Source organism: Melanotaenia boesemani, chromosome 6 (assembly GCF_017639745.1).
Source record: "Melanotaenia boesemani isolate fMelBoe1 chromosome 6, fMelBoe1.pri, whole genome shotgun sequence".
Classification (NCBI taxonomy): domain Eukaryota; kingdom Metazoa; phylum Chordata; class Actinopteri; order Atheriniformes; family Melanotaeniidae; genus Melanotaenia; species Melanotaenia boesemani.
In genome coordinates this window covers 13,421,732-13,485,372 of record NC_055687.1, presented here as the reverse complement: position 1 = coordinate 13,485,372, position 63,641 = coordinate 13,421,732, and the positions used below count along the sequence as shown (strand labels likewise).

Genomic DNA, 63,641 nt, shown 5'->3' with positions numbered 1-63,641 from the left:
ATATATATGTTTATTTGTAACTGATGCTTACTCATCTCGACTTTATGACCTTGTGTTGGCAGCTGATGACAGACAGATGAAAAGAAGAATGTCAGTGTGATGGAGATGAACTGGCAGTGGCTGTCTAGTTGAGGTGGTACAAGACAAAGAGACCTATAGGTTATTTAAGGAGGATGCCAATCTTCATCTTTTTGCTAAACCAGGACTTCTTCCAGTAGCTGTTACAATTGCACTCACACTCTGAAGTGAGGAAAATTGGTGTCCATTCCAACTGTGTTGAATAAAAAAGCAAAATGGTATTTTAGCACTGCTAGCTACATTACAGCTTTTTCCATCCACTCATGCTGCCACAAACAAGGTCCTTTTGTCCTCTTTCCTCTACAATTGCAGTGAGGTTGAAGGACATTGATTTCAAATTTGTCTTTCTTTCACTGCCTTACATTTATTTAATGTTTAAAGCAACACTGAATAACATTGTCCTTGAAACTCTGTACTTCTGACTCATTTTGATTGTACACTGACATGTTTTATGTACATTCCTGGAGCCACAACTTCACAACGTGCACCATTGTTGATTCAGTAAAGCAAGGGAAAAGAAAGAGGGAAAGTGACAACGAGATAAGACAGAGGTCAACATCAGACTGACTTACTGGCTGAAGATAGTTCAGAGAAGAGATTAGCCTTTAGTTCAATAGTATTCATTCTTATGGTGTCACATTCTGTTTACCTTTAAGCCCCAAAAGGACTTTAGTTAAAAACAGAAACCTTAAATGGAAAAAATGAAAAAAATCATTTCTAACTGTTATTTATCATGGCTGCTTACAAACATACAACCAAAGCAAAAACAGACTTGTAATTGTAACATTTGAAAAGTCCCACGGGGTAAGTCATCATGCTCAGGGCTAACATTTAATGAGTGAAATCTGCAGGGAAATCATTGTAAGTGTACCAAGCTATCACACAAACAGTCCAGCTACAAGCGAATGTAACAGCGCAGCATTAATTATTATGGACATTCACAGAACTCCAAAGTTCTTGTGGAAGAATATTTTTCTTACCCTTGTTTTAAGATTAAATCAGATTTTGGTAAATGAATAATTAGAATTAAGTTGTTAAACAGCCTGTATCTGGGCATACACATGAAGCATGTTGCAGCCGGAAAAGGACCCAGGATTCTGTTAGACTGCTCTGACATTGTATGATACGTTTTATTAGCAAATTTCCCATGCATAATCACATTTAAATAAAAAAACTCTGCTCTAAAAAAATGTTTTTGAATGATCACAATAGTAAGTTGGTGCATCAAAAGATAAAACGTGGTTATAAATTCTTTCAGTGTTATGAAATGGAAAGCTTTTCCAAGATGCCAGGAGTTGTTTCCCAAATATGAGCAACTATTTGAAATTTTTAAAGAAGAAAAGGCACTTTTTGGAGCAGAGAGAAGAACTAACATCTTAACATGGTTATCCTCTGAATGGTTGTGATAATCTAACAAGTCCTTTATCCTAATAAACTGCACTGACGAAAGCTATTTTTTATTAAGAGCAGGCAAGACATTTAAAAGATGCAAACAAAGAAGAAATCTGTTGGGTAATTATCTTTTTTTTTTCTCTGGATTTGCTTCCATCCACTACTGAAGTGCCAAAATCCCATCTGGCTTTGATTCCCTCACAATATGCAACTCTGTTTGGGATAATGGTCTCTGAAAGACGTCCCCATCATGCAAAGTTCAAATTACAATTCACATCAGATGGAATGTAATTATAAAAACTTTTATTAAACACATTTTAACAACTAATAAAAGCACTAGAGAGAAATTTGAATTTTTCTTTTGAGTAATGAATAGACTTATAGGATTGGACTTATATTATTTGGATGTTTAAATATACCTTGTTTAGTTTAGACAATGTACTATAATTTCATATAGTAGAGGATAAGATAACTTTAAGGCATAAAATGATCATTTTTTTTATAAATATCTAGTGGTTACTAGTTATCTAGTGGTTATTTTTGTTACTGTTAGTGAATTGAAATGTGTATAAATAAAAGAGATATAGCTGTCCTCCTTCTGTTATGTCATTTAGGGATGAATGGACAACCTGCTGTCACATTAACTGAATATATTTGGAAAGACTTGATACACAGTAGATGGTTAAACTGGTGAATTTGTACCTAAATCACAATATGCAAACCCTTACTTCTCCGGCCTCATACACCAATGAGTTTAAAGAAAAGACCAACATTATGCCAATAAAGTCAGGCATTTACTATTAGTTTCATGTTTATATTTTTTTCTGAAGCTGAGAAATAAAAAGTTTTGAGTAAAAAAAAACAACTTAGTTTTGGTTCCAAAAATCCGCATGCTTCTATCATTTGTTTATTTTCTCAGGTTAAACAGATATTTATTTTAAAATTTCTGGCCAGTCACACACTAGTTGTCAAACACCACATGAGAAAAGCTGCAAGGACTCCCAAACCAGGGCTGTGGGGGAAAAAAACATTCTGTTCTCGCAGCCCTGGGAGAGAAAAAAAAATTCTCTGTTCTTATGGTGTAGGGACAGGTCTTACCTCGAGGTAAAAATGCCTGTAATGTTTTTGTATGAATCATGTCTATATTTGATCTGGAGGGGAAAAAGCCAGATAGTCTACTTACTTTAAACTTAAGTTTTTCTTTACTGGGAAGATTTTTAAGTGTTTATAGGCATCATGTGCTGTCTGTGCAAGAAAGAGCTCAGTCACAAAAGGAAGCATGAAGTTACGTGGTTCAGTACGTTGTGCTGTCTTATGTCAATAGGAGTCCCTCAAGTCTATATGCTTCATTTTGTTATCTCCCCATTTCCAAGTCAAATGAAGCCCCAATGTGGAGGCCTTTTAAAAGATTAAGTAAGAAATGCACTGCAAATCCATCCGTCCGTCCGTTTGTCCGTCCATCTATCCGCAATGCAATTAAATTTTTTTACACCGTCCATTATGAACGTTTAATTTGTGCAGGTTTCATGTGTGTAAACCATCGCCTGAGTGTGTGTAGAGAGGATTTATATCTGCGACACAATGTCATAACAAAGTCTATGGGCCTTGGCTTATCTGCTGGTGATCAGGCAAGCAATACTTTTGGGTCCAGTATCTAGTTCATTTCAAAACATTTTGTGCTTAGTTCCTAATGACACTCGGCATAAGTTTCTAATCAGCATTGTTCTTCCGTGACATTAACCGTGTGGATTTATTTAAACAATGATGAGAAAAGATCCCCTGACTTTAAAATGAGTCACTTTAAGCGAATCGACAATCCCTTACTCTAAACCACTGTGAGTACTTGTTGTTAACCAAAATTATGCTCTTTCCAGAATTCTAACCAGATTGTCTTTCTCTTCAATCCTAATTAAAACCAAAGCTGCTCTGCCCCTCGGGCACGTCCCAAACACAACTGTGACGGTACTGACCTTGCTGTTTTTCAAAAAATGTCACACTAAATTTATCATGTTGAAAGTTTTAACACAAAATAATGGTCATAAAACTTTTTTTTTAAATTTAAACATTGAACAAATGATTAAAATATGTGTTTGGTAGGATGATCATATTAGTAACAATGAGGCAATATCATGCAAAAGTTATCAAGAAACAAATGCATGCAAGGACAATTTGTTTACTGTAAATCTAAAAAAAAACAAACAAAACAAAAACAAAGATTTAAAAACTGAGCACATTTTTAACTTCGGCTTTAAAGAGATGGCATGTTTGTATGTGGTAGTAAAAGCTTCTCAAGTGGTTCCTTTCACAGCAGAGGTAGTCTTCGCAAGTTACTCTCCATAAAGATTTATGTTGTTGTTATTGTTGTATTGTTGTTCTTTACTGAACCACAAGTCCTCCTTACAATTTAGGATGAGGAATAGCGACCTAATCATTTAAAAAAGAAAAAAAAAAATCAAAGGAGAAAAAAATTGTGGTACAAGTGTCATTTTGTAACTCGAATAAAGATATAAAGACATTTCAAATGGTAGGTTTCACCAATGATACAGATTCTTTGTGATACATATATATATGAAGTCCAGACCAACCATCAGACTACGGAAGAAAGGGAGTTTAAGTAACTTTGAATGTGGCAACGTGGTTGTTGACACCAGACAGGCTGGTCTGAGTATTTCAGAAACTGCTGATTTACAGGGATTTTTACCCACACCCATCTCTAGGGTTTACACAGAATGGTCTGAAAAAGTAAAATATCCAGTAAGCATGAGTTGTCTGGGTAAAAATATCTCATCTGTGATCAAAGGAGAATGGGCAGACTGGTTGGAGATTATAGAAAGGCAGCAGTAACTCACTCACTTGCTACAACCAAGATATGCAGAGAAACATCTCTAAATCACATCACATGTTTAACCATGAAGCGAACTACCAACAGCCAGAAGACCACACCATGGTACCACTCCTGTCAGTTAAGAACAGGATACTGAGGCTACAATTCACAGCTCACTAAAACTGTACATTAGAATATTGGAAAAGCATTGCCTGATCTGATGCCTCTAATTTAGCTGAAACACGCAGATGGTAGGGTCAGAATTTGGTATAAGTAACATGAGAACATGGAACCATCCTGGTTCAGGCTGGTGGTAGTGGTATAATGGTGTGGGGGATATTTTTATGGAACTACTTTGGGCCCCTTAGTACAATTGAGGATAATTTAAACACCACAACTCACCTGACTACTTCTGCTGAGCATGTTCATCCCTTCATGGCTGGATGGTACATATCAATCTGATGGCTTCTTCCAGCAGAATAAGTCAACATGTGACAAAGTTAGATTTTTTACAAACATGTCATCTAATGATGGAAATTTCAGCTGCTGAATCTGTGCTCTTGTTGAAACACTTGTAATTTTTCACCATATATTTTATCGGGAGCTGTACGTAGCTTGTAGCCATTCACTTATTCTTATAGGTCATAACGTGGCATAAAAGCTCTTCTTAAATAGCCGTGTGACTGAATGTGTAGTATGTACTTTAGGTGTGTTTACACTTGTAATAACATGATATGTATCCAATGTGGTTCCTTTTTTCACCCACATAATCAGTGTTTGCAATCCTCTGCAAGCACGTGTGGTCTATATCTGATGTCTTTGTTTACTGCATAATTTTTCTCATACCGTAGGAATTCATGGATGTTTTGTTTGTTTTTTTTTTTTTTGTTGTTGTTGTTGTTTTTGCTAGTTGACAATCATCTAGCTGGGAAGCAAAAGTGACACAAGAAAGGCAGTGCAAAAAGGAGGAATGTACTCTTCCGCGCTCTCTCAGGTTGTGGAAACATTTCTACTTTCCTCCACACCCAAGAATTAATGACCCCAAGAGGAAAAACTGAGGCCTGTCACTTTCTACCCAAACAACTTTTGTTTTTGTCCTTCATAATAATTTGATGAAATCTGTTTTACTTGCATGGAACTGTAAGGTAGACAAGGCCTGGTTGTTACAAAAGGTAGAAAATATTCTTCTCTGTCATATGGTGTTTTTCAGATATATTGTGATTGCATAAAATAGACATGATCTCATTTCATACCCAGTCAAACTACTGCCAGGGAAAATGCTTTGGTTTGAATGGAACTTCTGTTCAGCTCTGTTCTGCCCTGTTAGATGTCTCTACAGGGCTCAGGGATGCTGGATTCTGAGCTACTTTGTGGCTTTTGGTTCACCTCCAAAGTTCAGCAAAGCAGTATTTCCCCTTTCCCCCCACGTCTCTGTCTGATCTGTGCTGCAGACACATGCACAGCCTGTCTGTAAGCACTCTTACACACATAATGTAAAGACCAGCCACATTGTCACACATCCTCTATCACTGTCTTACTCGTGTACTCATGTTGACAAACAGCATCTTCCGGCTTACAAATGCTCAACACAGGCATTTGCAGTTTCCTCTCTGCTTCCATTGAGAGTAGCTGTTGAGGGGCAGAGGGGAAAAAGCGAGCTGTCTGTCAGCATTACATCCAAGGCTGTGGAGCTTAGAAAGCTTCAGGAATAGCAATGGTGACATACTACACCTTTATAAACTTGCAAGGCACTCTGAAATTGTTCCTCTCGTAAACAACTTCATCTCTTGAAAGATGAAATTGAAAGGTTTGTTGGAAGGGCACAAGCTTTAACTCCTCTTAAACGCTCTCACCCCTGTAGCCATTGCACATATGTACAGTCAAGTGTTGCCTCACTTTTTATAGGTGCTATAAGTAAACCACTCATGTAATATTTCCTCAGTTTGTCATGAAATCTTTGCCGTTTGTGAAATCATGTTTGGCAAAGAGCAGTCAAAATGTACAATGGCAGTCTGCCCTGTGCAGCTTGACCATCAATCTATCACTGCGAGACGTGTGTGGAGGAATCTGACTTGTTGAGATGGAGATCATGATTTTGGTCATCTTCCAGTTCTTAGCCTTGTATATTATTCCCCTTGGTCTTGTTGAAAACTAAAATGTTGCACAAGTTGGCCATCTTCCGACTGTCCCTGCAAACGTTATGTATGATTATTCTTTGGGAAATCCCTTTATGATCATTGTGTACAAAGATGGCTGGCTTTGCAAGGAATGCTATAATAAAGATTCACCCTGGCACTCAGCCTCTAGATCTCAGTTTCCTCCCAAAAGTTTTTTTTTACATCCATGTGCCACTCCTGCAAGTATGCTGAGATCCTCCTTTTTTCTTTTTTTCTTTTTTTTTTTTTTTTTTTTTTTGTAAAGACTACTGTGATTTAGTGCGTTTTTCACACCAGATGAAGACCACATGTTAAGGACTTTCGTTTCTGGTGCTCCCCTTTCCATTCCCTTCCCTTTTTTTCATGCAAAAAGAGGTAAAGGAGATGATTGTTCTTTTTGTGCAGAAAGGGACGTTTGGCATTCATTTCTAACTTGGTACAAATACACACTAATAAAGTTAATTAGACTGCCTCCTAAATAACACTGGTGTGCTAGATGGTAGGTATTGCAGATGCTTATCTGTTTGGAGACGGGCAAGAACTTTTAGAAAATATTTGGCAGGTGATTAGTTGAACCAGTTGTCTATCAGCTCAGTAGTTGGGAAATTGAATTCTTGCTGAAGTCAGCCAAGAGGAGCAAAAAGTTCTTTTTATCTAAAAAGAAAACCTTTATCATCAGTATTTACTCTTTTGTTCAATGGATAAATGCTCTACCAGTATGTGATGGGGGGTATTATAAGCAGTTTAAATGCTAACATTTTGACTACTGTCCAATATAAAATCCACCTCTTAATTTGCCATTAAAGGAAACTGATGGTTACAAACACTGTATTAGTCACAAATGCATATGCAGCCTAGCAAGATAGATTGCCTTGTGACCGTGAGCTTGCATATTCCAGCTGTCCCTCATTGTAAAAGTGGCACATCAAGGTGTCAAATATAGTCTGTGTTAAGTACTTAAATAAAAACATGCTCTTATGATCACATGCAAGAGTGTAATTTGGTATCTTCATATTTCACTTCAGCCCCTCAACCTAAAAAATGCAGCACATTTGCATTACATGGAGAACCCCATGCGTATGGTGACACTGTGCTCATCTTTGAAGCCCACTGCAATGTGCATCATCAACACAAATACTGTTGACGAACACCTTGTGCACCACATTGCACACCCCTCTGCAACTTTTTTTTCTTTTTTTTAAAAACAAACCTCATCAGCACAAATTCTGATATGCTTTTCTTGCAGAATGCACTCTGGTTCTGATTGTTAACCAGTTCCAAAAACCACCACATGTGAACATGTGTGCGTGCATGTGTGTGTATGTGTGTGTATAGTGGGTAGAAACAGCAGTTCTCTGGCTCACTGCAGTCTATCTTGGCTGCACTGTTTTTTGGATACAAATTACATTAGTTTGTGAATTTATTCAAGTCCAAGGCCATTTTTTTCAGTAACCAGGACCAGCTTATTTTCCTCCATGCCAGCCCAACTGCTTCATCAAAGCCAACCATAGTTCCTTGTTTGGCAATATCAGAACAAAGACAAAAACATCTGCAGGACTCATTAAATCCAAGCAGGCTGAAGCCACTTGAAGTGATTATGCAACATGCAGCCCCACTCTGCTGTATAGCACAAGATGGGGTTTTAGGGGGGACATGATGTAGCAGAAGAGGCGGACATCTGTAGATTATGGGTCAGCTGCCACAGTGCTGAGCAAACCCTGCAAAATAATCCGCACAGGAGAGAGGGGCTGACAGCAGCAGAGAGCAAATAGATGACCAGGTCAGCCACCTGCTGAGCTGCTACTAGTTATGTTTCCATGAAAATAAAGTCCTTTACCAAATTACTTTCTAATGCAAAATGAGGGTGAAGGTTTTTTTTCCCCTTCATGAAGGCTGAAACTGATATTTTGACCTTGTAGGCATGCTGCAGGCAGCTGCTGTTTATTTTTATTTATTGGTGGGCTGCAAGGATGAAGAAGAAAAAAAAAACCCTTGGTTTCACTGAGGAAGAAGCTTTTTTGACCACCTGACATAGTTTCTCACTGGGAGTGTCAAGTTGGCGAGCCCACTCACTTTCCAGGCGATGAATCCCCTGACTTTCTTCTGACTTTTCCTCCAACACTTTTAACCTCTGTAGTAAAAAGTCTCAATAATGTTGTATTGATAAAAAAAAAAAAACATTCATATGTAAGGTTTCTAACATCTAGAAAGTAAGAGAAAGTAATTTGGATTACTTTTCATGCCATCGTTATAAACTTCATTTCAGTTTGTCCAGTAATTTTTGCTTCTGACTTAAAACCAACAAAACTGATCCCCTCAAGCCTGAACTGTTGTTTGTTGATAACTTGTAAATGCTGTCTTATTTATATGCAGCATATTATAGAACTATACATAATCTGAATACTTTATCAAAAATTAAGTACAATCAGCAAAGTTTACATTTGGAAAAATATATTCTTGAATCATAGTTAAATTGTCAAGGTTCTTGAATAAATATGTAACTTTGTGAAACCATAGTGGGAACTGTGGAATAAACATAAAGCACCTTGTGGTGCTTTTTCATTACATTGCACTGCACAGTACGACATGTTTCATTTTTCGTCTTACATACAGTACTGTCTCACTGTGGCCGGGATCAGCTCTTTCTTAGTGCAGCATGTATGAAGTTGCAATGACTGACTAGAAACGTCATTTCTGTGAGAAAAAAAGGAGTACAAAGTTTTTATTGGACCGAAAGAGTGTGATGGGCTTTTTCTTCAAAAGAGCTGGATATCTGCTGTAAAAAAAAAAAAATCTGAACTTGCAATCAATAAATATGCTAATTTCAATAGTCTTGCTCACAGTATGCAATTTATGTGCTCAAATATTCGTGATTTATGGTTTAAATTCTCTGACTTTGACTTCATGAAATAAAGAAGTGTGTCAGTGTGTGTGTGTGTGTAGCTGTAGATTTGATTATGCTCAGCTTTTCCTTTCTTTCCCACCTGACAACACAACCATCTCAATGCAAATATCAGCATGCCTTGCTGATATCTCCGCATGGATGAAGGATCGCCACCTTCAGCTAAATCTGTCCAAGACCGAGCTTATTGTCTTTCCAGCCAATCCTTCCTTACTGCCACAGATTAGCGTGTAGTTTGACTCTATCACGCTTGTGCCTATGTCTTCTACCAGGAATCTTGGTGTCATGGTAGACAACCAGCTGACCTTTAAGCACAATGTTGCCTCGGTTGCTCGATCTTGCCGATTTGCTCTCTACAACATCAGGAGGATTAGACCCTACCTGACTGAACACACGGTCCAGCTCCTGGTCCAGGCTCTGGTCATTTCCCACATTGACTACTGCAACTCCTTACTGGCTGACCTGCGTGCATGCTCAGTTAAACCTCTGCAGATGATCCAGAATGCAGCAGCACGTCTGGTCTTCAACCAACCCAAAAGAGCTCATGTCACTCAGCTGCTAATCACTCTTCACTGGCTTCCAGTTGCAGCACGCATCAAATTCAAAGCTCTGCTTCTGGCTTACAAAACAATAACCCAAATGGCTCCTGTCTACCTTCACTCCTTAATCCAGAGCTACACTCCCTCTCGACAGTTACGCTTTGCCAGCAAAAAACACCTAGTGCTCCCACCACAATGTGGTACAAAATCAGTAGCTACACTCTTCTCCTCTGTTGTCCCCCTGTGGTGGAACGATCTACCAAACTCCGTCCGATCAGCAGATACTTTATCCACTTTTAAAAGCAAGCTAAAGACTCAGTTGTTTAAAAAGCATTTCCACACTTAGCTTAACTAAAAAGATTTGTCCAGCTCTTTAGCTCAACCAAGTACTGAAGAAGCTGTGTACTTATGCCCAAGACGATATTGTGTGATGAAATTGTGCACTTATACCCAAGTTGACTTACAAAAAACTTAAAAAAAAAAAAAAAAAAGTTATGCCCTGCCTCTAGCACTACATGACAGCAACTGGGTCCAACTGGACTCAAAGCAGTCTGACTATCACTTAATTATGATGTCCAGTCTTGTTTGAATTCTTGCTTGTGTTCTTACTCTCAAATGTAAGTCGCTTTGGATAAAAGCGTCTGCTAAATGACTGTAGAATAGAATGCCCATAGGTGATGACTACTAGCAATCAACATTCTGCAGTCTTTAACGTCATTATTGGTATCAGCTCAGGAGATTGGATGTAAAGTATCTAAATATAGTATAACCGATGCTATATATAGTATTGGTTCCATACAATGAAAAACCAAAACATTGAGTTGGCTGTGCCATACCATACATGATAGCTTGAGGAATTTGATTCCTCAATGCCATTTGAGGTTTTTTTTTAAGTCACTACACTACCAAAAAGTAAAACATAGCTGTCACGTGATGTCCCCTGGCCTGAGAAAGAAAATGTTGAGAGTACGGTTTCTAAGGCTTTGTATGCTTCAGAGCAACAACAAATTCAGGAATGTGCATAATAAAAGTCAGTTTCCCCTTTTCCACCAGTGCTAGTTTGACTGCCTGAGCACTGGCTCCTGAATCTCCAAACTGGTTCTTGACAGGCATTAACTCTTTGCTGGGCCAGAGCAAAGAGCCGCTTCATGTTGGTCGGGTGAATGGTTGGGGGTGGGGTTGCCTACATTCACTACCAGTAGCCACCTTCCAGATGTCATTTGCAACCCACCTTTGGACTGGGATACACAATCGATCATTTCTGTCTTCTTTAAAAAAGGAGGTTTTGGTCCAATCACAGATGTTCTGGCAAGGTTCCCAGGATAGACAGAAGTTTTGCACAAACTGCTGCAAGGTCAAATCTAGAACAACAGTGTCCCACCAATATTTTAACCATGGATGTGGCCAGATAACAGGCGACCTTCACATCAAAATCTGCCTTAATATTGACAGGACAAGAGCAGTATTGTACAGGCATAATAAACTCCTCCATGTTTACAATCTCGGCCTAAGTCCTCTCCTTTTTTCCTCTTGACGCAAGCATATTCAGTTGTGTAAAGATGTTTTTAGATGATGTAATGACACAGCAAAGACTTGGATCTGTGTTTGTGGAAAACACAGGTTCTCTGAAAGTATCAGAGTGGAACCAGATAAGCACTGACACTAGCACTAGTTCACTTTTGGTCAAAAAGAGGTAAATATGTCATGGAAATGAGTCAAAAGCACAGAGTTTTAAGGTCAGAAACTTGCATAGTATTGCTTTAAAGTCTGACTTCTTTGGCCTCTTCAATAATTTGATTGAGGTCCAACATCACTGAACATACTGATTGTGAGGATCCCTTTTTTTTATCTTCTCTTACCTCTAGCCAATATGATTATAGTTACTAAACTTAAGTAAGTGGTACAATGTACCCAAGCATCATGAGAAAGTGGAAGTGACCCCTCCAGCCACCAAATTTACTCCTGTTGAAGCTGTTAAATATTCCTGTGTTGACATTATTTAAAAAAAAAAAAAAAACAAAAAAAGAAAAACACAGATTTCATTCCTACTATTATTTAGTGTATGCTAGAAAAAGGAGAGATATAAATGTCCCAGTATTAGATTTTTAATTCCATTGAAACTATATGAAACTCATTGCGTAGTGAGCATGGCAAAAATCATGCAGAAGATCTAGCATGGCAGTAGAGTTTTTTTTAATAGTTTCTACATTAGTAGTTTTAAAATAATGTGAAGATTGTTGAAGAAAACATGGCAGAGAGTTACAGCCTGTATGTTTAAGGCTTTTTCTTTGGATGAGCTTATATCTGAGATTTATAATCAAGATGTTGTATAACAGGCAGTTTACAATGTTCAGTCCAGCTGTCAAAGCTCTTGATGGTTAAAACTATGTATCTTCTGCATAGAAAAAAAACAAACGTTGGCACAGCACACCCAGCAGCACCACACATTAGACCCAGACAGTCAGTGCTGCCTTCAAGCTTGGTTTCCTCTCGTGTTAAAAGAAAAATAGCTTGAAACTGAAAAAAAAAGGATCACAGTGATGTGCACTAGGGGAATTTCCACATCTCAGAGTGAGAACCAGCTGGGCCTAATGTTCCAATGTGAAAAGAGGAGGAAAAGAAGTCTATTAAAACAGTATTTGAACAGTTTCCCACAGATAAATGCAATTAGAAAGACTAAAATAAATATACCTTTTTTTATTTATTTATTTAATGACCACCTTAAATCTAAGTTAATCTGAATATCTTGCTAGTACTAATACTGATTACAGTGTTTGTTAGTAATGTGTACATTTATCCTTCATGACTCCCAGAGTTTGGTAATTTCCCATTTAAACAGTCAATGACTGCAGCTGAAATGCACCCATCAGCCACATCATTAAAACTACTGATAGGACCAAAGTTTACCCTTATTTTATCTAACACTCCTGTAGACATTACACCAACAAGTATCACCCTTCTGAAAACAATTACAAGCCACCAGACCCTTATGAAAGAACAATGTGACCTGTATAAATGTCAGAACTTATCAGGAATGGCTTAAGGGGCAAAGTAGAGACCCTAGCCTCTATACTCCCTGTCCGGTTAAGCCTCCACCAGTATACCTGGAGCAAGCATGATGCAAACGAACCCTGCATCTCACAATACCTGAGATATTCCCTGCAAAAATCCCAGCACGTCACTCCTGTTTTGATGACGTGGTGGAGAATTACACCAAGATTAAGCAGGAGATTATACATTGGTGGCTCACTGCGTTAATGTGCAGTTAAACACTCTCTTTCACATCAGTGTCTCAGCAACACAGCTGCTCATGACTTCCTGTTTGACAGAAATTTCAGTTTGAAGAATCTTAAATTTTGACCTCAAATATAACACAGAAATCATACACACCTAACTTGTCATGCATCAGGGCTTATGCAGACTTTTAAGATTTAGGAGTTGAAATCATAATTGCTCTTTATGTATGGACTCAAAATGACATTTCAGCATGCATAAATAACCCGTTTTGGATAGAAACGCCTCTGGAGTAATGTTTTATTAAGTATTTTGCTTCTCAAATATTTTAAATGCAGCAAATGCTGAAAGTGACACAAATTGCCAAGTAAATGTAAACTTTTTATCACTTTGTTCTAGTACAAGGCAGTATTTACTGAATACAAGCTGACAAACGGTCACAGTGTAAGCAAAACACGAAAAATTCTGTTAAATTAGTTTTTTTTAAACAAGATTCATGACTGAAATGCAGGTGTGCTCTGACAGTTTATGTAAATGTCTTCAAAATTTCACTCTCTTTTTCACTAAATGTAAGGTTAATCCTGGGCCTGTGTGGTGTGAAACAGAAATCTGGTGGTCTTGTGTTTTTTTTTTCTCTCTGACAGAGCTGACATCTCAGGGCCGTTGTTGCTGGGCGGACAGTAGTTTCACCTCCCCCTGCCTTTCCCTCTTCTCTCTGCTCACTCTCTGCACTCCAGGGCCCCAATGGTTATTCTCATGTATCACACAAACACACTCCCTTACTACCTCAGTCACACTCTACAAAACATTCAGTATGTGCGCACACACACACATTAATTTATTTGCTATAATAAAATGAATAGAAATAAAACTCTGTGGGAAATGTACATCATACACAATATCTTTGCCTTTTCACATGCACCTGGAAACCCATGCATACGTTTCTCATTAGACACTTGACAATAAATAAGTGCAATCTAAAAATGTCAGTCCCACCAAGTCTAATACTTTAGCTAAATATTAACTCCCTTAGCAACAGAATCTAAACTAAATTTGGTGCTAGAATGGCTGAGTCACGATTTTTAGTCGTTTTAAGTTCTTATGAGAGCTCATAAATTTTCTAGAGCAAAAAAAGTGTGCGCTACAATTTAATTCCAAATTTAGTTCTAAAATATGAGAATTTTTCCCACCAGTAAATCAGTCATTGAGAAATTCCCAGTGGCAAAAAGAAAGTCAGAATGGCTTTATCAGATTACTCTTGTGGCTGTGATGCTTGACTGTGTCACAGCAACCAAGACATAACATGTAAGTAAAATGAGGGCATACTTCTCAGTCACCACAGGTGGTCCAATGGTGAAAGAAAGCTTTTATAAGGATCCTGCCAGACCCAGCCAATACTAATACAAACTGAAACAGGGAAGGCTCGACTTTCTACTTCACAACTGTTTGGCAATTTTCCTTTTAAATGGAACAGGAAGAAAAGTAAGCGATCCAAAGGCCACCACTGTAGCTGGCAATGATTATCCATCAGGGACTAATTCTCAGTTATCCTGTGAACTGAAATAACCAAGCTTGCAAGCTGGCAAAAGTGTCTCTTGTGCTGATTGGCTGATTTGCAGAGATGCATAAAGCTGTTGACTTGAAAAATGAAGAGACAACACATCTCTGAATTTAAACTTGTGTTATAGTCTAAATGTGAATCCTCTGGAATGTCGTTTGTTTTGCCATTTTTCATCCACCAGTCACACTTGTGGCCTCGCTCTTTGGAGGCCAGAGTCAGCCTGTTCACTCCTGTGACAAGTGGTTAGATTGTCCTGACATTTTAGGGATAGGTTTGTGGCCTCCACCGAATGATATCATCTGGAAGGAAGGAATTTTTTTATATACTACCTTTCACAGAGTAAAACCACAAAGCTTGCTTCACAATAGGAGTGACTAAAATAAGTCTTAAAAGACATAAAAATATAAGAAAACACATAAATGCATTTGTATGCAATTTTAAAAAAATAGTTGTTTAGCTAAAACGCCTGCCTGAATAACAATGTTTTCAACTGTTGTACTTTCGTTTTTTTTTTGTTTTTTTTTAATCTACAGAACTTAAGCATCTCAGAGAGAGAAAAGCAGCACGTTTCACAATTTGGGTTCCCCTGCCTGAAAGGAACGCTCCCCTTTGGTTCTGAAATGCGTACGTGGAACTACTAGTAATTTCTGATCTGAAGACTGCAGAGCACAGTCCAAAAAGGACCAAAATTCTAAAATTAAACCAGTGGTAACCAGAGGAAAGATGCTAAAATCGGGGTGATAAGTGCTCTTTTGTAAGAGCGTTAAAAGCTGTGCATTAGCTTTCTCTACAGCCTGATGAGAAGTTTAGCTCCTTCTTATTTAACCAAGTAAAAAAGGCTGTTACAGTACTCTAAACAAGACTAAATAAAAGCTTGGATCACCATCTCAAGTCCAGTCTTTCACATCAACGATCCTACCTTTGCTATGTTTTTTCAGTTGAAAGAAGCAGTTTCTGACTAGATGTCTAGAATGATCTTCCCGTGACATTGCTGAATCAAAAATGACCCCTAAATTCTCGAGGCTTGGTTGGACAAATAGGTTTAAAGCTCCAATATACAGTTTAATCTGTGATATTTTATTGTCAGGCGCAATGATCAAACTTTGTTTTATCACAGTTTAAATATAGGTAATTATCACTTAACCACTGTTTGATGTTAGTTAAGCAATCAGTTAAGAGGCATAGTTTGAGTTCAGAGGGTCTGAATGAACAATATGCCTGAATATCATCTGCAAAGAAATGATGTCATACATCGGTAAATTTTCTGATTATATAGCCAAGGAGGAGAATATACTAGAACAGGATGGCCCCTCAAACTGAACCCTGTGGTACCCCACATGACAGTTCGGTTGGATTTGACATGATCTGGTTTGCGTGAACACTAAAAGATCTGACATATAAGATGAAAACCACTTTAAAAATTAACTAGACATCCCAACCAAATGCAGGGGTCTGTTGATCAAAATTAAAAGTCTGATGGAAATCTTTCATAAAGCATCTGGAAATGCTCATTTTTCTCAAAGTATCATAATGCAATTTGCAGTTTGAATTTAGTGAAATATGTTGCTATATCACTATTAATCTCTGTGTGAATATGAGAAAACATTTATCATAAGTGCTATAGAAATGTTGATTATGTGCTATTTACAATGCTGCTGTTCTTTTGGTTGTTTCATAACGCTGCTGTCGGACAAAAACGTCCTATCTCCAAAAGTATCATTATTCAAAAAATGAAAAAAACTGTATGGTTTTGTAATAACTGGACATAATGTCATCCAACTTTGTATTGTGTTTTAATCATATATCTTTGGTTAAATATTTGTAAAAAAAAAACAGACAGACATAAAGGGTGACCAATAGTACTGATTTATGAAGGAAAACAAAAATCACGAATTTTGGACATAAGAGGTTTTTGCCCGACAGCAGCGATAAACTATATACAAGAGGAGGCTATGGCCACTGTGACCGTCTTGTTTTTGTTTGTTCATTTACTTTCTTTTTCCACTGAGATTTTTCATTCATTTAATATAACTAAGTTAGCAAGTTATTGGCTTTTTTAATTATTATTACCCATTCAAATCTCAGTACTGGTCAAATGCCAATAAATTCCTACTTTCTCGGAGCATGCTTGTATTCATATTAACCCAAAGTAAAGATAGCTCATAATATTATGAAAGTAACATGCACCACAGAGGTCAGACTCCTTTAATACTTGAGGTTTGGTGATCGTGTACCAAGGAAGGACTTCATCCAAGAGCTGTTATAGACTATAAGAATGGTCCAGCAGTTGCATATTTAGACTTAGCAGCTCTGTCCTCAGAGACCACCCCTGGTACAATGTGAGGCCCTGGGTTCTCTGTGTCTGGTCATTCTTGAATTTTGCCGCCTCTTGTTCACAATAGCTTAGAGGTTGCTTTGCTCTGACAGCTCTGCCAAGGATTGAGATACAGGATCACTGTGAGTGCCGGCCATTCTGTGGCCTTTCATTAAAGTCCTGCCATCTGAGAGCAGCTGTGAAGACTGCCTGTTGCTGAGCAGATAACAACAGGAGTGAGCATAAACACTAAACAGAGGTTGGGTCGCTTGGGCTTTGAAGGACATGATTGACACATAGCTGCAGTAGTGGTGGTCTTATCTGGAGTGGGACACCATGGTTTGACCCTATGTTAACCTCTCCTTATCTTGTTTTTAATGGAAGCTGAGCAGTCACGTTTGCCATTCTGAAACATTTGCAAGATTACTTACAGTCTGCAAGTGCAGAGATTTACAACTGCAACAACAGTGTGTGTGTCCCACAGGAGGCTATCTGTGTTACAGTTGTTGTGTTTGGAGAATGTATGTCTATAAAGTCCTCACTTGACATGATGTGAAGACACTAACATCTTTTTTCATGGATAAGAACTTTAACAGGTAGTTGTTCATCCAGTGTGGGGAATTACACATCTCCACCCCAGCTCACTTCCGTGCTGAGCAGATAATATATCAATCAAAATGCCATGAACACAGTGGGGTGGTGTTGACATGAGGGGTGTTGTGCATACTAGCTGGTTTGACTATTCCATAAGCATCTAACCAGCTTTACCTGGGGAAAATGCTACTTTATTCATTAACAACTTGTGGCGTTCAGATCACCTTTCCTATCTACATATATATTATTTTCACCTCTCATTCTGTGAGAATTTATTTTAAAACCTGGCACTATCTCCTCTGTAACTGTGCACTGCCTTGCAACACCTCCCTAAAAATAGTGCACACTAATCCTCTGGTCCCCTCTGAGAAGTAACAGACATTACCAAGTACTGGACAGCAGTTCTGCTGCATCAAAAATGCAGAAATGATCAGATATTTCAAAGAACAGATGTACAAATTAACTGTGGGTCCATTTTATCTTTTGTCCTCTTTGTGTTGTAAGAAACTTTTAAAGCTTTAATTCAGAGAAATCTCATATATTGTCTCTCACCTCCACGGTGCAGTGCAACACCCTCTTGTGGGGTGGATGGATACAGCTTGACTCGTGGACAACCACAGTAGCACATGTTGAATCAATGAAATCATGTTGAAAGTTGTGTTGGATAGAATTTATGCTTTAATTAAAACGTCTAAGAGAGAACATTTCACAATCTTCTGGTCATATTGGTGATCTTTTTTTAAGTTAAAATGTGAAAAACTCAGTGATGCAAAATAGGTTTATGAATTCTCAAGGTTTAATAAAGTTTAACTAAAAGTAAAGCATTTTTTTCTTTTTAATGTTATCTTTTCAATGTACAGTTCCCAGTTTCTTTAACTCTTGGTCCTATTAATTCTCCTTGCTAATTAAGACTTTTTCCTTTTTGGGGGGTTTGATTTAATTCCCATAAAATATCCCCTTTAAAAAGATGCTTAGAGTCTGCATGCATTGCTTTATAGCATGTTATCAAATCAAACACAGCCCAGTGGAGCTAAGATGCCGCCCTTGCTTGACAAACTGTGAACAAGCTATAGTCTCTCATTCTGCTAGGCTCCACTACAGTAACATTTCACAGCAGCTAGAGGAAATTCAAATAATGCAAGTTCTGCGTGATTATCAGTGCGGCATGTCTTCGCGTTTGGTTGAAGGGGAACATAAATCGTGTCTTCAGCTGCCTAGCCGACTGGAAACTGTGTGCCAGGCTTGCCAGTGGCTGTAAAAATAAAGTGAAAGGGGGGTGCAGCAGATATTGGCATGTACCCCCTGTAGGGATTTTGTAAAAGGAGACCCAAACTGAAATGAACAGCTAAGCCAATTCGCATTGCCTTGTACATCAGCTGCAACACCTTTTGGCTTCCTACAGCTAGCTTGGGCCCTCTCCAAGTGAGAATAGGCCATAACCCTAAAAGGCCATTAGGAAATAACTATTTCAGAGTCTTTGCGGAATCTAAAAGTATTCCACATTTAGATTAACAGTGTCTGTAATCTGAATGCATCAAATCCATATTTATTCAGGACAAAGAAAATACAAGACCACAGACTGGACCATTTGTCTTTAATAAGACTTGGGATATTCCCATTGACCTTACAATGCACATCAAAATATATTTATAGCATATACACGCAACAGCATTTTTATTACCTACAAGTCCATAAAATCTCTATGCAAATGAGAGAAAACAGGCTCATGCTTGTATAGGGAAAATCACAACATGATTACTGCTGGTAAATAGAAGCAACCCTCGTCAAAAGATTTGACTGTAGATAATTTCTGGTCTTGTCATCATCAAGGCGACTAACTCATTTTTACATCCAGTTCTGCATACAATCAGTCATTGCTGGGGTTTCGGTATGACCAGACGAGTATGTTTACACACAGTGAGAAGCCATTCATTGTGAACTTGCATTTCAAAATCTTCAGATTTCTCAATTTAACTTTACAAAAAAAATGTTACAGGTAGCATTTTACAAACCAGGATGTATGATGCCTTAGGTTTTAATCAAAACATTTACTCATAGCAGAGCAGCATAAAATGACTCCCTTTCATAAAACTTTAGCCCATAGACTGGTTTGTTTTGACACACACACAGTTCATTTACAGTATTCACAAAGTTGTACCCAGTCTCTCATATTTCTTTTAGTTAAATAACTAAAGAACAAATCAAAGAAACAGTCCATTTGTCAGCATAACATAGTAATTAGTCATCTGTGCTGTAATGTACAAAGGATGATACTGTCGAGTGATTTGGTGCATCAAGAATGTTTACAAATGATAGCACTGATTTGTCTGTGCTGTATGCAGCAACACATTTCATATTTTTTTGTCCATCGCTTGTGTCCTGATGATTTTTTTTCTATCATCTTCTGTGGCCCACGTTAGTTTCAGAGAGATGTGTTTACATGTGGGAGCGTAGAAGAAGGTAGTTATTGGCACAGGTCACAGGGCTCACCGTGGGAGCGGTGGCAGGGAAAGGACAGGTCCAAGGCGACGAGTACTCCAACACTGGAATATGTCACAGGACCTCTGTAAAAGATGCAAAGATTGAAGGGTTTAAAGGTCAGTAGCTATACAAGATTTATTAATGAACTGCTCCAGTTTGCAGCCAAAAAGGGTCAGTGTTGCTAAACTGAATAATGACACGGTCTGTAAACCTCTGACCTGTTGACAATACTAAATGCACAAGGATGTTAAACATGTTGCAGAGGGCAAGATCCCATAAATCTTTACTGTCCTGTTTACAAGGATCAAATGAAAAGGCAGTAAGACTCTAGGTTAAAAAAAATGTCATCATAGAATGATATTATTTAAGTAACACTTCATGTGAAATCAAGGAGAACTGTACACAGCTGAAAACAATAAAATAACCTCTACCTGAAAATATAACTGACCTCCTGTGGAGTTACACTCTAACATTAAGTCAGACCAGTACCTTAATATTTCCAGTCATAATATTCAGTTTAAATACGGCCAGGTCAAGGTCAGTTCACATATCCTGATTTATGAGTGTGAAGATGAGAAGTCCGAATGTTCATGTTTTACAACAGGGTTAACATAAAGAGGTGGGTGGGGGTGAAACTGAAGAAGTAAAATATTCATCAAAGTATGATTATAGTGAAGGAATTAAAGGGCTAGCAAAGGTAATCATGTTCTATATTCTTTTCAAAGTCTTTAGGATTGTTTCCTTGGCTTCAGGGTCACAGGTGAAAGTTAAAATCTACCAGGAAAGGGGAGAGATGGGTGCTGCTGACTGCTGCCAGGAGGGAGATGACTGAGGCATTACATAGTGCTTAATTGCTTTGGAGTCCTGTTTCTAACCCCTGGCAATGGGACACATATGGATAGGGTCTCCATGTTGCTTCTGGAATTCCTCACTGGACCTAGGCCAGTGAAGCTGATGAATAAAAGCTGTCAACAGTATAAAGATACCCAACTTCTCTTCAACCTTTCATACACTATTTATTCCATAGCCAATCTCCACCCTGAGTGTAAGTGAATTCTTCATGCTACACGTTCATCTCCTCAGGGGCTTCTCTCTTTAAGCATAAGCTCAAGTCAATGTTTTTTTTTTATTTAAATAAATTCCTATCATTTTTGGTACTATGCATACACTTTCACATTGTGTTCAAATTTGATGTTTCTCCATTTGTTAAACTGCTGCAGGTACAGAAGCCTATTAGCTAAAAATGGTTAAAAATATTAAGTATCATTTACAAGCACATCTAAAATATACCAAGAAACACCCATCTGTAAAAGAACAAGTTGTGATTTTTACTGTGACATATTTGCTTTGTTTCTCTCCTGCTATAGCAAATTGCTTAACTATAGTCTTGTTCCAGGACATAACTCCCTAAAAGACTCAGCAACCACAGAATCGGCTAATTCCTGCTGTCTAGAGCTTCATATTTAATGCGAGTTCTCACCACACATCCATTTTCTCCCAGCAGATTTAACTATTTTCATGCCTCCTCAGAGACAAGCTGCAAAAAGTTACCAGATTTTATCCTAAAAATCTGGCAACTTTTAGGATGAACATCTCAAGCAATCTCTCACAATAGCAAGGTCTCTCTCGAGCTGCTTTATGTCTTTACTGGAGTCCTAAAATGTTTAAATATTCTACAGCAGTGATATAAAAGAAAACAAATGTCCCCATTTGCTCTAGGTATGGTGATGTCTGCTTACTCCCCACAATTTTGGACATTTACAAGTGCATGCAATGCTTCCATCAACCCAACAACAAGCCTTTTCTGTTCTTCTCCATTTGTAAAGAAAACAGCCTATTCTCTGTAACACTATCCTTCATGTGCTCTCTAGATAGCCATTTCCTCACACCCCCTCCCTCACATTTCCAGCTGAACGCCTCCTGCTGTTATGTTCTTGTGTGAGTATAAACTTTGGAAAAAGTCTGGACCAAATTGTCTGCACTTTGTCCTGATAATCTCCAGTATTTTTGTGCAAAATCTGCTTCTTTCTGCTTTGCTTTATCAAAGACATCAGTGCCTTTGAATTGCTTCTCTCTTTTATGCAAGAAAAAAAATATACATTTATAAATATATAATCAAAATTAAGATTTTTTTCACAACAGAGCAAAAGTCTGAGTTGATGTGTAGTGTTAATGGGCTGCCTTTTATACTCTATAAAAATATATAAATGATCGCAACTTTACTGGGGATGTAGCCATGTTAATATACAGCAGACTAGGAGATGAGCAATGGACATGCACAACGTGGAGACAAATGAATAACCTTCCTGAAGGCTTTCCCACCAAACTCAAGTTAAACATTGAGAACCACAATTTAATGTAAAGGCTTCCGTTTTTTATTTGAACTGGGATCAATACAAAGAAAATACCAGTGAGGAATGCATTGATTCCACATCACAAAGCCACCCTGCTATGATAGTTATCATAGCTTATATCTTTCTTCTTTCTTTGGTCACAAGTCATTTTATTGTACTTTTGCTCTTAAACATAAGCTTAAAGCCTTTAAAGTGGTTTAAAACCTTATACCTGCAACATGCTGAGGTTTCAAGGGGCCTGCTTTTTTCATGAATGATTCCTCGCTTTCAAAAGAGAGGATTGGCTCAGTGGTCATGCTGGTCTCCGACTTATCCCGAGCTCCATTTGTGGTGTTGCCGTGATTTGTGAGGTGGATGATATCTCCAAAGTGGGCAGCATCTTCTTTAGTGGACAAGCCATTTTCGTGTCTCGTAGGCTGAACCCCATTAACTACTAAGAGGCTGGTTGAGGGAGACAGAGAGTAGGATATGGTTTTTAGTTAAGATGGGACAAAATGATTCATGCAAAAAATGACTCATTCCACCAGTGTTCAATTTCACAGTTCATGCGTTACATTTGAAACTCTCTACCTCATGACTGTGTTCAAATAGAAAGACAAAATATTTTAAGGAACAAAAATGATTCTGCTAGTGTTACGACTCATTCCTGTGGGCCTGGTACACGTAGCTTCCTGTGTTTTCCTTTGAGGTTCACAAAAATGCAAACTTGATTAGTAGTTAGTGCTCAGCTTTATTATCTGGCACATGAGTTTTATGCAGTTCATGGTGGTCCTGTATCAATTTAAACACATAGATGAAACCAGTTTTGTTACCTTTCCTTGCCTTTGGTCTGTCCATTTTCTGTCATGTTATTAGGTGGGTTGACCTCTGGTTTTGGCTGATAGTCAGCAGACACTAACAAAACAAAACAAACAGTGTTAAGCATTTGTAATGACGCTACCACAAATAAATGCCTCACCCTGCCACAGTACTAAAGACATTAGTGACAGGACCATCTGACACTCCCTCTAGTGTCAATGCACAAAAAAAAGAGAAATTTTGCAGGGGGAGTAGCTCCTGTCTTTTTAGACTGCACCCACCCTGGTGTTGTGGAAGTTTGCCAGTCAGTATGGAAGCTTCAAGAGGACCAAGATCTGCAAGTTATCCAAATTACATTATCCTATTAAGAGCAAGTCTGCAGCAAACTTGTACAACTTTGAAACATCTGACATTCCAACAATATAAAAATAAACCCTATGTTCAGGCTTAACAGGTCTTCTAATAATAGGTAACTGGAATAGTAAGAAATTAATTATTTAATTGAGGCACTGTTCCTGCATCTTCTAGACCCCCTTCCTACTAAGCTCCACTAAGGACATGGATGTGGTTGAAAAGGGATCTCCACACCCCTAACTAAAATGGATGAATTCCTGCCAAGCCTCTAACCACATCAGCGGCTGGCTAATGTCTTCCTGCATTGGGGAACTCTGAAATAAACAGCATTTGTAACCACATCAATTCCCTTCATCTTACTCCTCTATTGTATGTGACATCTAAGCTTCTGTGTTTTATTCCAACAAACTTGCTTTAAGGACAGAATAGTTGCATAAAGGGGCACATCCCAAGTATCTTTGTTGTATAGCATGTATCAATAACATTAAACTGCTGCAGGCTGATGGCTTTAGCCCACCCTTTCTCTCCAGTCACACAGTCAGGGACTGAAGAACAACAAGTAAGCACACATGGGTCCTATTGCACAGAGAACAAATCCAACTGCAGCTGTACAGGATATGAGACAGAGATATAACCTAATTACTGTTTTATATAAACTGCTTCATTGTGGCTCTGACTCACATGGGAAATGAGACTGAAGGTAGCCTAAATGTCAATGCTTTTGCTCAGTGCCACACATGGAAGAGGTAAAAGAGCACATTTGTATGTCAAGAGATATTGGTAGAACTCTGTATGATTGTTTAGTCATCTACAACATGACTCACTGGCTACAGTTTACTGCTTTGTTCCTGCATGTTTGTTAATGGAAGCACTAAAAGTGTTTAAGCCAATTCCAAAACCCTGCTGGTTACAATGCACTCCATTTGTCTTATATCCTTTTTCCAGATGTCACATTAATGGGATATCTATTAAGACAATTGTTTTTAATGATTCCTGCAGATTAAAGACTCTGGTCGATAATGATTTTCTTCCATCACTTGAAAATGTTCTGCCAGATGCAGATGACTTCAATCTGTTGTGCTTACCTTTGCTACTCTCTGCCTGCTTGTCATTGTCATGTGCAACTGGGGAAGACTTGGTCTCCTTCTGTAAAAAGAGATAAGTTCAATGAGTCTTGCTAGAAGTTTAAGTTTAGTCTCCTTGGTTCGAATTAGAAGTAGGGTTGGGACATGTACCTTGTCACCTCCATCAGTTTTACGTGTCCTCTTCATGATCTCCTCCAGACGCTGAGGAGGGAAGAGGGAAAGCAAACTGTCAATGCTTACATTAAGAGTTAGATTTCTTTGTGCTATACAGTTAGGGAATAAAGGTTTAAGTAATAATAACAGCATCCATGAAAAAGCTAGCTAGACTGGGACCACACACACTTCAGTGTTTTGCAAGAATGTGTGGTTTTGCATTTCACTGTTTATTAATTTTCTCCACCCAAGAAAAAAGGTTTTTGTGCCCTCTGTTTCTTTTAGTTTAAAAAGATAATTATACCCAGTGAGAACTGCAGGATTATGTCTGTATGGGTCCATTGTCACATGTGTATTAAGCTGGAACAACAGTATATAATAGCTGGACAGTGAACAGCGGGATAAAGGAAAGAGTAGAAATCACGCTGCCTGATTCATTTGTATCTGAAGTTCGATGCAAGATGCAACCCTCACTTGAGAACATAGTTTGACCAAAGCTGCAGCTGCCACTCATAAAATGAAGGCATTTTTAAGATCCCAGATTATTTCATGCACAGCTCATACACTCATGGCTTTGGCATCTAGTTTAGTAGCAAAACGTGCTTTAACTCAAAAGATGTTTGCTTGATAGGTTTCTGTGCTGCCCCTCAGGATATTTCAAACCACCTGTGTGCTTTATTGATGTACTGAGTTTGTTTTGGTAGGAGAGAGTTACAGCACAGTGTGACTAAGCAGCAAGTCGAGGACGTGATGTTCTTGTGGGCTAAATCCTGTGTAGAGCCAGGCTTTGCTGACTGAGCCAGGAGGCCTGGCACAACTAGATAAGAGTCTTTCACACATGGCAAGAAGACGAGAAGGAAACAGAGGTGTGAGTTTACAGTGGTGGAAGATGTGCTCTCACCACAGGATAAAACTAAGTTTTATAAGTAAAATTCCTGCACGGTAAACATTTCTTTAATAGAAGTGTTTACAGTACCAGCAAATGGAAATATAATAGGTCTATTCTAAGTAGAAGTGCTTCGTAAAGAAAAATGCACTCTGAGTATTGCATCAGTGTTAAAGCTGATTTTGTTGTTGTAGTTTTGGTAAAGCTCATTTTTATCTTTCGTGTGTCAAGCTGCAACTATTTAAAATTTATATGACAGCTTAATCTGCTGACTTTTCTCTCCCTCAGTCTCTCAAATGTCATAAATGCTCATAAGTGATTACAAAAAAAAAAATATTGCAAATGAACGAATGGATTTATCCATTGTTTTCAGCTGTTTGGTTGTTTAAAATGACTACATCATATTTTAAGTTTTATGTTCTTTGAGTTTACCACCATGAGGAACTGTAACTGAAGTAGATAGTCACAAATTGTACACATATCATCAAACATGTGCAAAGATCTGCACAAATCCACCCAGTTAATTCTGGGGCAGCTAGCTTGCTATTATTAGGCTTTCTATATAGCAGCATACACACATTCACACACTCTCTAAGCCCTATTAAATCATGGCATCCAGACAGCCAATCCAGGGTAAGCCAAAGACACCATTCATCTTGGTTTCAGGAATTCAACTTTGGAATCTGTTTTTGTCATATCCAAGCAGAGACCTGAAAGTGAATTTAGCTTCTAATATAAATGTCATCTCTGAGATAAGATGCTGAAAAACTAATGAATTTATTTTGTTTGTCTTAATTGTATGGTGTAAAAGCAGAGATGGTTATTTTTGATGTTTTAAACTGCACTAATGTCAAAATGTTTCACCCCAATTCCAAAAATACTGGGATGCTATGTAAAATGTAAATAAAATTGATTTACAAATCTCATAAACCCATATTATACTCAGAACATAACTTAGAACATAAACAGCATATCAGATATTGAAACATTTTTATCATTTCATGGAAAATATCATTTTGAATTTGATGGCAGCAACACATCCCAAAAACTTGGAACAAGGTGATGTGTACAGTTGTGTAGCATTCCCTCTTCTTTTAACAGCTGTCTGTGAACATCTGGGAAGTGAGGAATGTTGTTCGATTCTTGTCTGATGCAGGATTCTAGCTGCTGGAACAGTCCTAGGCTTTCTCACCATGGAAACTAATACAACCCCATACCATCAGAAATGCAGGCTGTGGAACTGCCTGCTGATAACAAGTTGAATCGTCCCTCTCCTCTTTAGTTTGCAAGATACTGTGTCCACGGTTTCATGGAAGAATTTCAAATGTTGACTCATCTAACCACAGAACAGTTTTCCACTTTGCCGCAGACTGTTTTAAACTAGCTTTGGCCCAGAAAAGATGGCATCATTTCTGGATCATGTTCAATTATGGCTTCTTCTTTGCCTGCTAGAGCTTTAACTTGTATTTCTGGATTGCACAATGAACTGGTGTTCAGACAGTGATTTCTGGAAGTGACCCTGAGAGCATCCAGTTTTGACCTAAGCAAGCACTAGGCAAATACGTACAAGCCTCCTAATGGATGATTTCTGCATGGGTGATTATATTTCAGCTGGCAACAAGTTCTTCAACCCCAACTAATGCAATGAGTAGTTTCTTCTTAGAAATTAGAAAAAGGCTTCAATTTGTAAGGGAACATAAAGATTGGACTCTGGAGGATGGCAGATAAAGCCATCATGCCTAGTATGTATATGATATGTATTGAGTATAAACTATCAACAGCAGCATTTTAAGCCATCTCTGTGGGTTTTTCTTCGTAGCGCTCTGTCTGCTGGTCAAAGTGAAGCTCACCGCATTTGACACTGCTCACTCTCCCACCCATCCAGAAAGCTCTCCTGGGCACATGTGTGTTGTTTCAGAAGAGCCAGGAAAAAGCATGGACCCAAAGCGTATGCAGCTAGCTAGCTATCTAGTTTAACATTGAGATAGAAGTAAATACAAGATGTTCATTTTAAGCAGTAATTCGCCTCAGAAATAACGACAATACGAGGAGACTGATTGTTCAGCTGTGCGTGTTTCCCGATGGACATTAAGTTGTTATCACACCGGAGCAGGAAACTCCTACCTGCTTCTCCTCCAGCGGCTCTTATTATTAAGTAAGAGACGACGTTATTATTAAAGCAGATATTTCTGTCTGTTTTACAGGTGGTTGATGCAACTTTTCCCAACGTGCACACTCTCTCTCTGCTGATGCGAGTACGGCTTTGCACAGGGGTCGGACTCTCCTGTCATCAATACAAGATCTCTGTGAAAAATTATTGCAACACTCGATAGAAATAAATGTTGTGACATTGCAGAAGCTTATTTAAACAATGACACAGCAAATGCTGCCATAATCAAAGCTAAATGTTAGTTTGACTTTTTTTTTGCCAGACTGTGTATTATACACTGTAGATGGTGCGATTTTCAGAGTCTTTGCAATTTTACAATGAAGAATATTTTTCTGAATTTGCTCCACAAATTTTTAGATGCAGTTTGTGGCAGTTTGGTGAGCCTACCCATGTTTACATCTGAGAGGCTCTGCCTCTCTGAAATGCTCCTTTTGTGGCTCTTGTTTCAGTTTTTTTATTGCTGCCATCAAATTCAAAATAAGCCAATATTTTCCCTGAAATGGTAAAATGTTTCAGTTTCAACATCTGACATGCTGTTTATGTTTACTGGGAATAAAATTTGGGTTTATGAGATTTGCAAATCATTGCATTCTGTTTTTATTTACATTTTAAACAGCATCCTACCTTTTTTGGAACTGAGGTTGTAAATTTGGGGGACAAAGTTTCCGTTTCTGTTTTCTACTATATGTCACACGGGGTAGTCAAAGGGTCTGTTTTCCTTTTTCTTAAAAAAAAATCTGACTTCTACAATCATTTGCATTGTTTTCATAATCTATAAATGTGTAATTTTCATTTTAGAACACGACTGTAAAACCTGTCTGAGAAAAAAAAAAAAAAAACAATGAGCACATATATGTTGCCCAACCTTTTTCCTCTCCAGTCTCTCCTGCTCCTCCTTCTGGAAGTGTTTTTCCCTCTCCAGACGCTGCTTTTCCGCCTCCTCCCGGGCTCTAGCCTCAGCTTCTTCTTTCTGAAACACACACAGGCGAGAATCCAACCACAATTTCAATGCAGGCAGATTGGGGGAGAGGAGACTGCAGCCAAAATAACTTGCCTTTTTACGTAACAAGGGAGTGGTTTCTCCCTGCAGTTTTTGTTTACAACCACAAGTGTGATATTTTCCTCTAGATTTGAGCCAAAAGGATCTATTTTAAACATACACATTCTCAAGAGGGCAATTCAATTTAGGACAATAGTCTTTGTATGAATTTGATGCATCATGCTTAACCATAAATGCCACTACAGTGAAAGACCACAAGGGGGTGGTAAAGCATCAGAGCTCATCACAGGCCTCTATGCCTGTGCAGTACCACTTTTCATCAAGGTAAAATAAAATAAATACACAAACCACTTCCTATTTGGTTCTGTCTGTACAGCACATTTTGGTGGATAAACCAAAAAGTAAAGGTACCGAACATACATCTGGTTGTAAAAACAATACCATCATATTAATATACATAAATAAATATTGGGACTGCTTTTAGGACAAGATTTGTAGGCAAGAGGCTGAGCTGATGATCTGTATACCTGTTTCTGCAGGCGTTGGTTCTCCTCCTGCTCGGCTTTGGCTCTCTCCTGAGCCTCCTTCTCCTCCTGCAACCGCTGTTCTTCATCGCGCCTTCGCTGCTCCTCAGCCATGGCTCGAGCCTCCTCCTCCCTGCATCGCCTCTCCTCTGCCTCCCGTGCTATTCGCTCCTCTCTCAGGATCCTAAAAGTATGAGAGCATGGCTGAGAAAAAGAAACTCTTCCACACAACCCACATGCCAAATATTTTAAATGCGAATTGTTCTCGTTTCCTCTTTGGTTAATGCATTTCTTGGATATACTGCCGCTGAAGTACACTCAATTTGTTAAATTATGAGTGGCAACAGATGATAACATCAGTTTCTAATTTGTAAATAGTAACTTGCAGTGAAACCAGCCAAGCTGCCTTCATGTTCAGGCATGCTGTTATGCAAAAGAAACAGACATTACCTAACAAAAGGTGCTGTTAGAGTGTACTATTTATCAGGTTGACATAATTGATTTTATGAACTTGTAAGCAGGCATAGCTTCAGCTAATAATGGAGCAGTCACATACCTGACATGATAAAGTTATAACTACAGTGTGATAATTGGAATTTTTTATTTATAAATGGTTAAAAATGTTTTTATTTTATATAGGCAATAAAACTGTCTTGTTAGCACCTCATTTGTGTTTTGTGACATTTTTAAAGCCAACTGACCTCTCCTTCTCCTCCTTTTCACGGCGCTCCTGTTCCTCCCTCTCCCTCTGCTCTCGGGCTTGCCTGCGTTTCTCTGCCAGGATGCGAGCAGCCTCCTCTGGGTCGTTGGTACCCGCCATGGGCTTGGCTGATGGAGAGGGCGAAGGTGACACGGCTCGGACAGAAGGAGCAGACTGGACTGGCTCGGGTGGGGAAGGAGTGGCTCTGGTTGTGACCGGCGTGCCTGACACATTAACTGTGGAAGCGGTGGAGGATACTGTGATGGCAGGAACCACAGATGAACCTGTAACGGCAGGAACCACAGATGAACCTGTAACGGCAGGAACCACAGATGAACCTGTAACGGCAGGCATTAACAGACATTCAGTATCATTATTTATTGTAATGAACAAGTACAAACTTTTAAAATGGTGCTTTGTCAAAGTGGGCTCTGTTGATCAATTTTAATAACAGATTAAACTACAGACTTGTCCCTTTAAAGATTGTACCACCAGCACAAATGGAAATTGTAAACAACCATAGACTCACCCTAAGAGCTCAGTAATTACCCAATTAAAGCTGATTAGTGCAGCCCTTTAGTACTTCGAGTGGCACGCAAAATACAATCTTTTTGTTTTCATGGCTAATTATTTTTGATGGTTATCTTTGAATCTTCTTGGGGGGGATAAAAAATAAGGAAAGATTTTCCAGCAGCTCAATTTTTCCATTGGACACACTTCTCTAGCCAGATGCAGGAAGAGGCTGAGCCATGGGAGAACTGTTTGAGAATGTAAAAAAATGCTAAAAATACAGTATGACTCAGCCATTGGGGAAGTTACCCCAAATCCAGATGTTCTGTATTTGATGATAGTTCCAAGTAAAAGAATTCATGACAAGTCAACTCAAGCTCTGTGCAGTGCTACTTGTTCCCATTTCATCAGCAGATCAGATGTCATTAAGGGACTTATTTATAGAGTTTGATCCAAAATGCTCCAATATGCTGATGAAAGTATTACAAAATGCTCCTCCCATGGTTAGAAATAATCCAATTATTCAACTCTTAACTCGAGCCTGTGAGACAACTTGGTCTTTCTAAAAAAAAAAAAAAAAAAAAAAAAAAAACTTTTTCTATAAGTAAGGAATGAAACAATAACTCATTCTTTACAGTCTGGCCTGTAATGTCATCACTGCTTTGTGTACTCACTCTTTCGTTCTTCTGGAGTACTTGGTCTTCGAGGCTCCTTCATCCTCTCAAGGGGGACTGGGGAGGAGGTTCGGTGGTCTATCCTGGCTGGTGTCCTGGCCCTTTTGGGCCTGGCCTTTGGGGTTGACGGGCTCCCACGTGTTGATGGGGGCTTGGGGGAGGCAGCTGGGCTTGGAGAGGCAGTTCTACCCTTAGGCATGGCTGGGGATGCCGGCCGTCTTGATAAAGGACTAGGACTGGAGGAAATTGTATGGAAAACCTTTAGCTTTAAAACCAAACTGACCATAATATTAGTTTAGAGTTACACTGAAATGTTTAAAAGAAAAAAACTTGACTTTAGTTGTTCCACTGCAAAGAAAGCACTTAAAGAGTCATTCCTTTAAGTGCAGTATCAGTCAGCAACCCAGCAATGTACAGGCAACAAAACATTACAGGAAACATCCATTTTGCTGAAGTTTTCTCTTTCCATTCAGCCTTTTCCAATCTTATTGTTGCATTAAAGGAATTCTTTTTAGGAAGAGATTGGTTGACTTACAAGAAGTCTGTTTTTTTATGATAAAAGACAAAAACGAATATTTAAACTTTTTGTTAAATGGTCATCACTGGTATAGGTAAAAGTTTATCATCTACTAAGAAGTTAATCTTGGAATGTATTTAGAGTTGAAAGGGCTCACCAGGCAGACATAATGTATCTCCACTGTTACCCTCCTCATGAGCCACTGACCAACAAAGGTTATTCAAAGAGCAAGATCACTGGGGTAACTTCAATGCCTCTTTCAAAATGGGTTAAATTTATGTTCATAAGACCACCAATGGGCGAACACTTAATAACAATAGGATTGTACACAAAGAAACACCCAAAACCACTTAAATTGTTCTGTCAAAGGATGGTTTAAGTTTTAAGTTGGCCAAATTCAAGTCCTGGCCTTAATCAATGATAGGTTAGCTCCATACCTGTGTGTTTTAAATATCATACAAATTTAGAGAGTGGCAATCAAAATATATAGAGATTAGATGACTCTAAAAGGAGAGGGAAAAATAAAGTTTTACCTTGGATCAGGTCTGTGTCTCATACTGGGTAAAGATTGTCTTTTCTTCAGCACCTTCTCCTTAGTGATGGCATTTTTTTCCTTCTCATTCTCCCGTTCTTTGTCTTTCTTTTCTTTCTTGTTTTTATCCATCTGTAATAAATAAATATTGCATATTTTAAATTAAAATGGCATTCTGTGAAACTGGATTACTGTAGCATTTTTTTTAGTTAAATTAAAAGCAAAGAAACAAAAATCTGGTTTGAGTTTGTGATTTATTTTCTTAGCATTCTTTATTCAAGGACAATCCAAGTATCTCGCTAGTAAACCTTCATTCACACTCATACCATTGTAAATTTCTTTTTTTATCCATTTTCTTATTGTGTATGTTGACTCAAAAATAATGAAGCTCATAAAACTGCCAGCGTTTTAATATGTTAGTCACTTTTTGCATTAAAGATTGGCAGACATACGGGTGTGGAGCTCCGTCTGTGATGGCGCTGAGTGATGTCTGGTGTGCTGGAGGTCACCCTCCAGCTGTCAGAGCAGCGGTGATGGGGCTGATGAGCACACAGCGTGAGGGGGCTGGCCGAGGCTGAACGAGGGCAAAGAGGAGAGTCTGCAGAGGAGTCAAATATTTTTTGATGTATCTTCTACCGGGCTATCATATCAGATATTTATGATTTAGCATCATAAGTGTGTCAACACAATATCAAGAATGCCAGTGCATCACCACATCCCTAATTTAAGATGCTACTAATCTTTATTTTCATTTTTAACTTACGTCCATCTTTCCCATTGCTGAGGACACTGGCGGCACTCCGGCTCCGGGCAAGAAAAGACAGCGTGGGTGTCATCAGCCGGTCAACTATACTGCTTTCCCATGGACTCAGTGCAAGGCTGCGGGCTGCAGGATGGCGAAAAAAAAATTTTTTAATTTTTTTTTTCTAGTTTCACATGTTTGAATGAATATCCCAAACCAGAGATCTGCTTCAACTATACCATCTAAAATTTGTAGTTAACCTGATGTGTGTCACATGTATAAGCTTAATTTCTCTCTCATTCCCAACACAACAAAGCAGTGAATGAGAAGTAAAATATTTACCATACATGAGCCCTCAAGATATGACTTCTGTGCTAGAATGTAGATGTGAAAAATGATAAGATACAAACAAGACATTTCAGCTTTCAATGAATAGAGGAGGAGAAAAGCCAGATGATGCATCTCCTTCAACCTTGGCCTTAATGTATTGCCACCATAAAGAGACCGCTAATTGAAATGATTATCCAGATTTATTTATAACCACAGGCTTGAGAATACAGTTAGGTGTAGAAAGATTTGAGACACATCATCAGTATTTATTTGGAGGAGAGACATTTTTTATTCTTTTATTATTCTATTTCTGCTGTTTGTTGAGAAAAGATGTTATGAGTCGGTGTTCATATTGTGCAGCTGCTGGAGAAAGCGGAAAGCAGAGAGCGACAGTTACCAGACAGACAGAGGAACAGTCTCTGCTCCGGGGAGTTCTCAGAATGCATCATCTCTGTTAAAAATTGCTGACTCACACTAATGTTACTTTTTTTTAACTCAAAGATGCATCTCCTGTGCAGGAGTACACTGTGACCTGGTTAACAGTATGAGCCCTTAAACAGAAAATACTTAAAAATATGAATAAAGTTTGATGATTAAAAAAAAAAAAAAAAGAAATGCAGTTGATTATTGTATATTTATAACAAAATTCCCACAACAGAACAAGACCCAAAGAACCAGTTTAGTGCAGAGACACCAGAAATGAAATGGATATTACCACAAAATAAACCAACCAAAAGAAAATGAAAAGATAGACGAAACACTACCATATTCACAATAATAAGCATGCAGAGCATGTCAAATAAACCCCAAAAGTAAAAGAAAATCTTGTGTTTCAAAAAGATGGAAATGTGTCAGCTGTCAACCATCAAGCACAGGAGAGGGACTGAAACCAAACGAGGGGAAGGCGTAACTGAAAAAAGGACAATGATGGACAGGCTGGGAGGTGTTGGCAGTGGCTGAATGATGGACACATTTAAGGAGGACTGGGGCATTCCAGATGTTTCCTTACTTCTGCTGGGGGAGTTCCAGAGTGTGGCGGAGGACTTGGACAGTCGCTTGTTTATAACAGAATCCACGTGTTTTGGCAGGTTGACCGTTGAAAGAGAGCATCTGCCTAAGAAGCCAAGAGAGGGCCACACAGATGTTCACAAAGGTCACATTGGTTGAGAGAAAGAGGGAAACAGCTGAAGCATCACGACTCACGCTGAAATGATGCCTTCACTGTTATTTACCCACTCTTTGTTGAGGCATGTGCAATGTGAAAAGCCCCATCAAGTCAAATCCTGTGTGCTGATCGTCAGCTGAGTTGCTTAAAGTTGAATATGGTCTTACAAAGGATATTTATCATCATCAGTGGAAGAAGATCACTTACTCAAATTTACAAAAACACCAACATTTAGTCTTCTGTGGGAGAGAATAACTTGCTTTGGTGTTGACTCTGGGCTTTTTTTTTAAGTTTTGCTAAACTTTTACATGCAAAAAGGCTACCAAACACATGAAAAGAAACCCCCTAAAAGCCCAATATGAGCTCTAGCAAAAAAACAAAAACAACTCTAGCGACCAAACAGGTGATGAGAAAAAGTTCCCAGGAGATAGATACTAACTTGATATAAACAGGCACATTAGGAAATAACAACTCCGAACCTTTGAGACACTGCATGTGTCATCTATACCACTTTTATATCCTGTAAATATACTCCAGCCATTTGAATATATTCTGTCAAATTGGCATGATTTCAGTAACTCTGCAGTAATGGACAATCAGCATTAAAAGGAGGCTGAAGATGAAAGCCTTCCTTTGAGTGCACAAAAGTCAGGATGCACTTTGACAGAGGCCAGGATAGGCATGTTGAAGCTCTTGTGACATAAAACCCTGATCACTGCTGCCCGTTTACACTTATTTACCTTCATCATCGGCTAGGCAGCAGGCTGCTGGAGGAGTAAGAACAAAAACATCGATTTAAGTGTCAACAATTCCCTTGGCATATGGAGGGAGGTGATTAGGTGGTGTAAGGTGGAGCTCAGGACACTACATTTTTAGAGCTTTTAACTTGAGGGAGATTGCACACGAGGAGGCAGGAACATCCATCAGACTGTACTGTCTTCTAAAACATCATTTTCATTTATTAAAGCAGCTGCAGCTATTTCAGTCTCTGATTTAATTTTCTGTTAGGCTATTAGGAAATTCATTTATATGAGCATTAATATACAACCATTTTGATTTTTTTGCTGGTCGATGGAACCTTGCTTTTTGTACCTGCTGCAAGGAAAGCAACAGAATACTTTTTCACTTTGTGTAATCAACACCATCCCATCATGATCAAAGGTAATAAACCTAACGCAGCGTTCAAGAGGCAAACAACCTGTACAGCCAGAGCTGCTGTGTGTCAGACGAAATGATGCTTTGAAGTGAGAGAAAAAATTTTAAATGAAGAATCAATAATGCTTTTATGCTGCATTGACATTTTCAAGCAAAGGCATCAAACATTTGTTTTTTTATACAGTTACATGATTGGAAATCATTTCTTTTGTTTTGAAAATCACTTTGCACAACTACAAAGAATATTTAAAACTTTTTGACATGCTGTACAACAAGTAAGTGACTACTAGTTTAAAAAAACAATTCTTCTATCATCAACCTCAGAGGAATTTTGAAGTTAGAAAAGACAAATAAAATCTTTCAACACACACATGGTCAGTAAAAGTGACGGTGACATTTGTGCAATAACTGAGTCCTTTCGTTCTCATCGCGTATGAATTTATAACGATGGTTGTCCCAAGGTGACCCACGTACTCACCTTCTTTCTGGCTAGGGTTCTGGTTTAGTGCGCCTGCCCATGACCATCTCTGCTGGCGGATTTCTGCCCACGTCTTCTTTGTGGATCTGTGGATAGCTGCCTCGTAGCGCTCCTAGGAAGGATACACAAAAAGATAATGCTCTTTAGAATTTTAAATGTGCTCTGAAGGGATGATGGAAGTCATCCTTTTGTTGCTCAGTCTGGATTCAAGCACTGTGTCTGGCTCACGTGTGCCTGAGTAAAACTCTAAATCCCTCCATCTGAAGCTGACCCAGTTCACATACCCTTCCAATAAGGAAGGGTCTTGACTTTTCCCCTCTGGGTGAACTATGTCAAAGAGTCAACATTTTCCCTGCTTATAAAAAGGTGCTGAAGCATTAACACTTAAAACAAATTACTCTGAACATGTTCTGATTCAAACATACTTTGTTCTTCTCCAGTTTCTGTTTCTGTCTCTCCTCCAAGGCCACTCGCCGTTGTTCGGCCTTGATCCGCTGCTGCTCCAGCTTTCTGCGCCGTTCCTCCAGCTGCTGCTCCCTCAACTGCCGTGCCTTTTCCTCTTTCTCCAGCCACTGGGTTTTTTTGGCAGCTGAGATCAGAAAAAGGACATGATTAGGAGGGTAAGATCTACAAATCAGCACTGAACAATGGAGCGCTGTTTCATCGTCGGATTTAGCTTCAGTTTCAATTATTGTGAAATAATATTGAAGCCACTATGTGGCACAAACTAATTTGATTTGGTTGTGAGTTTTAAACAAAATCCTATTTGATGCCTGAAGAAAATATCCCAAATGTCAAGCTACTCTGATCTTTACTTCACACAGTTTGACATTCTAAGTCATTCTAAGGTGACATTTTTATGTTAAACTAATCTCATTAAGCTTTGACAAACAACACTGATATGGAAATCATTTCTCTTTTCACTGTGTCATTCAAACATTTTGCAGTTGCCTTTCCAAATACACAACTCACCATATTTCCTTTTGACTACAAAGCATAGTTCTCAAGAACACCTGATGCAACAAAAGCTACTAGTGGTTTTCAGATTGCTGTAATGGAGAACTGAACTGCAGAGATGCTGGAGACTGGCTGGGTTAGAATTTATTGGGAGGTATAGAGTTTGGCTTTCATCTGAGAATGGAATAAAAAAAAGCTGAGTTATACCAAGGCCTTGCTTGCCAGCACCTCGCAGTGAAAAGGAGTGCTGCAGTGCGTCTCTCAGTTCATTGTGGCTTGATTACCTCAGTTTGAGAGACACCGCAGCTCTGCTTTCCAGTGGTACACAGCTATAGGGGAAGGTACTCTGAATGAACTGCAGTGGAAACTGCTTCATAATTCACCTGCTGTGCCGAGAGTATGACAGAGGGAGAAAGCAGCCCTGAAATAATGCAATTTTTAAAGACTTGTTGAGACTGATGACGGTTTTTCACATCCATGCTGCAGCCCCCCACTGCAAAAAAGAAAAAACTTTACAATCCCAATTTATTTTGACAAAAGTGCTCTTTCCATTTTCAAGCAAATCAAGCAAACAACTGACATTTTTATCCTGAACCTTTGAATGTAACTTTTTTACCAACATCATTCAGTACTGTTTTTACAGAAAACAGATGCTGGTTGTTAAAGAAAATGAGCTGGAAATCGGCTGTAATCTCCATGGTTACGTTAAACTACATGTATATCTTACTGCTGATGAGTCCCCTTTTCAAGTAGTCATTTATGCATTTAATTTAGGCCTTTTATTTTAAACGGGCATTTAAATCTGAACATCATAAGCTATTGTAGGTTTAAAATGCATCTTCACTTCAGTCCTGATGGTGATCCATGCTGACATGTTGCCTACAGACCTACTACAGTAAGGTCATTAATAAGTCATTACCCAAGGACAACTAACCCTGGTGCATGGAAGTATTTATATCTTCCCAGTAAGAACAGACAAGGCAGATGAGTTTCTTGCAGTTTAAACAAAACTGATCTACCGTAAATTTACAAATGCTCCATTTGTACCTCTGCTCTTAGATTGTTTAGATCGACCAATATCGTTCCTTAAGCTGATATTATAAACACAGGCTCTGGCTGGAAGTCTTCTTTTATCCAAGTTTGACAGTGTATTAGATAAGACCTGTACCATCTGGCATGCCCCAGTGATCGCCCAATTAGTCTGATCCACAGCATCAACTGTGTCAAACACATCTTACCACATTCGAACACTCAGATTAGACGGCAACAGAAAGGGTATTACTGCAAGTACAATGAGACTAGTTAAAAACAGAAACTTATCATCTGAGGATGTCATGAAAGATGAAAAAAATACATAACTAAGCTAAATACAAATTTCCCTTTTTGAAAGCATTTTTTTTGGATGTTTGTTTTTGTCTTTGGCAAAATGAAATTTAAATATAATTTCACAGCCAAGCTAATTAAGTCTCTAAAAACCTTCCATTTCCCCAGCAGGATGGTAATCAGTGGCTTTGTGGTATATATGGTTTAAACATGTTATCACTGAACATAAAATCCAAATGCTTCGGTGGCTGAATTTGGAACAAGAGGATGAAGAAAGTTCAAACTCGGGGCAGGCTGCAACCTCTTATGTGGAAAAGTGGACCACTGTGACTGCGCCCTGTCACATGTGCATTCACACGTATTGCAAATGAAAGTGAAATGATCCGTTTGTGATTTATATGATTGTTTTAAAGAAACGGATGTTCGGAGAGAAAAGGCTATGGTTAGTTGAATTTATCATGAAAATAAAACAAAAAAGCAAAACAAACAAGATTAAAAATGAATGGAACTGCGTTAGAGCTGGGCAGTATCACCAAACAGTATTTAATTGGATAATTAGTGACCTTATTAAAAATTGTGCAAATGATCTATTCTGCTTTACCTTCTAAGAAGACAAGGTCTAGCAAGAAGTTTAAAGTGTTATCTTTTAGTTTTTGGTGTATTACCCAGCTCTAGTTAATACTACTGCGCTTCATCAAGCAGATACATCCAGAAAACTGAAACTGATCAAAAAGGGTCGTCACCACCACCACATAAACACATGTGAGTGGCTTACCTTGCACCTTGCTGAGCTCTTCTGCAGGAGGAAAGGGTGAGAAAAGACAGAAGCAGCTGTCAGTCATGCAAAGCAGTGCACAACCAGCGTGGAGCCGGTGATAATGTGACAGCCACGGTTCAACAAAAACTCAGCAAAACAAGAAGTAGAGTCGTGCCATTTCACCAAACTGCATTACTGTCAGTTGTGATGAATCTGTAGAAGATATCTGTGCGATGACGGCTCGGTGATGTTGCGTGGAACAAAATTTAAGCCATAAGAAAAATTTATTGCCATCAAGTGCTATTTTTTCCTACTTAAAGTGTTATAATGTGAAAGTATCCTCAGTGTCCAAATCAAACTGTACACACATTCATCTCAGTGCCCAGTGAGCTAAAGCAATGATGAGTTAAATAACAGTCTGAGCAAATGTTTCGACGGCGCTCTCCGCTTCCATGCAGAAAAATTTGTTTTAAAATGGTCACTTATTTTTGACCAAATAACTCTTATTCTTATCAAGCATCTGTGAAACACCGGCATGCCGATTGCAGTCTGGAGTCAACCCAGAGGCTAAAAACTTTCAAAAACATCTCCTACCCCAACACCAGGAGGAGCTCTCTTCCTGTGTAAAGTGCTTTTCCTCCCACTCCTTGTTTCAACTTACCAAGATATTTGGCCTTCTCCTCTCGGCGTTCCTTTGCAAGCTTCTGTCTGTCCTCTGACTTTGTGATGTCTGAGATAAGAATGAAAATGGGAGAAAAAGGAGGGAGAGGCAATGTGAATGTGAGGTATAAACTTTGTATATTTACTGAGTAACAGTTTCAGACACAAAGTATTGATTAAAATACTTTGGGGTTTGGGGTTTTTCCTGCAACTGATGAAAATCCAAGTTACTTTCTGAGTACAGCACCTCAGTCTGAAATACAACTCAAATCCTTTATAGAGATTAAAAATCTGATATTTTCATATGAATATATACATAATTCTAAAAATTATTTTCCAACTGAGAAGTCTTACACATGTTAGCTGCCTGCAAACATTAGTAGCAATCACTCTTTGAAGGTTGCTTGTGTTATATAGACTTAGAATTGAGTAAGTTGTGGAATTAAAGGCAAAAAGCATAGGTACATTTTTCTGTGTTTTAGCCATTGCATTTTCAACATGCCTCACCTGAGGACTGACCTGAGGAATGCTTGCATAAGTACATTTAATCTTTGAAGCAATGATGCAACCGCCCTTAAACAAACAAACAAAAATGAGAAAATGTGTACTTTGCTGCTTCCTAATCGTAACAGCAAAGGCTTCTGAACTATAAATGTCTCTACAAGGAGATGCTCGCCACAAGACAATGTCAGGAAACGGGCAATATTCCAGCAATGTTTAACCTAGTTCTGACTGTAATATGGAGTACCTTTTCTAAAATAAGGAGCAAATGTTTGTAGAAAATTCTCGCAGCAAGCCAATCTATTGTTAAAAAGGCTGCAGCATGAGGTAGGCACATTAAATCTGTGCCACCTTGATGTGGGCGTACATTTGATTTGAATCTATGATGCCTGAAGAGGAATGCTTGCATACAGTATCTCGTCTCTGTGGCATTTTTTGATGTATGCTCACACATAACATTCCCTCTGACTACCTCAGTGGAAGCACACTGTGGAAGACAGTGTAGAGAAAGAGCAACACAAGTCGCTGACCTGCCAAGCTCCTTTTATGAATTCAAACTACATTATTACATGAGAGCAGCAGCTGCAGCTTCTAGGAACAAAATGTTTGGCATTTTAATTAGTCACAAACACTTTATAACTTTTTTGTAACTGAAATTAAATAGAAATTTTCAACTTATTGTTAGAAAAAAAGAAGAAAAAGGTATTGTGTTTATAATACCTTTAGTTCCTGGACTAGTAGTTTGACAAAATAAATCATTAAATCCCCGCTTCTAACTCTGTGGTGGGCGGGTTCTACATTTTGAAGATATATTGAGAAATTTGAGAAATTAGGCAGAAAATTTATTTTAAAGAAAGACATTTTATTGCTATATTGAGTCTGTTTTATCACATATATTGTAGCAGACAAGCTGAATCTCTGACAGCAATCATGCACTGTAACATTTCTCCTACATATAAATAAAGGCAATTATGTTATTTGTTTTATTGTCTTAGATGTTTTATTTTTGTACTTCTTATTGTGATTATTGTGCAGCAGTGCCCCTTAAACCGAGTCAAATTTCTCCCAAGGGAGACAAAGAATCTTCCATCTTGATGTTGAATTTATTTCTTTGGGCTTATAAATAAGCCAACTTGAAATCTTGAATTTAAAACAGCATTTCATAAATCATTTAATAAACTTGGAAGATGTGCTGTTTTAAATAAACTGTTCTCACTGGCTGAAAATTATGCAAACATTAGTCTTGATCTGTCTTGAACCTTTATGCTGCATCATCCCCCTCAATCTTCACCGACCAGGTTCAACATCGACCACGTACAAATTCCTCCTTCAGCAACATCTAACGGGGCAAGGCATGAATCTAAGATACAAAAACAATGTGTAATGCCTTCTCCTCTAACAACCCCTGACCCATTTTGTTATTTATAGGATGGTGGAAAGATCGTGTGCTAGGTTTTGGTCTGCAGTTTGTAGCTGCCACCATGTTAATCATAACATTGCACGAACAAAAAAATGCACTGGCTTAAAGAATACAGCTGGGTGCAGTCACTGGGCTCCAGACTGTGCACACATGCTCTTCTTCAAATAGCAGCTCAGTTATTTCTTGCCTCTAAATTAGATTTTAAAAAGGCGACATGGAGGATATTCTCTAGTGTGATCCTGTGTACAACCTGTAAGAAGATGAAAGCCCTCTAATGTGTTAACATTTTGTTTTCTGTTGCTAGTTATAAAAAATAAAAGTAGATCAACATTATTAATCATAACGGTCTATGTAAATATGTGCTGTGTGTATGGTATAAAAGGCAACCATAGGCAGGTGCTCCTAGTTGAACTACAAGCCTCATCACTTCACTAATTAAAGGGTCACTTTAAGTTTTGTTGAATGGTGCAGAGTGTAAACCTTCACAAGTAATGAGCTTTACGGACCCAGTTAAAAAGGAACCTGAAAGGAAGACTGGGTCATTTATGAAGAATAAAGACTCAGTTACAGATTCCTTAAGTCAGGCCAGACTAGTCAACCTGGATGTAACATAAAAAAATATATATGGAGCCCCCAAGTTGAGCAGATTTGTTAGTTTTGGGTGCAGTGTGCACCAACTCTTAGAAGCCGACACAAATAAAGGCTCTGCAATGAATGGATTAATAGATAATAAGAATAAAGAGGAGGGAGACAGTAAATAGGCTTACACTCCAAAAACCCGTTAACATGTTCCTAAGAGTTTGCCTGAGCTGTTAGCCAGCAACTACAAAGGGTTCAATTGGTGGCATTCTGGAAACAACTATGGTGCAGCTGCCAGGTCAAATTAAATGCCTTCTTGGCATCACTCAGTGAAATGGGATTCTTATTTAGGTTCCCCCTGCTCAACCCTCATTAGGGAACAGCACATGGCAGTGATCAGCATTAGCTATGCACTTAACAAAGCCCATTTGTTCATATTATACAGAGAAATTGTCTTTACTATCTTGATTTAGTCGGAAATATGTTAGTGCAAAGCAACATCGTTCTCACATAACGCTTCGTGCTCCAGGTTTTTTCTACTAGCTCGGGATAAGATGCAGCAACTCTATTGGATTCTGTCTGGTGTCTGAAAGCATGTGGTCACCATCACTCTCTGCTAAAGTTAGGTCAGCTCTCGAGGCAGTGTCAAAGTGAAGATGAAACTGCACCATTATCAGAATCCTGCCGCAGGTCATGCCAAAATCAGATTCCATTATAAGTTAGACATGAAACAAGTAAACTCAAAAAGGTAAAACTTTGGTTTTTGCTTACCTCTTTTTGACCTGGGGACTGGTGATGCCGGAGAGCCAGGTGATCGAGAGAGGTCAGTTTTTGTAGGGGTAGCCATTCGTTGGCATGTTTCTTTCTTAAGTGGAGAATCCATCTTCTGGGTATTTTCTGTCTTTAAAGGACTGCTTTCCCCCTCTGGGTCAGGCCTCAGAGAGGTCGTTTTCAGAACAGAGCAGGGAGCTGGCCAGAGAGAGACACAAAATCAAAACAGGTGAGTCAACGAAGCACACTGAGGTAAGACGAGTGACAGAACTCAACCTGTTTCTCTTCATTCCATTATCTGCTGAACCCATGAAGCAAAATATTACGGTGACGTGAACGACCTACTGTGTGTGAAGTCTTTGGCTGTGAGGAGAAACTTCAAGCTCAACCTTAATCTAATAACTCTAATTTCATCATTTTAGCAAGAAAATGAAACAAAATACAAAAGAAACTATGTGAACCATTTTCTTGAGTACGGCAGAAGATTCCTCAGAAGTACAAGCCTCCTGTTATTACTTCTGCATTAACATTTTTCCTGCTTGCAGCCAGTTTATCGACAGACTAGCCTGAGCAGACAGCTCAGTCCCCAGTGGAACAAAACACAGTAATTACCTTTTGGCACTGTGGTTATTCTTTTGAGGTGAATTGAACTGCTGAGAAAGAAAGAATCTAAGAAACATCCAACTCAGAAGTAGCCCAACTTTATTCTGGGGAAAACAATGCAACAGCGGCTAGTTTTGGTTCATCAGTCTTGTCTGAAAGAACTTTTTTAGATAAAAGGAGTTGCTGGGCTGGTTGTTTGGAGCAGTGATGAACATGACTCACACTTGGCAGTATGCTGAACTTTTATCTTCAACTCAAACATTAGTTTGTCCAGGCTTTGACTGCCAAACAATGACCCTCATGGCAGGAACACTTGGCTTTGTCCACTCAGCACAGTATCCCTGTGGAACCATGTCGGGGCACATTTTCTTCTGCATAGTCTCTGAGGGTAAACACTGGGGCAACATGCTCTAAATTATTTAGATGTTGGCTTGAACAAATCAGACAGTAGGGGGCTGCCACACTGAGAGCGCACTGAAGATTTACTCTGCAGATGCTACACTGTTCAACAGTCTGCACAAAAAAGAGCCACTGAGCAGCAGGGACAATTTGGTGCAACTTCAAAGACAAGTCATTTATTTATTTATTTTAAATAAAAAAAATTTTTAAGTGTGGAGTCTGCTTCTTGAGTATAAAGTAGGCTGTCTGCTTCTTTGTGAGTAAAACTAATTGTTATTAAACTCTAAGCAAAAAATTAGACAACATCTGCATGAATAGCGTGTTGCACAAATTAATAATAATCACCTCTTACAACTGCAGTTCCAAGTGCTCAGGAACTTAAGTTATGGTGCCCTGTGGCAAAGATTATCTGAGCTCAGCTTTACACTTATGCAAAGACCAAGTCATCAGTCTTAGTAATGGAGTCGGTTACTGATGACCAAGCCAGACAGAGCCTGATGGGCAGATAGACTCCATCAAAGATTTCAGCTACGAGACAAGAAGTTGTGTTGCTATTGTCAAAGCCTGCCACGATTAAATAAGCATTCCCCAGGCAGCGATGTGCTGTGACAGAGAGGGGCCATTGTTGTGGCCTCTGCATGGCAACGGGACAGCAGCCAAAACACTGCAATGACAGCGAGAATAGAGAGGAAGCAGGGGGGATGGTAGTGAGATAAACTGAGAGCAGAAGATGAAAACTGGAATCAGTTCGGTGTAATTTTGAGATAAAATGCAACTGTGTGGGGGAAAAAAGAAAGCTGAGAGCAGGAGCCAGTAATTAAATTAGCCTTCTACAGGAAAAAATATTTTCTTACAACATGGAAAACCAATTAGTCCTGCCTTTTCAAACTTTCTAATCAAAGTTTTCATTTCTTAAATAAAACACACACATCTCTGAAAGATTTTTTGCAAATAGGATATGTGACACAGAACCTCAGGCATTTCACCACAGAGTCCTCAGGTGATAATTCATCCAACTTTCATCTGGAAATTTATCGTGTTACACCATTTCCTAACAGATCCCTCAGGGCAAATATGACATCTGGGGTACCAAGTGTGGTTGCAGCAAGTCTGTCTGTGACAGACTTGCCTTGTGTTTCCTTATATTCTGTACGCACTTTCCCATACACCTGGGAACTGGAGCCACAAAGAGGTGACTGGTCGGACAATTACTGTGATCTATACTGTCAGTGATGAAGAGAATGAGAAGGTAACGTACTCGCTGGTATGTAGGTGGCACTGACAATGAATACCAATGAAATCTGAAGCTCTCTGGGGGAAAATGGGATAAGAGCTGAGGGAGAGGAGTGCTGCTGCGTAGCAAGGGGCTGAAACAAGGGCTGATTGATGGAGCGCAGTGACTATTTGGGCAGCTACATAATTGGGAGAATGGCTGAGATAAAGTGAGTAAAAGTTAGAAAAAGATTCATCATGGTGGCTAATAATTATTTTATCTATTCTGCTTCTGACTGGATGTTCACTTACGATTAATAAATTAACCAAATGTGAGATTAGATTTTCTTTTTAAAGTCGCATTTAAAGATTTTATTCTAAAACGTAAGCATTTGTTGACAACCACCTCTTGAGACTCTGATGCTTTCTGACAAATATCCACTTACATTTTAGCCATTTTACACTGTTAAAAAATAAAACTTGTGAACATCTGACAACATCTGGCTCAAGTGTGATTATTTCACATTCAGTCCCACATTAAATAACTCTGCAGTGACCTCAGCACTGAGTGTGAGGGAAAGAGACCAAGCTTGAGCGCAGGAGATTTCAACCTGCAACACTAAACTTGAGAAGAGGATTAGAGTTTTAAAAGGAACGATATATTTGAGAGCAAGAAGGGACTTTTTGAGTGTGAGAGCAGAGTTTAGAGAGACAGCAATATGATATTTGAGCGTGAAAACCAGAAATCTTGCTTTCAAATCAAACAATTACACTTTTGATAAAAGAGAGAGAAATACTTTCGTACATGACTCATCACTGTGTCTGGAAGGAACAGATGAAAATCACTGAATAAAAGGGAATAGGCAACTACCATGTTAGCAGATTTCAGATAAGTTGTTGTGGAGGTTTCTTGTAAACAAAGTTATGTTGAAATTCAGCATATCTACCCAAACTCATTGCATTCCCGGGGCTGACTTTGTCTTCTAAGTGCATTAAAAACAATCTTTAGAAGAAGTTCCTGAGAAGACATGCAGAGGTGTAAAAAAAAAGTACAAAGGTTCAGTATTTCCCCGTAGATTTTTGGCATGGGACGACTGCTCTCAAATAAAAACAAAAATTACGCTTAATACCCCTATAGTAATGGTGCATTTGGAAAACTGTCCAAGCAGTGACCTTTTACATCAGACAAGAGCCATGCAGCGCTTTGAGGGGAATGCTTAAGTAATATTTGCACAAATGCGCTGAATGCACTGACAAAATCTCTTTTTGTCACTAAACTAACACAGTAATCTATGAACTCTGAGCTGTGGCTGCTCTGAAATACCAACTGGCCTGACCAAAGCAAAACGTTACATTAAATATACTAATATGATGCACTAAAATACGTTTCAAGCTAAAAAATATCTAGGAGTGTGCGGGAGAGGCTTCTATGTCTCTTCAGTAACTGCTTCAAGGCCATATTTATTTTCAAGCTTCCCAAAGTGACTGCACCATAAGAGGACTACAGCCAAAACCCATTAGTCCACCCTTCTGTGACATCACTTACATTATTTATAATCATAAATCAATGCACATCTACTTCCTCCAGTCTGAACATGGAAAAACACTTCTGCAAAGCTTATTATTGGAATGCTGTGGAGACACATTGCAAATACATGGTCAGTATTTCACATGCTTGATAAAATCTCACAGACTGGAGGTTTTACTGCAAGCCACACTGCTGTCTGCAGAGGATTTAAACAAATCTACATTTTAATCAGATTATTTTTATAAAAATTGAGGTCCAGCATAATTATTCCTTTTAATACATTACTGCATTCATTACTCCTCATGTATGCTGAGGAAATTAAAAAATGTATCTAAAGCTGTGATGATCTGGCAAGGTTTCCTTGTTTTCTTTCTTTCTATGTATCAGATTGGTATTTGATAAGCATCAGACTCTACAGTGTGGGTCAGAGGAGAATCTGTGGCATGCTGTGCATTATCATTGTTGAACAGCACCATTCACTACAGCCCAGTGGACCCAATCAGGTCTCCCCTGTGGAGACTCTAATGCAGGTGTCAAGTAAAGCCAGAAGCATACATCTTAACCTTTTCACATTCAGAAGTGATACAAAGGAATAACTTAGCTCAAATGGTAAAGGAACCCCTGCAGAGGTGAATGGACACATGCATGTCTGAACACAGTGTGGGAGCAAGATGGCAGGTTGAGGATCAGCAGGCAATTAGCATGACTCGGTGCCACTTCTCACTTGGGAGTGTGGAAATTTGGACAGAATATAAAGCATCGAAAATTATTTTCACTACTGAAAAAGCTGATGATATTGTGGGTATAAAGGCCAAGTTCAAACTGGGATAACTGGTAATACTGACACATGAAATGTGATTTAGAAGGAATCCAATTTTTCAGTGTATTGCTTTGTTTGAGTAGATTTATAAGTACCCACACAGCAGAGCCTGATTTGTTCATGTAGTGCACCATGCCACTTAACAGACCTAGATAACCGGCACAACTCCAAGCCACAGAAGCTCTTCCTATTTCATTATTTCAGTAACAAAAGGGGTATAAATATTTTGTTCCAGCCTATTAGCATTTCATAGTAAGGATTGGGAAATTAAACATGGAGGACTAAGGATATGTCCTTGGAGCAGCACACATCACTCAACTGAAGGCTCTTTTAGTTTCTATGCAGGTATGGTATGTGGGCCAAAGATACTTTCAGAAAAACAGCTGCTTCTCTACCTGTATCTCAACCTCACAGCAGAGGTTTGAATCATGGTAAACAGTTCCAAAAGAAGAGAAAAACACATGACTCACTGCATGACACAATCAACAAACTATGGCAGTACATTCATATGACAGCGTTTGCTCACTTACAGCTTGGGGAGGAAAATGTATATATAGCAGTAAAGGTAAGCTTTACAGCTATACTGAACTGACCATCACCAGTTGTAATGAAAATGATGAAAATGCTGTTTCACAACATCCAGAGTTCTGCTTATGTATTGTAAGGATACAAGGCAGAGTACAAATATGGGCCAAGTCATGCAGAATTTATGAAGCAAGGAGCCTCACTCTTCAGTAGTAACCTATTCTAACCCAGCCACCACTAGCAGATAAGAAAAAGAATGGCCACACAATCTGAGAAATTAAACTTAATGTTCAAGACCAGGACATAAAGTAATAGCAAAATCTAAATGCACTTAATCTCATAAAAATATTTCAAATGCAGCATATTCACATGAAACATGTAAAAGAGACCAACAAGAGGTTGAGCACAGGGTATCGGAATGAAGTGAAAAGGCTGGAAAGGGAACTGGTGAGGGCGGGAACAAAGAGAAGAAAGAAGAGGAACTCAGGGAAACACAAATAATGGATCTGCATCTCATTTGGGATGGACCGGGGGACTAATGAACTACCTCATCGCTTACCCCGAAACCATCACCCCCTCACCCTGTTGTGTCCCTCCTGCACCGAATAGGGTGACGTAAGAGGGCAAGGGGCCCAGACACACAGGAAGAGCAGTGTAAACAACAAGTAGGGACTCTGTGCCAGACCCAGCCCTGTGTGAGTGTGTTTTCAGAACAAAGTTTAGGAGGTGGCTACAGCTTACAATAACTGTTCAAGATCAGAATTTAGAAAATGAACCAAGAAGTTTTTCTTTAACTACAACCTCACTTTATTGAGTTTTATATTGATTTTATAGCTTTGAGTATTTCTCAGAAACGTAAGTAATAACTTTTAATGTTCCTGATCAATTACTTTGTCAGCGTGTGCAAGTTCAAGCCTTATTATTTACTATCACTTAAAAAAAACAATAGCACAGTAATGTGCAGGGATGTGACTAAATGGAAGCCAAATTATTCCAAAACAATCAGATACTGAGTGATCCATTTAAACTTCATTCGGTGTGATGTCTGCTTAATGAACACAGAAGTGGTTGTGCATACCGGCAAACAAAAATGACACTTTGAATACCAGCATTTCCTTACTACAGTCGACCAGTGAATACTGATGTCTTGGGCACTGACTAAAACAGCTTTCATCCCATCACCTGGCCTGACCATGACAATGCCAGGCATTTAGCTGCTGCTCTCCCCTGAGCCAGTGCACGTGCCACAACCGCCATGCTGATTAAAAGGCACCGCTTATCTGAAGTAGCAGCAACTCCCTGGGGATCGTGCATCTGCTGCTGCCACCAACATGGTCCAACATAAACAGATAAGTAACCCAGGCTTTCTGACCAGAGGTGGGAAAGAGTATCAAAGGCAACCAAATTCAAGCTGTTCTCAATGACATCAGAGGACAAGGAGGGATTTCTGGGTCACACAGGCTGCTCTCATAACTGGAAGCAGCATAAATGTGCCAGGCTGTTGCTCCTGGCAACCTGTACATTTGGAGGGTGGGAGGTGGTTTAAGTCATAGAAACTCTTCTTTTAACATGTTTTAATGCAAGACCAGTGTTAGCTGAAAAGGATGAAGACCATATATAAATGTTGCGGGCAGCTTGATCTATCAGTAATTTGGCTTGTTGAGACCCAAGTTAATTTCAACACTAATATGGGTATAAAAAGCCTACTGACTAGAGGAACGATGTTTCACTGTGTCTTCGGGAGTAACATATCTGGCTCTGATGGCTACATGTTGCAGCAAATTTAACTAAAACAAGTTAAAACCTTCTGCTGACATGATAGTGGTGTCTGGGTAGAGCACAGAGAGAGCACTTGATTTGAACAGTGTGCTGTGACTTACATTTTTTTACATTTTATTTATTTTAAGTATTTTGAAGTTGGTGAATAAAGACTTTTCCTTGACAACTGTTTTTTTTTATATCAGTGAAACATGGCTGCAACAACAAATCAACAACAGAGTAAAAAACTGCACTGACCCCAAGTTACCTCACAAATGTACTTAAGCATATTCAACCTTATGCAACATGAAACAAAGACTGCTGCACTTTTTGGGATTGAACTTTGTGGATAGTCCCTAAAGACACATAAGAGTTATTTGTTGTGTTGTGTTTGAAAGAACAGTAATAAATTTCCATACCAACAACACATTGCTGTGTACCTGACATAGGGCTGGGCAATATATCAAGATTTTCAAATATATCGAAACTTTATCAGACGCAATAAAGAAGGAAGCAATATCGTTTATATTGAGATAGCTTGTTTTGAGTTAAAAGCATCTTTTCTTTTGCATTTTGCACAGCTGTATTTTTGTTATGGTCATTGAAAAGTATTTTTAATTTATTTTGTTTCAGGAGCATTTAATTTAATATAAAGGTACTGTAATTTCAGTCAGCTGTTTTAATGCACATGTGCTGCTGATCCTTAATAAAAAGTATATTGGCCCTAAAGGCTGTAAATTAGAACTGTCTTTTTGGTTACTTGACAAAAAAATATATACATCGAGATATATATCGTATATCGTGATTCAGTATATTGAGATATAAGATTTGGTTCATATTGCCCAGCCCTAACCTGACATTAACTATTCAATCTCTTATGAAAAGCAATTAAAATACAAAGTTTAAAAAAAAGAAAATGTATGAGGCACACACAATCATATTACACTGATCCACCATAAAATATAACCTGCTCATTTACTTATTCAGAATATGCTTTTAACATTTTGGGTGCATCTCTCCAAATAACTCCAAACATAGCTGTTGGATTTTCATCAGAACAGAACAGTTTACATTTTAAGAAGAGCTGTGGCTGTATGACTCCTTTCCAGAGGTTGCTCTCAGAGCTGTTTGTCATTTTTTTCAATATGGTTATTTTCATAAACATTATCTTAAGCTTAACTCAGCCCAAGCAGTAATCTCATGACTGTTCAACATTCAATTATGTCCAACAGTCATCATTAGGTGGATTTTTGTCTCCCCACGTGAAAACCCACAGCTTCTTTGCTGGCAACAGGTTGAACTTGTAGGTTTCATTATAACAGGTAACTACTATAGGAGGAGAACGTCCACTTACACAAGGTCTAAACACTTTTAAGGGTAAAAGTGGACATTTATCTAACACTAATCTTAGCATATTAAAAAAGCATTATTCTGAGGAGGATGGTATGAAAAAATACAGTGAAATTTGGTTAAATGGTAACATATGGGCAAACGACTATGTAGTGGTTCAAGATGTGTTTACACTTTAAGTAGTTATGCCCTTTAGTAGAAGAGGGACCGTTCTAATATTAGCAAATAGGTCTGGTGACTGGAACTTTCAGACAACCACACTAAGAGTCATGGCTGGGATATTTTCAACCCCAATGCAGGTGGCAGGAATAAACAACACAATTCAAACCAAGACTTCCCTCTACTTGTTCTTCCTTCACATTCATGGGGAGACAGGCAGTACAGCTGGCTAATAATAAACTCAGGCTGTAGCACAGAAGAATCACCACCATCAGGACAAAAAGACAGAAAGAGGTTAGAAAAAAAGCAAAGGCTTTCCAAGGAGCACATGTGTGTGTTATGTGGGGCTCTCGTGGGTCAGAAGCAAGAACAACCTTTTCCTCTTGCATTCAAACACTTTCCTACTACCCAAATATTGACTGGACTCGATTGCCGCCTGTTGGTTGTCGTTAATCAATATTTTACATTAAAATTGATTTGCTTACTTGCCAAGAGTCAAATGTGTGAAGTTTCCTCCCCTTACAGGCAAGAAGATCAGATATACTGGATTTCTAAATAAACCCACATTTGCTGCTTGTGCCATTTATACAAAAATCACTGATCCCACAAATGTATAGACTGTTCCTTTTAAGAGTTTCAGTGACATTTGTCAAAATATGGAATACTGTATGGTTTATTTTCACACAAAGAGCCACCTTCATATTAAAGATGTCAAGGTTAAAGGTGGTACAAGCACAGGACAGTTAAACTGTAATTCAACCTTCAAGGGTGTTTTCACTCTTAATTCAGAATGACAAATTCATTTTCAGTTAAGTCAGCTTGTATGCTGTCTCTTTCAGCAGCCATTGCACTGAGCAGACTTTTAGGTGTTAATGGAAAAGACCTGTTATGTTATTTGACTTTCTACAGAGCTGGTATCTACTTCTGCTCTCTATCAGAGGTCAATGTCTGGAGGAAGCAATTTACACTGTCAGGGTGCTACAGAATGACTAGCACTGACAGTGAGGGTTCCTTTATGTCAGTGTTGTCCCAGTCGAGGTCCTCGGGACCCCCTGCCCTACATGTGTTCCTACTCCAGCACACCTGATTCAAATGAATGAACTTACTCATTAAGTTCTTTGCAGCCTGTTAACGAGCCATTCATTTAATTCAGGTGTTAAAGTAGGTTACATCTTAAACATGCAAGGTAGGTGGTCCTGAGGACCTTGATTGGGAAACACTGTTTTATGTAGGAACTTGAACTTTTTAGGAATGTAGTTCATTCATTTTCTTCTTACTTTTTCACAAGAATACAGTCCAGTAATCTTCTTTGGGTCTCTTTGAGTCCCTAAACTCATCCATCCATCTATCATCTATACTGCTTCATCCAATTAAGAGTTGTGGGGAAGCTGGAGCCTAACCCAGCATTTAGCAGGTGTGAGGCAGGCTACACCCTGGACAGGTCACTAGTCCATTGCAGGGCCCAAACTTATCTGACTTATCTCCGCCCAGCAGTTCCAGTTGTCATACAGACAAGTCTCTCTCGCTCGCTCCTGTGTCTGCTGTTTCAAACTAAAAACATCAAACAGACATGAGTGTATGTACCAACATTTAACAAAATTGTGCCAAGTTTCCTGAGCAGTCCGTAGTTTCTTCACCATGATCTCTGTGGCATTTTACTGAATGTTATTCTCCTTTTCTGGGTTCCTTGATTTTATCCATCACAACAGAGTTATAGTCTGCTCACTGAAGCAATGTTTAAAATGAAGTGACTAAGTCTGAAAGAAATCATGTCATTTCAACCTTTTTGTAACTCCAATATGATGAGAGCATGCTGAATCTGTAACTTGGTTTTTTGACCTCCATCATTTAAAATCCGGTGTGACAGACTTCTACTACAAATATGTCACCGTCTAAACCGGCACTGCAGATTTAAGCGCAGACCACAATGTCTTAGCGTTGGCCTGATTTCAGTCACTCCTTTGTGACTCAGATGTTTGTATTCTTTTTGTGCCTCGCTCCAAACTCCATACATGGCTGATTCCCACTATGAAATGTGCTGAATGTGGGATTTGAATCTATCTGCACATGTGGGAACTGGGAAGCCTCTCTTACCAACACAACCATGTTTTTGTAGCTTTAGAAAAACAAAATATCAATCTTCATACCCATAGATAAGATCTGGCAAAGCGTCATAGCAGCCACATTACAGTGTTAATCCCATCAGCCACACACACAGGTTGATTTTGCTTCCCTAAAAAAGGTAGCAAAGATTAAAAATGCCAGGAAAAATCCATTTGACTGACAGGACAATCTGTGATTGCAGCTGCATATGCTGAATTAAATGGATTATGCGGGATGCAGCCCACTCATAGGTGGGTACTTTTTGTGCACCTTCCAGTAATATAAAAAATGAGATTAAATAACAGCAGGAGAAATGTTATGCCGTCCTACTGCATCCTCCCTTACAACAAATCCTGCTGCTTTGTGTTCTACATTCTGTATTGATAGCATATGAAAAATATGTGCTTTCACACGTGTCTTAACATGTCTCCTGCAAAACATGCAAACATCTACATCTAACCCACTTCATCACAATCAGTCCTGCACAAAAACAATGACTCTCCTCTGTTGTGATTAGGATCTATAATTAGACAGTGAAACTATGACGGCCTATGGGATCCTGCCCCTTATTACTTTAGAAAATACTTAAAGCAGCTTCAAAAAGAAATGTTGCTGCACATTTTCCTCTAAATACATAACAGCTTCTTTGGCAGAAAATGTGTTCCTGACTGATCCTCTTCGCTACTGCCTTGACAGCCAAAGCTGGTGGATTCTCTGTTATTATGAAATAAACAAGGATTATACTAGGATCTCTGTCCCAGGAAGTCTGCAGAGATGCTTTTTTTCTTCATTGTGACTGTGGTGAAGCAGTCCGCCCAATGTTGCTTAAAACAAAGTTTGTATAATGACTCATTAACAATTTAATGCTTCTGCTCATTTTCTTCCATAGAGCCGGAGCCTCCAGTAAGAAACTGTGTGCTAACATTTTATCTTCCAGTGTATCTCCTGTAAAACTGTAAACCTTAATGGAAAATAAAGTATGCCTTTTCAGCTGGATTGTATTGTGATTCAAGAGGGTGATCACAAAGAGCTGTCAAAACAACAGCAGAGGGGAGAGCTCAAGAAGAAGAAAGATTTTTACCAAGTCGAATGAAGCTTTCAACAGAACCTGTCCAACAAGACGCCATTCGCTGAGTCACAACAAATGACCTAACAAATGAAGTACACTTTTCCAATCTATACAGAAGCTTGCTGTTTTACATGAGCAACACATTCCTGGAAGCTGACAAAGCCAGAAACAGTTTCTTTGATCACATCTCTGCTTTTTCTTTTTAAGATAGTTTTATGCCCTGGTATTCTAAAGGTTTTTATGATTCTTAACAGCAAAATGATGTGTTTAAGTGATTTAAATTATGTGATATACTTATGTAGATCAAAAACTTGTGATCATAGACTCCCACAATCTGGGTGGAGCTCATCTACCCTCCTGCTTGATGCAAGGCCAAAACAAGCTGGCCACCAACATGAAGCCCCCTGTCAGCAGGAAGGAAGTTTTTTGTTGTCAGAATGGCACGTCGCATTGTGTGTCCACTTCTATTTCCAGAAGCAGACAGTATGTCAATGCACAACACTATAGCATGGATACAACAAAGCGGGATACCTTGCATGAAAGCCTTCACATTGGCAAGTATCCAGCAGACATTTGCTATGGCTGAATGAAAAAAAACATCACACCATCCTTAAACATCCTTTCTAATTGAACATACAAATCTGCTCAAACTAAGCCAGATCTGGCCAAAGTATTATGTGGACTCTTTATTGTGCACTTTAGGCATGAGTTGATCTCATTAAAATTTTTCTAGATTTCAGGAGTTTGGTGGTGCATCTGTGCACCAGCAGAAAATGAACGTGACTGCACCTGTGCACCACTGAATTTGGAAAACATCCTCTGGCTGAGCAGAACTGCTAAAGAGGAGGCAGCAAGGGATGCAGACCGCCTGTAACTGCATCGTTAGTAGTGAGCTAAACATAACATAAGGAGGGGGATGGGACTCGTGAGATTACCTCATCTAGTGCAAATTGTGTTATTATAACCCTGATGGGTGAGATGTCTGCACAAGAAATCAAATCATTAGAGGACACGCATCAATAGTCAGCTGACCACCACCCTACCGTTTGGTTTCTAAGATATAATAATGTGGTCATTTATACATCACATTTCATCATCGCAGAAATTAAAAATTTGTCCCAGAAATGGGGTCATAAGCTTGTCAATGACAAAGTAACGTTAGCTTTAAGATTATGCACTGTCTATCCGCACTTAATGGGTTAGCATTCATAATTCATCACAAATTTATTTCCGGCCACAGTCTTCCCCAGCACTCACCTTAGAGGTACTAAACTAAGCTCAGATCATTTTGTACCAGCGTCGCAAAGGGCATGAATGACTAAACATTCGTTCATATTTCCAAACCACACAGGTTCAAGTCTGTCAGAAAAGACTTACATGTTGCTCTTGGGAGAGTATTTTCCTCCATTCCGATGGCAGTTCCCTCTCTTTCTGTCCTTTTGTTCACTCAAACGTGCAAGTTTCGGCTCTTCCTCTCTAGCAGCCCTCTCATTCCTCAGGCAGAATGTGGGGGAGAAACTTGGTCGAGTCACTCCAGCTGCCTGAACGAAGTAGGCAGGAAATCCTCTCGAAGGCGCCCAAAAATGTTTAAAATACAATAAAACGATACCAGCTTGTTGACGAAGACACCGGTGGCTGCCGCGGCTCCTCGGTTAAGCTAAATAAGAAGGTATCTGGGGGAATTTTGGATAAAGGCAGGCAGAGAGGAGGAGGGAGGGAAGTTTCTCACTCCACGACACACCACAGCTGATGCGCTGCCCGTGCGGATGATCCCGCTGGTCTCCGGATCGGATCATACCATTACAAACATGGGGTGGGTCTTAACGTAATGTACTGTTTGTTAAATACAACTTACACTTAATTGTTATAGAAGACACAGAGTGTTGTCGTTAATTTAACTTTTGCTTGTAGTATGATCCTGAAATAAGTTTAATCAACACTAAAGAAAAGTTTTGAATCTGTCAAAACAATTTGCCCCCAGCAATCTGATTGGTTCCTTCACCCACAAAACTTAAACCCGTTTACAGTCGGTTCACAGTTCACATTCATTACAAGCCTTTGCCTTTGAAAATATGTGTCATGTAATGTATGGGCTTTGATATTGCTATCATTTTCAGCTTTTTTCTGTCAAAAATAAATAAATAAATAAAATGTGGCTACTTCGAGTTGATTTTGGATGTTTATTGGATAAATTCCAATAAGAGTAGTTTTGGCTCTGTTGAAATTATATGAATGAGTATCTTAGACTAGTGTTAAATTAACCAATAAGCATATATATATATGTGTGTGTGTGTGTGTGTGTGTGTGTGTGTGTGTGTGTGTGTGTGTGAAGTGAATGATATGCGATTTTAGCTCGTATAAAACAGCTGCAGGGCAAAAGGCAAGCTACAACACTGACAATTCAAACCTTTACTGGGTGCTTGTAAGGTGGGACAACCTTTGAAGATTTATATCAAAAGATCTGGGGATTTATGGTATTTAGTTTCCAGGCTTCCTTTGCTCTTTAGGGATACATTAATGACAATTCTTCTAAGTAATTAAAAAAAAAAAGTTGACTCACATATATATCGTACATCACTTGAACAAAGTGAAGGAACTCATCTTAGAATCTATAGCATATTGTTGGTAAACTCTCTTAGGTCAGCCTTACATGTGCTATGATTTCATTTTAGATAAGTACAAGTAATAGTTTTCTGGGAGTTTTCTTCACCCGACAGTCAATCTGAAAAGTCTGTTTCTTCAAAATAAAGAAATATAAAAAACAGCTTAAATAATAAGTACTTTTCAGTGAAGCTTTGTTGCATAACATTTTTAAGAACTCTGGCTTCTCTTCTCATTTACCACCTGTGGATCTCTGAGCATCTGCCGAGGTGGGGGCTGGGACAGGGGTTGCTTGGCACGCTTGAGAGGGGACACCCAGCCTAAAGGACCCTATTGGGGTTCTTTTGTGCAGCTGTTGAGTGGTGTTCACCCAAACCCCCACGAGCCACCTGTCATTGCAACTGGACAGTGGGGGATGTTGGAAGGAGTGGGGGGTTGGGTGTGTTGCTCTGCAAGTGGTTGGTTAGTTTTGCAGGGGAGAAAAGAAAAAAAGCAGAAGAAAACTTTTAAAGATAAGTGCCTAAAACTCTGCTTGTGCTTGTAATCACATTACTCCCAATTGTCCCTTGTAAATTTACATGATTTGACTAGAAGGTTTTGCTGAAGATCCCATTACCCCTAATGTCATTACAGTCTGTGGATGTAAGATTGAGCTGTAATTGAATCACAGATAAGTTTGTTTTTCAGTTTACTGATAACAGAGCAGGTTTCCCTTATTTTAAGTCAAGGAAATATTGAAAAACAGCAGAAAACAAGTTTCCTTCTCTTTAATGAAAGATCAGAAGCCTCAAATTGAAATAACACATACTTGTTTAGTAACAAAATAAGAAACCTTTCTTTCGCCTCCTCCTTTTTCTTTCAGAGCACCAAACTTAAGTCCTACTACAATACAATCTCAACAAGAAAAAAATATTTTAATAATAAAAAAGCTAATGGAAGAAATTTAAAGACTTTGACCAAAGAAATCTTAAACTTATTTGGCATTTAGCTATAAACAATGTCCTTTTGTTTGTTTTTTAACAGATTTGTCATTGAAAAATAATTAAAATGACTCAAAAGTAATCAATCATTTATATATAAAAATAAACAAATAAGTATTCACTCCATGTATACAGAAACTAATTCCATGTAAAAACTTTCCAATGTCATCCCTGCTTTTGTTTTACCAACCATCTATCCCTCTGTGAATGTTGCATTGTTAAAAGCTTGAATCATTCAAACTCTGTTTTATCACAATCACCTGAAAGAAATACTTGTATTTCACTAACAGCTGGTTTAAAACATCACTGGAGATACAAACACAGAAGAAATTCCATAAAAAGGTTAATTATTTTTTGTTTCTGACCAGTCCTCATTTCATAAGTTTTTAAAGAAGAAACAAGGTGTTTCAAAATTTTTAAAAAGTGCATTTTATTTTGATATATAAGAATATTACATTGCAGACTGCACTCTGATGAGTCTGTGAATTTAACACATGGAAGAATATATTACATCTCTGTTCTGCCGACCAGACAGTCAACCTGGTGCTTCCACCAGCAATCTGATAGTAAAATTAGAGGTCCAGGGATGAAAGCATACCTCAGTGTCAGGAGGCATGCAGTTTACTTATAAAATATGAGCATTCCTTACTGTGTTAATAGGCCATAGAAAGTAAGAGGGATGCAAAACAGCAAATATGGCTTAGTTGGCCATTAATTGGACTTTAGATGTGTTGAAATGTTGCATGACTTCAAAAAGTTTCACAAAATCAAACAGTTGGTCCTATTGCTACCCTTATATGCTTTTCCTCTCTTGTATCCTTGTTACAATTAGTTGTTTTCAATACATAGTCTCCTATCAATGAAGCCATTGTCTTCTGTCGCTTGATGCTCAAGAAAAGACTTCCTTTGGAGCTGCTTCATCATTCCTTACTTCACACAAAGACAACCCCCATACCACACACACAAACACACATATATCTCATCAAACTGCTTTTGATCGCCATGAGCAGTTCATTCATTGACAGAGGACCATTAAGAGGGAACACCGAGGATAAGAGAATAAAAGCAAAATGATTGCATCAGTATGCACACTTCCTGAAATCAAAAGGAACAGCTGAAGAGACAGTCAAGGAAAGGTGAAAAGGGTAAAAGGAACTGGAGGAGTGTTCCAGACCCACTAACAGATTATGTAGAACTACAGATACTACAGGAAAAAAGAGTTTCTGATGAAAGCCGGTTGTATCTCCTCTTTTATGCCACTGAGTACTGGGCTGGATCTGAAATAAGTCCTGCGCCTTGAGAGGGCCAAAGTACAGACAAACAAGAGACACAAGTTACCAGTATGATTAAGAAATGTTTGGGGCAAGCTACTCCCTGCAGAAGTTGTTGTTTTAAACATCACAGTAGCAAGCTTGTCTCTATTGAAAAAAGCTCAGCAGATGTATAGAGGTATCTCTGTCCATTGGTCAGTTTTCAAAGACCTAGCATTCAATCAATATAAATTTACCAATGGCATCAAATAACATTAAAATAATGTTGAAAGAGATTATCATCTGTTCACCTTTTGCTGTTTTAAACTTTGAGCTAACAATAACAAAGTTAACATGCTGATTTTTAGGAGGTTATACTTGCAATGTTTCCAGCAAATAGTTAGCATTTATGTTACTTTAGATCTATCCAACCATAAACCAAAACAGTGGACAAATTCCAAGTTTGGCCTGAAACGTTAGGGTATCGTCAACAAGTCAATTCAACTGGAAGGGATATAAATATATACATATCAATGCACCACTATACTTACACTCCTTTATATTTTGAAAGGCATTGCCTAAATACAGTTGTCTATACCAAATCACACAATGATCTATCCAATAGTGGGAAAGTTATTTCTGTAACAAATAGAAATTTACTGAAAAAGCATGCATTTAAGCCCTCATCTTTTAGGAAAGACAAAGCTCTTATATTACATATATAGGAGGACGGTCACTGAGGCCATCCCCAGTCAGTCTGGAGGTCAGCTACTGTGAATGGCAAGTGTAACCTCTGAGCCTAATAATGAAATAACAATAGCAGGAATGTCCAGAATGTCCCCAGAGAGCACTGCCTTAGCCTATGGTATAGACTATTGAATGCACAATATCTGCCTTTAGTAAATCTAGCATTTTAAGCCGTAAGGGCGGCATAAGAAAAGGGTGCCTATGAAAATAATCAAGTCTGATCAATTCACTGTTTGCACTTCCTTTCTGTGCTGCAGTTTGTAGTCAAGGCTTCTCTATTTTGTAATCACAGAGTTGTTTAGAAGAGGGCCTGGATGAGGGACAGTGTCAATAATGTGTTTTCTTTTTTTGTGCTGTGATTTAATCATGTTCTGCTTCAAGTTCTGACAGAAGTGGCAAAAGTGATGTGGGCTTTTTTTGTTTTTTTTTTTTTGTTTTTTTTCTTGCGGTGCCTCCAGTGATTGAATTATCTGAATTTAGATTTTCTTTTTGGCTTGAACTTTTGATTGAAGCTGAGAGGTCTTGCTGTACTGAAAGTCTCCCTTCAAAGATTTTGTTTAATTTGTATGCTTTAGATACAGTGAGGTCAGACTTAACACTGTACCGTAAGGAAACCAAGCTCAAATGAAATGGAAATTAAGCATAATGTCTACACTTACGGCCCACCTTACAATCTTTTAGAGTAGCTCTGTAGATATAGTGATACAGCATAAAATACCATTAATTATGCCACTTTGTCCTTCCAGTGGTGACAGATTGGAGGATATCCAAGTGAAGGCGAGAAGCAGTATGTTAGCACTAACATTCTAGCATGTAGACAACTACATTCACAGGTGCAGCCAATTTAGAATCACAACTAATATGGCATCTAAATTACTGGACTGTGGAAGAAATCCAGAGCACGTAAGTAATCTAACACTGGCACAGAAGGGAAATGTAAAACCCATTGCTTAAAAGATTAACCCAAAGACTGAAACAAAAACTGTGCTGTTGTGTTTAAAAATATGATTGCAATTTCCTCACAAACATATAAGCTCCTCACATTGTTATTCACCGTCAACTCTGAATGGGCTATGTGATCAGGAAATCATGTGTGCTGGTCATTTTTATGAATGAACTAGCCGACTGTGGCACAGGAGGTAAAGTCTTCATGCCATAATTGGAACATTGCCAGACCACTCCTCGCATTTCTCACTTCATATGTAAAAGTCTCCTTGGGCAAGATACTCAACTGCACATATTCCTCACTTGTAACTCGCTAAGTGGAAAAAAAAACCTCTCCCAAATAAATGTAATGAAACAGCTCTTACTCAAGCACTCCACCCATTTAATGATACCACAATTCAGAATTTTTTCTTTGAGGCATCTATACTAACCACTGAACCACCCAGTAATATACCACAACTCCAATAAAGCCAGTGAGTTCTAAAAGAAAAATGGCAAATATCTTAAAAACACACTATTTCAAACACCTGAGAGCTTCTTTTGACCAGCACAAAACAAGATGCTAGGATTTTTGCAGGCAAAATTGTTGTTTGCAAATAAACACAGATATGCCACAACACTGAAACCAGTGACTGGTGAAGTGGTTTACCAGTGCTCATCTTGTTAAAATGTAAAGTTTCTGCTGGGAGAGCTGACATTATTGAGCTCACTACTTACTTACTACACTTATTTTAATACGTGCCACCCACTTAAACATTATTGCAGACTAGTCACCCCACAACCTCAAATGACAACAGCACTCTACGTAGTAAGCTCCCTCAGCAGGACAGCAGTAAGCCCCCGAAGACCTGAGCCTTTGGAAGACCGCAAAGAGCACAATGGAGTCTGAGGTGTTCACTCAGTCTCCAAATTCCACAGATGCCAATCTGATGGGATCTTGTGGCATCAGTGAAAAGCAAGTCCAAACTCTAAAGAACCAAAGCAAAAACCCACAGGACTCAAATAATATATTACTATTGTCTTGGTGTTAGACACTCCAGGACAACTTTGGATGTTCTTTGAGGGATCATAATGTAATGCTGATTGGGGTAAAGTAACATAAAACTTAACATGTACAGACATTTAGATTTGTAGCCAAAATCCAAAACCAAACAACAGGTATTATCTGCTGTCCAGGATCATCAATAACTAACTATTAATTTTGTAAACAGAACCCGCCTTTTTTCAAGTTACGTTACTTTAAACAGTTGTTTATATGGCACACAATAAAGACTGCACCCTATCACTGCTCATAAATGTGTCTTGCACTGTTCTCTGAGGAGTTTTTCTCTGCATCTTTGACAACAGGTGGCATTACCAGGGGTTTACTCTGCTGTTCTCCACGAGGAGTGAGATTCTATTGCAATATGTCTCAAACAGCAGACAGCCTCGCAGACCATGACGTAATGGTCCAAAACGTGCTATCAGTTAGAAACAGGGCCAAAACACGTGGAGTTGGCTCCTGTCTCTGCTCACCCCTGGGGCCCCTCGCTATTCTCCTTTTACTCGTCCCTTTCTCCCCTCCACCTCCCTTCTGCTCCACCGCACTCTCTGTTTATGAGTGCATGAATCGCTCCATTTCACGACTCCCAGCCCACTACCAATCCCACAACTGCTTCAATAATAGAGGTTTCCCCCCTCCCTGGGCGTTCATTTCCATGACAACCCACAATGAGGAGAGAGGGAAATAGCAGAGGCAGGAAAAAATGGGAATGAGAGGGTGGGAGTGCCTTCCCTTGACCCCTCGTTAGATTTGTAAGAAGGGAAACTTTCATTAAATCACACTGAGGTTTAGAAAGACTAAACTCACCAGTCAAGAAAGGGCACCACCAGTAGAAATGCCTGGTTAGCACACAAGAAGTATTTTAAGAAACTAAAAAGAAAGTTTAGTTTTAGCTTAATCTTAAAAAAAATAAAGGACACTAACAAAATCTTGAAGCTGGGGAGAAAATAACTTCTACATATTTAAGTGAACCAAAAGATATTCCTCATTGTATGCAATGCTAGTTTAGCATTTTAGCATGCTAATGTTTGGTAAAGAGCACCATAAGAACACCATCAAATCAATTAATTTCAATCCAGCTTTATTTGCATAGCTCCAATTCACAACAAAGTCATCTCAAGGCACTTTTACACATTTTAGTTAAATACAATTCATTGTAGTCGAATTATAATCCAATTAAAACATCCATTAAAAACAACTGACTTCATATAAGTTAATTAATAAAAATAACTGTCTAGCTAAGGAAGCTAACAGATAGCATCAATTCTTGTTTTTCAATCTTCTTTCTTTTTTTTTGTTCTATCAATCCCCCAACGTGAGCATGGGGTGGGGGTACGAGTGAAAGAGAGAGAGAGAAAAAAAATCCCTTTTAACAGGAAG

General features: G+C 38.7%; 1 protein-coding gene and 1 long non-coding RNA gene across 7 annotated transcripts; one reads left to right on the top strand and one right to left on the bottom strand.

Annotated features, from left to right (window-relative positions):
• Positions 1 to 19,171: 19,171 nt before the first annotated feature.
• Positions 19,172 to 56,450, bottom strand: map7d1a (MAP7 domain containing 1a). Of its 6 annotated transcripts, none has more exons than XM_041987466.1 (19): positions 56,074 to 56,450; positions 43,171 to 43,368; positions 39,901 to 39,969; positions 39,258 to 39,278; positions 36,628 to 36,791; positions 36,203 to 36,314; positions 34,414 to 34,518; positions 33,096 to 33,218; positions 32,785 to 32,930; positions 32,334 to 32,464; positions 31,284 to 31,519; positions 30,101 to 30,437; positions 29,403 to 29,583; positions 28,741 to 28,845; positions 24,817 to 24,867; positions 24,667 to 24,727; positions 23,242 to 23,323; positions 22,641 to 22,870; positions 19,172 to 20,158 (listed from the first exon to the last, which is right to left on the bottom strand). In XM_041987466.1, exons 1-19 carry the CDS (start codon positions 56,102 to 56,104, stop codon positions 20,148 to 20,150), a joined length of 2,394 nt encoding a protein of 797 aa, XP_041843400.1. In that variant the 5' UTR covers positions 56,105 to 56,450; the 3' UTR covers positions 19,172 to 20,147. The 6 variants fall into 6 exon arrangements, with proteins under 6 accessions (XP_041843400.1, XP_041843402.1, XP_041843403.1 ...); XM_041987468.1 differs by having other exon boundaries at positions 30,101 to 30,410; XM_041987469.1 differs by having other exon boundaries at positions 30,101 to 30,383; positions 56,074 to 56,449.
• LOC121641377 lies at positions 48,919 to 50,440 on the top strand. Its single transcript, XR_006010693.1, has 2 exons — positions 48,919 to 49,112; positions 49,383 to 50,440. It is a non-coding gene; the product is annotated as an uncharacterized LOC121641377 (long non-coding RNA).
• Positions 56,451 to 63,641: the final 7,191 nt, after the last annotated feature.

Excerpts from the sequence above, each read along its gene's own strand:
- map7d1a (XM_041987466.1), bottom strand. The coding sequence starts at position 56,104 with ATGGAGGAAAATACTCTCCCAAGAGCAACAT. Across the intron at positions 36,315-36,627 it reads AGAAACTGGAGAAGAACAAA|GAGCGCTACGAGGCAGCTAT; the intron begins GTATGTTTGAAT and ends TATCCTTCCTAG. Across the intron at positions 31,520-32,333 it reads AGACACAGACCTGATCCAAG|TCCTAGTCCTTTATCAAGAC; the intron begins GTAAAACTTTAT and ends AATTTCCTCCAG.